Consider the following 63,966-nt stretch of genomic DNA (forward strand, 5'->3'; position numbering starts at 1 on the left):
ATATATATATATATATATATATACATATATATATGTTCAACTTTCCATGAATATTTAATACTATGGACATATTGAACTATAGAGCACAATGCTGTGTGTTCTCTAAAACCTATAGTTATCAGAGACATGCTAATTAATAAATCATAGTGTCAGACGTGCTGCTGCATCAAAAGGTATAAAATTTTCAGTCAGCTGGGCTGGAGCCAAACCGAACGAGAAGAAAGAAATACGCTGGCCGTCTGAATCAAAACATGAAACAACAAAGCTACACTTGGGAGAAAAGTATTGATTGAAAGCCACGGTGAGGTGTGAAGAGTTCAGGTGCATGTGAATATGGATCTGTGGATCTGTACTTTGCTAGGACAGATGTGCAGGTTATTTAGAGGTGAAGGGTTATAGGTTCAGACTAACAGCAGCTGCACAAAGTTGTCTGAAGGTTACCAGAAGGCTACATCTTTGATTTTTTTCTTTTTCTTTTTTTTTTTGATGTGTTGAAATTGACTTTTTTTTTTAGATGAAGTTTCATTGTCTACATGCAATTAAATGTCCTTTTATGAAGGATTTGAATGCCTTTAGGAAAGCATCTGAGGACGTTACATTCTGTTTGAATTTCATTATCTAAATTCCCTTCCACTTGAAAGGGGACCCTTCCCCTCTATTAATAATTGACATTTTATTACTGATCCTCCTCATTGTGGCAGGCGTGTGCTTTGATGTGAGCCGTGTTGTTTTATCAGTCCAGTACTGTGTATTGATTGCTGCACAGATAGAAGGACTATCAAAGGAATTCCTTGTGGGGCAGTCAACACTGGGTCACCTCATACTCCTGGAATGTGGTTTCTCCAGCTCGCTCTCACTGTCGAATCTCTCTCCACATCCCATTTACCACTGATTATATTTGGTTCATCCCGCTTGCACGCTGCCTGTTTCGGTTAAATATTCACAAGAATAACAAAGCTGTTCAAATGACATCATCTCAAGTGGAGGGACAAGATGTAAACAAGACTGGCGGAGGGCATTGGGGGTGGAGGTTCTCTAATGGGATTGGCTGGTTTTGCTTGATGGACTGGCTTTTCTTCATTGAGTACTCAGTCTCATCTTCTGGGTGAAGATTACAGTGGAGGATGACCTCATAATGCACAATGCAGCAATGTCTATGGATGAAATAGATACAAAATGTTGTGAATGGAAATCACGAGGAGTGGGAATTAGCCATAAGTGAAACTGAATTAGTCACTCACAAAAAAATGAGGAACAGGCTTAATTGCTTTTGGTAAACCTTATCCTTTTGTAATGACAGGGATTATATAACTCTCAGACTTCCACATGAGCTGCTGATCATCTTCTACACTGCCATCATACAGTCTGTCATATGTTTGTCATTTCTGTGTGGTTTGGCTCATCCACAACACAGGACAAGTCCAAACTGCAATCAACAATTATATCTCCTGAGAGGACGATCAGGATGGACATTCTCTCTACGCATGGACCTGTATAAGTCTAGGTTCACCTAAGGGTGGATAACATATCCCAACACATGCTCTTGAAAATACTGCTCTTGTACTTTCTTATCCCCCTAGTCATTGCTTATGAAGTGTTTTTGTTATATATTGTAGTTTATTTGTGACTGTTCACTGTTGTCCAGTTCAGTTACTTTATTTTGAATAGGGGTAGATTTAAAAAAAAAAAAAAAATAGTGTGGGTGAGCAACTGATTTTATTGACACACTATTATTGGCTGATTATTAACTCTAATGTAAACATTAATGAGCTTTGTATTGATCTTAAAAACTGATTGTACCAAACTTTCTTCTGTGCATTATAAAGCCTCTTTTCAACTGGTTCTGCTCCCGTAAGTACCGTCCAGATTTGTCCCCATTTGCAGACATGGTTCTCCGTCGTCTCTTGAAACCACCGCGGGGACTACATTCATTGACTGGTCCATGGATTTACATCACTGGATGATCAATGGCAAATTCTAAACCATCATTTTCAATTCACAATATGACTTTGTTGCTGAGATCGCGAGTAGCAAATCAATATTTCTACGGTCAAACCTTGAGGTCCACACCTTTTTATCAATTTTGGGGGAAGAGCGCATATCACATCGACTGGACAGGGCAACCTGCAACTATACCAATAGATTTTTGAGAAACGGTCAGTCCAAGGGTACAATCACAAATTACATCATCTGAGTGTCGACCTCCGCTCCTGTACACCCACGTTCTTGCTCATATTCACGTTCACATAGTGAGGATCACACAGCTACTGGAGACACACCCAACATGGCTAGAACCAAACCAGACATTAACTGGCTAGGGTAAGACTTGGCAATGAAAAAGGAACTTGAAGGTAATCCAGGTAAATCTTGGGTGAAATTTATCTGACAGTCTGTTTGTATCAATTTTTTAAGATTTATCTAGATCTAAATTCATTTAATATATTGGAGTGTCAAATGAAGGTGCAGTCCCTACAGGTATATTGGTTGAGTGGTATATGTATATTGATGTCCGACAACATTCACTACATTACACAAGAAGTTGCCATAATGAGCAGGTTCTATACATCCAAACTGAAACAAAGTTGGTTTCTATTGGTGAGCTCTTAGAGACAATTAGTTTCAGTATTTTCAAACTCGGTTATCATCAACATCTCAAAGGTGAATCCCGGCATAAAAAAACCCAGCCTGGTGGCGGTGCTGCTGTTGTTCTTGATGATTTGCTAAGTCTGACTGACAGCACCTTTGTTTTCCGTGGATTAGCCAATCTGACTTCATCAAGGTCCATAAGGGGGTTCACGTATCACTGACTGGAGGTCACCCCCTTACACACACCTCTGTCCACAGGCCATCCAAGAGAAGAGCCACGAAGCACTGCAGACTGAGACCACCACCACTCTGCCCTTAATTGAATCGCACAAACATCTCTGCACGAAACACACAAACGCATATGAGCACATGCATGACACAATCTCAGACCAGAGTGTAAATTTTTAATGAAATATACATTAAGGACTGTTCATGGACTGATATGTTTTCCAACAGCTAATATTTCAACAAAGTCCATAAGATCCAAACGCAACAATTGATTTTCCAAAAGCACTGCTTTTCTTGAATGAATAATTAAGAGTAATAGCTCATGAGACCTTCTCTAACTCATGTTACATGTTACATCACACGGTTTCACATGATTTTTTTTTTTTTAAACATTATAGCAGAATAGTAAAAATTCAAAAAGTTAAAGGCTTGGATTTAATGACTTATCGTATCAGTGGTATTGTGCATAGTTGCAAGTTAAAGGAGTTTATTTGACATTTATTATATTTAATCTTGGAGAGTGAGAGGCATGTGTACGTGCCTGTAGTGGCTTTTTCTCGTGGTCTTCTCTCAGTGATGAGAAATAGGAGACAGCAGCGTCTGAGGTCACGCAGCCATTACCTGTCCCCACTTGGGATCAAATTACTTCATTTTATTTCTTGTTTACACTTCTACCAAGTATAGAGACCTGAAGATCTCTTAGAACTATGAGAAACTGAACTTTTATTTCAGGATCTATTTCTAAAGTGTTACATAATGCAAGACGAATGAACGATTGAGAAACACATTTAAAGATTTAATCTTTATTCATAGCTTTTATTGAAAACTACAAGCGCAACATAACACACACAAACAGAACAAAAATACAATGATAAAAAGATGCGTTTTCACACATATTTTTCTACAATAAGTAAATTATAGCACTGATATTCGCTCCAAAATTTCTTATTTTACCATCTAGAGGTTCCATCAATTATGGCCAGTCATCCAGGCAGTGAAGCACCAAACCTAGTCCATCTCACTACCACCATGTTGATATGATGTTCCTTCCTTTCTCTGAAATGTTAGTTTTCTCCCAGATGTATCTGGGCATACAGCTTTGAACATAATTTCAAAATATTGCAATAAATATTGCATTTATTGCAATATTTTGATATTATCTTGTGTTATATTTGGTCAACAGTGGAATTGCCATGAAATTCTGCTGTTTCATGGCAATGAAACAGTTAAAGAAAATCATTCTTTAACAAAGAATGATTTTTTTCTAAATCATTCTTTGTTAAAACATGAACACTGACCTTAATAAAGACAAGGGTTTCCTGTAGTTCTGGCTTCTTGGATAAGTTATTGATGCCATCTAAGAGTAATTTAGGTTGGCTAGCCTCCGCTTTATGGTTTATGCCAGTGACTCTGTTATCTATTGTTTAATTTATTTAAATTAGGACATGGTGTGTTGCTTTTTGAGACATTTTAGTCTACTTTTTTAGTCAGGCATGTTCTAGCTGAATGATTTCTTGACTGTACATAACAGGCAAGAATCAAGTAAAACAAGTAACTCAACCACCTGAAGAGGGTGTGGTTACCCACATCTAATTTATAACTTTGCAACAAAGGAACTTACATTTTCACAGAATTCCAGGTAGTTTTGGATAGATTTTTGCCTTTATAAAAACAGATATCACCATTTAAATAATGTTCTTTATTTGCATGTGGGGAAAATACTTTTTCACAACCTTACTCAAATGGATTGTTAAACAGCAAAATGCAGTGATTTCCTATAATCCAAAACAATTTTTATAGTGATCATAAGCATAAAACAATGCCACAGAAAGGACAAAAGTCCTATATAGACGCATAAAGGACTTTGAATGTGTAAATCAAGCTGTAATCATGCTGATTTCACAGCTTGAAGAAGCACAGTATCACAGTGTTTTATTTTTGTTTTTTAATAGCTCCTGAATTTTTAAGGGGCGTCTCATGTTTCACTTGGCGGGAGTCCTAGAACTCGACAAACAAGTGCTGGATAATTATCCTCACCAGTGTTAAGTACAAATTGGGCAGTGCAAACCCTTGAAAAGACTTGTTGAAGCAGATCAAATGCAGGAACTCCACAGGGAGCCAATAAATTATGCTAACACAAAAAGTAAGTCCACAAACTTGAAAAATAAATTAAAATCAAAAGTAATTTTACTGATGAAGCTTCCAGATGTGAGAATAACATGATTTGTTAGATTTGCTTTCACTGGAAAGACAGTCAGCAAGGACAGGTGTCCTGAGGAGCCTAAAGTGTTATTTGATGTCCAACACCAGACTACCTACACCTGAGGAGTGTGACATCATGATGATTCTAAGCTGATCACCCAGCAACAAACCAGCGGTTGTTATGAGGATAAAGGATTAGCTCCTGTTTGCTTTTGCTCGTCTTTGAACCAGAAAATGCTGAAAAAAAGAGAGGATCTCACATAAAAGCTCCAACTTGCTGAGAAAGCACAGAAATGAGGCACTACTTCTCTTCAAAGAGGTTGAGCCACTTCAAGCACTCTTCTCAAACTCCCATTGACGGGGGGTGCTAATATGTCGCTGCTGTTTGTCCTCGCAGGTGTCAGTGGTTGTGTGTGGGGGATGTTTTTTTTTTTTTTTCCTGTCTGTATGTGACTGCCTGGCATATCAGGTAAGGTCTCTGTCTTCTCTCTGTATTGTTGCTGGATAATGAGGTGTGATTAAATATGAATGCTAAGTGTTTGGTGGCGGCAGCCCAAAGCTGAAACCAGATCCACGGCCCACAGGCAGCATAATTAGTAGCTGCTGATAGATGCCATTAATGTTGCTTTTGCAGACCCCGCTTGCAGGTCTTTAAGCTAGACCTCCATGCAGCGGCAGGTTGGATTTGAGCCATCCACAGTTAATTAAGCTGCAAGGGAACAAATCAAGGCACAAATGTAGTGAACTTTCAGCGTCATAAAAGCTGGAACACAAATTAAAATCAGGGTTTTTTTTTTAATTGTTTAATGATCAACAATGGTTAAATATTAAGCCATTTGTTACTTTCATTTGATCTATTATTATTTTTTCTATGGATTTCATGTTGAAAGCATGACGAAAATCCTGTGGAAAACAATATCAGCATTTCAAAGTGTTGAAAGACCAGTGTGATGCCTTTTATGGTGGAGAAAAGCCCTTTGTGCAGTGCCTCAAGGCCTGTGTTTGGTTTTGAGGGCTCTTTGGATTGTCATATCCCTGGTGTGAGATCGACTCATTCATGGTGAGCGGTCTTCATCATCTGCCTCTGTGCTGCGAGGCTGTGGACACCGCTGTGCTGGTGCACTTCAGAGAGTCATGTCCACAGCTGTAAGGACATGTCTGCTTTGAGCTGCCGGGGTTTAATGTGTGCAGCAGATTAAACAGGGGGGCCTTTGTAAAGGCTGGATAACCAGTCTGCTCTCCCACGCAGTTCTACAGTCTTATCTGCAGACTGCGTGTTTGTGCATGAGCGTTTCGATAGCTGCTATACATATGCGCCCTTATCTTCCTTAGTTAATAAAGCAGCTTCACACACCAGCCCAGATTAATGTTGACGCACTGAGATTTTTTAGTTAATAGGCAGAGACATGTTTTACCTCAAGGAGAAATATAATTAAAGAAGAAATTCAGAAGCTGTGCTAAAATGCTTGATTTATGTCATTTTTTAGTCAGTTTTCACCTAAAATTCGTTTAGGAGATTTTACCTAAATCAGGTAAATCAGGTCAGACACATAACTCTTCTGTTTCACAAACTGCAGTCTGTTTGTCAGGTAGTCATTAATCCAGACGATCGTTGAGGGAGTTTCTGACACAGTAAATCAAGCTGAAATGAATTAAATGCGTTGGAGAAAACAGACAAAAGAGCAAGAACTTGATCCTTCCAGTGCTGCCTGCTTTGTTTAAAAGACAGAACTTTGTTGAAGCAGGTGTAGGATGGTGTTTTTGACCCCAAACCCACGACGATCATTCCCAAAGTACAATGCTGCCTCCACCACATCTATGGTGTTTTCAGAAAGCGGAGCAGGCTCAGTTTTTCAATCCTTCACCCCGTTTTGTATTTAATTTCTTCACAAGTATGCACTACTTTTTGTTACTCCATTCTAAAAATATGAGTCAAATACATTCAAGTTTAAATGCTGAATCCAGAGTTTTGTTACATAGGCTGTTAGTAGGTAACAAGATTGAACTTTTCTTTAATATTTCATCTCGCACTCACAACATATTTTAATAACATCCTCGGGACGCTGCTGTTGTCTGCCTGTATTAATTCAAGATGAGCATACACAGGTTTTCAACTGCTGCTTTATCTATAAATATGTTGTGTTGCAAACTGGGTTTGGGTTAGGTGAGAAATTTTCAAACATAGCAAAACAAATTAAGAATTATAAATTTTGGATTTAGCTTTTTTTTTTTAACGTTGATTGCATGTAAACGCTTAAGGAAGCAGTCAGCAATATAATCAATTCAATCTTGCAAGGCTTTTATTACATAATGATCAGATCAATCAAAAGTTTTTTTATTAGAATAGATAGTTTTTGTCCTCCACAGTAAGAGTTGAAATTACAAAAACAGTGACCTTCTTCACTCAACTTACATTTCCCGAGAAAGCAGCCCTATAAAACATGACAAGAGAAAAGAGATGTTTGAATATTAGTATTCTTACATGTAATATATTTCACGGATGTCCTAATCACCCTCAATAAGAGGAGGCTTTATATTTGACTGAGATTGGTCTGCAGTCTGCAGCCAGACAGAGATGTATGATTAACTGACAACCCTGACAAAAGGTGGCCATTTGTATCTGCACTCTCAGTTACGAGAGCCAGATCAAATGTCATTGCTTCATAACTAGCCCCTCCTCCGCAATACCTAAAAGAGGCATAAAATCACCCCTCACCGTCACCTCACAAATGCTACATTATTCAATGTGTTCTCATCTAACCAATTAGAGGACACACACTAGACGAAGATCATATTTATTTTCAAATATGGCTTAAGAAAACAACTGATGAATGGGTAAAGATGGCTAATGCTTCACGGAATCAGTATATTAAATTAGAAACACTGTTTTGTCTGTTAACTCAAAGAAAGTAGAAAGACTAAAAATTGCTTAACGTATTTGAAAATGTTCAGAATTAAACTCTTGTTACGGACAGAAATGAGAAATTCTTAAAGTAATCCTCCTTTAGTCAACATGACGGTGCTCCAGTACGATTCCAGCCATGCAGGCTCCACTAACTGTTTAGCTATAAGGACACAGTTGCCATGGAACAGGTCCAGTTGGAGCAAATGAAATCCCTCCTTTCCAGTTTCCAGGCAGGGTTTACACACAGAGAATGCTCCGGTGTTCAGACAGTATGTGTGTAGTAGAAGGAGATCTGTGTGTGACGTGAGCAACTGTATTGAGCAGGAGATATCAAAGGGGAGGATTTGGCTTTTGAGGTTACAGAGCAAGTAGGGCATGTGATTTGCAGTCGGGTGTGTATGTGAATGCTCGCTTCTGTGTGGGGTGTGCATGTATCAGTCTGCTGCAACAGCTTTCTGATGTAACATTAACCGATGTCTGCCTGCCTCTCCTGGGGCTCTCAGGCATCTTTGGGAATTTGTTTATGACCAGTTGATCACACAGAGCAAACACACATCAGTGGTTATAGTTTCAAGCATTAGAGAGAGAAAATGATTCCACCCATTTTTTTTCCTATAATATATATAATATATTTTAACTCCGTGTTGAATATATCTTCTACTTAACCGTTTTTAAAATTTGTCACATTTCAACTTAACCATGAGGGAATTTTATGGAGCTTTTGTAGACCTAACCCTATATATTGGAAGTGGAGGAGACATGACAAATGATTTTCTCTCTTTGTTTTACAAATAAAAATCTTTAAATCTGTTGCCGGCATTTGTAGTCAACCCCCTGTGTCAACACTTTGCAGAACCACCTCTCATTTAAGGCAGTTGAAGATTTTAGGGTATGTATCTGTCCTAAAACCTTCAACTGTGCATCTGGAGATGAATACTGAAAATGCCCAACCTTCTTTGTGAAATAAAAGCTCTATCGGACTGTATGGAGAAAGTCCATTTTCTAGAACTGTCATAGATTCTGATTGAGATTTTGGTCTTGACTTTGACTGGGCCATTTCATCTAAATCCCATTGTAGCTGTGGCTACATGTTTAAAGTTGTTGTCTTGATGAAAATTGAAGCTGTCCTCTAGTCTCTGGTCTTTTGTCAAGATTGTCCTATAGAACGACCTTAAATTTATAGAATACCAGTCTTTCTATCACTGTGCATACCCATGTCTTTAAAGAGGCTGCAGGTGGGACAAAGCCCAAAGTTAGCTGTCCATCTAATTAACTGGTGAAAGAGTAGGGGGGCAGGGAGCTGTGACTTGTCACACAGCTGAATGGTGGGACATGATCTCGCTGCTGAACCACACGGAGAGAGGAAAGCACAGTAGGGGAGCAGGGTTGATGTGTGAGAATGCAGAGAGTCGATGGCCTCTGCTCCAGCTGTTCTGGGGTTTATTGATCAGTACTCCAGCACTGACAGAGGGGAAGGTTACCAACATATGCACTCCATAACAACATGTCTGCTTTAATCAAGCCAGGAAGGGCTATAACTCACATTTGGCTCACTGCAGCGTGAACTTTAAGAAACTGTTAGTAAATACTGTTTGTAAAGTTTAACTTACACAAAAATGTTTCTCATTGTATGCTGGTTTTATCCACAAATGAGCCTTAACTTTGAAACTATTGCATAATATCAAACAGGTTCCTCATTTAGCACTAAATAACCTGTCTCATCAGTGTGGACAAAGAACATCTGAGTGTGTGCAAGCAGAGGAAACACGAACAGATTACCTGTTCTCTGACTGTCATACATTATTGTGATTTAAAAGTTAGAAAATAAATTTGTTGTTTTCCAATAAGTGATTTGTTTATTTATGTGCAAGTTGAAACTTTATTTCTTGAGCAGACGCTGTAGATGAATGTTGCTGTTGTTGTGACCGGTCTGCAAAAATAAACAATTTGCTTAATGACAAATGTAGACAATAGAGGTTTGCATTTCTCTGCAGAGCCTTCTGTCAGCAAGATGACAAACCCTTCATTTACCTGTCATGGGTTTTAATGACATTCACAAAAACAGAACCTCAGCATTTACCCTGCCAGTAATGTATTGTTGTAATGCAATACATTAAATGTTTGTTTTAGTGTTTTTGGGATCCAGTCAACTTTTCTGGATTGGTTGTTATAAAACCTCAACATACTTATAACTGAAACTGTAATTTATATCAGCTATATCTGTGTCACAAACCTGTGACAGATATGAGTTCTACTGCAGGTGCCTAGTTATATTGATCTAGATCTAGGTCTGTCCCATATTAATTTAGGTCATTTTCACCAGCAACAAACAGAAAGGATGATGAACAGAGTGCCATGTTACACCACATACTTCACTGAAGTAACTTCATTGTATTACATTAAAAATTAATGTGACAATGAAACATTGCTTTCATTATGTTTCATAAATTCAAAACCTCAAACCTGGATTTGTGCACAACTACACATTATCTTGCAAACAGATTTCTACTCAGAAGTTGTGGATATTTGTGGAATAGAGGTAGCCACTGCAATTGCATTGTCACCTCTGCTTATTAATTTAGATCTCGAAACAGAAATAACGTTATTTGACCTTGAGGTTCTGGTGTGTAGGTATGTAGAAGGTCCTGCAGAAAGGATGGGCCAGACTGAAGACCCCTAAATACTAACAACACAGAAGAGCTGTGATTATACTAAAAATAGATTACATTAACACACACACACACACGCACACACACACACACACACACACACACACACACACACTGAATATTATTTAGAGGTATAGTAAATGGGTCTAAATGGAAATGAACACCACACTTTTCAGATCTTTCTCTGGAAAACAATTGGAAAATTGATTTTTGTTCTTTTCATTTACTCTCTATTGGTATATCACACAAATTATCAACATATTCACACCGAGGTTTGTGCTCGTAAGCTGAAAAATGTGAAAATGGGGTTTAAATAATTTTGCAAGGGATTTACCTTTCATGTTAGGACACAATGAAATGTTGGTAACAATTTATTTCAAGGGGTGTGTATAAGACTTACATGACACTGTCATAAACATAACATCTGTCATGAGCATGAGTTTTCATGAATTTTTATGATTGTTGTCATGAAGTATCATTCAGTAAATAATGACACTTAATGCAAAGTTGACACCTTTTGTGAACATTTAATGCAAATTTCAATGCAACTTTGCATTAAAATGTTATTTTTTATGAAAAAAAATGCAGTTGACACTTTTAATGAACTTTTAATGCAAGTTCTAATGCAACTTTGTATTTAAAGTGGCATTATTTACCAAATGACACTTCATGATAAGTCATAAACATTCATGAAGACCCAATGATGTTCCTGGCAGGTGTTATGTCATATTTATGAAAGTATCATGTCAGTCTTATGCACACCCTTTCAAATAAAGTGTTGCAGAAACCTTTATTTTGAAGTATTGAGTCATTCCACTTTTGTTGTAAGTGACATTAATGTTAAGATCACTCTAACAAAGCTTCATTACTTGGAAGCAAAGTGGTTTAAACTTTTGCACTGTTCTGAGGGCAATGCATCCACGTTACGTTCGCATCTGTCAGTGTAAAGCAGGGCTACATACGCTACGCGTGTGTAAATACACCCTCCAGATGACAGCAGCTCGACAAGGTTCTCTAACCACATGATTTCAGTAGTAGCGTGAAAGCCGTCTTGTGCTCGGGGGAATTTCCCATCCACGTGTCTGAATACACGACAGAGAGGGCGGGATATAAACAAATGCAACCATTGGCCGAAAACCCCGCGTGCACACCCCGCTGGCGGACCCAGATTAAAACTGACGTCAAATGGACTTGTAGCAGTTCTTTCTCGCAGAATGGAAGTAGCCGTGGAAGTGAAACGGATTAAACTCGCTTAATCTTGGCAGGATATTGAACTCTCCTTCGCTTTTTTTTTTTTTCCCCAAGCCCCCTCTGTGTGCCGGTGAGATAGTTATTAAAACGAAGCCTGGCTTTGCGGTGAGTACATGAAAAACAAGTCTAAACTGCATAACGCTTTCCGCCAGCTGATCACCCTGAGAGAGACGCAAACAAACAATCCGCCGTCGTTGTTAAAATAACAGAAACTAATTTGTCTTGAAACATGAAGCATGTTATGGGATTTCGGTACGTCTCCGTTAAGAGCAGAACTTTAGATAACGCAGACTGTCATTGTTTTAGTGGAGTTAAATTAAACGGACTTCTCCCGGCTTTCACACACATGTCCCGGCCGGTGAATGAGCTCTGCGCCGCAGAAAGCTTCAGCACTCTTAAAGTGACGCAATATTAAACATCTGTAAACGCGAAATGGCACATGTTCCACTTTATATGCCTAACATCGATGCGATTCTTCTCCCGCTTGATATGTTTAAAATGCATTTTCACACATTATTTTATCATTTATGAGTTCTTTTTTTTTTCAATAATAAGGGTTATTGAAACTCCCTCATATCAGTTAACTTCCGCTTTGACACCAAACGATAATTTTCAGATTGCGGTTAACACTTTTTATAATCTCAACGGTATGTATAGTTAAATAAGCAATTTGAAGTTTTAAAAATTGTTTGTGTTACTACAAACTTTTTTTTTTTTTCCTTTCACATTATGTGCCTCCTGAGGTCTTATGTGCAGTATTACATAAAGTTGAAGTGGGGAGAAGTGAGGTTGTGTTGTATAAAAACTGTGGCAATAACAGAGCTGCCTCACTGCTTACGACCACCAGCCAGCCTCCACTTATAGTGTCTGCAGCAGGGGGAGCCACTGCTTGACAGAAACACACGGATCTCTGCCTGGGCAGTGGAGCAAAGCAAAACAATAGAATTCATCTGGAAGTGTTTTTTAATATTTTTTTTCTTTTACAAAGCCCTTGTAGACTGTTCTTACCCTGTGTTTGTCAAAACAAAGCATTAAGCTGTGCTCATAAAGCAGACAGGCAGGACTTTCTGCTTGTGCTGAAGAAATCAAACCCCCTCCTTCTTGTGGAGACCAGGTCAGGGAAAGTGGCTCAGGATTTTCCTCAAGGACTGTCATTACGTTTTTGCTTTGGACCCTAATTTGGAATTGTGGTAGTATCATAACCCTGTATTACAACTTGATTGTGGATTTGGGTTTTGCTCGAGAGGCGGCTTGAATTTGAGACATATTTTGATAACTCTTTGACCCACTTTAAGGTTCAGGGTTGACTTGCAGCATATCATTGCCTTTGGAGAGGTTGCCAAGTTTTCTTTGAGACTCTTTCCACACTCTTGTGGTAAAATTGGCTTAATTTCTTCTAGTGAGAGTTTGTTGCTGCATGCTGAAATGTCACTTTGATATAATGGTGCAAAAATGCTGAATCTTAGCAAAATTATTTACAGGGCAGTTAATTAAGAAGCCCGGCAAAAGTGAGTGAAAAAGACCGCCAAACTCTATTTTGTGTAACCATGCCTCAACTGAATGGATAACCGCAGTGAACTGTGGTTGCAGTTGAACACAGTCATTTGTTGAATTTAATCCTGAGCCACAAATGATGCCAACTCCTTTGTGGCTCAGTTTTTGTCTAGTATACTTAAGAAAATAGGTTAGCAGGTTATTTTTAATAATAGATCCAATGGCAGCATAGTCTGATCTAAGATCAGCCTCAAAAATATCTATCTATCTATCTATCTATCTATCTATCTATCTATCTATCTATCTATCTATCTATCTATCTATCTATCCATCTAACTATTATAAATTTCTTATAATAAGGATTATGACTCATCAATTTCACAGTAAATTCCAATTAATGATCTTTAATTATTGATGAATCACTGATTAAATGCAGTGTGCAGTTGTGTGACTCAAGTCACATGTTTTTACATGACTGATGCCCTAAAGAAGTGTATTACAAATGACGATGTTTTTTAATAACAATACTGTTGATTGGTGCGTCATGCAATCACAGCCTAAACTAACCAAAAAAGTAGTAATAAATAGTTCTTATTGTCCCTTTTATTGTTATCACAATAGTATTACAAAGTGTCGTGACAAAACTTAAAGTCCATATCACCCACCGCTAAACCATGGCTTCTCTATTCAAGGCTGCTCCTCTGATAGTGCCCCCCGTATGGAGGATGAGGAGGATGATGTGTTTGAGCCAGATCCCAACTGCTGGCGCACGCCCTTCAGGGAGATAAAGTGTGAAGACCGGGGCACGCAGACGCCCGGTCCTGGCCAGGTGCTACACAACGGCATGCTGCCCTGTGGTGTTGCGGAGGAGCCCAGACGACTATTCTACGGTAAGTTGGTGACATGCTGTATTTTAAAATAAAAAAAAGGGGAACAGCGCCTTGTGTGTGAGAACCGGTGTTATAAAACTGAAGCACAAAATCATCACGTGCAGCTCACTGTGAGAAATGCCTAACCGTGTTGCTGCACTGATCTCACCCCTTGGCGCCTGATAGTCGTCATTACACCAGCTTTTATGGTCTACCCAGCTGCTTTGCTGTTGAAAAGGCGCCAATATGACTGAAGAGAAGTGGCAGAGATGTTCACCTGTACTGTTTATACCACTGATTATCAATGATAGCAAAGTTATACAGGCATCATATACAGCAGTCATTGCAAAGTAGCTCCATAACAACTGACTGACCCTGACATGTGAGTAACTTATAAAACTATTATGTGTAATAAAAGCGTAGCTCATCCCCTGAGAGAGAAAAAAAAGAAAAAAAGAAAAAAAAAGTGTTCAGGCTAAATGACACTGATCAGTGCTATGCAAACCTTTGTTTCTTTTCCTAAAGGAAGTCTGGCGTGAGTCATTGCTGCATTTGGATTGCTTCAGTGACCATGTGGCTGTTTACAAGATAATAAGTTTGGCCTTGACACTCAACAGGTAACGCAGGTTTTCGATTGCACTTCCCAGCGCATTTTGAACTTGTCGGGGATTTTGACGCGAGGCAACAAGAGGAGCAGAACAGGATGGAGCAGTTACCCCTGCACCAGCCGGCTGCACTCAGCTTGGAGGCCTGCATCGGGCAGAAGCTTCAGCTGATAGGCGACCAGTTTCACCGGGAACACTTACAACAGGTGAGAGGGAATGATGCACCATCACTAAGAGTCACTTTAATTTGCATTTTACACCATCATGGTTAAAACACAGAAACTGAAGGGGTGAAAGTAATCCAAAGGTTGCTTCCAGTTGTCTTTTCCAAGGAATTATAACACAAAAAAGAGAAAAATGCATGCCATATTCATGGATACAGGCGGTAAAATTGAATCCAACAGTACATTATCGCTTGTTATGCATTAAGGTGTCTCATCATAATCCAAAGTCCACACATTAGTAACACCACCAAAAGTAATTTTAAAATTTTTGAATCTAATCTTGCAAGATCACCTAATCATGTAACCTGACAGAGTTGCATGTAGGGTCAAAAGTATGCTCATGTTTATTGTGTTTGCCCCGTGTTTGTTTTGGAGAGGCTGTGTTCAGGCACAACTTCTGCCCTGTGCCTCTTGTTCCCTCAGCCCACATATCCCAGGACGGCCCTTCCCCCACATAGCCCACCGACACCAGTCCCTTACCCTGCCTCCTCTTCCTGTTTATTTCTCTCTCCTTTCCCCTGTTTCCCCTGTTTCCCCAGTGTGCTGTAGAGGCAAGTGGCATAAGGATCCCTGACTCAAACAATACACCCTGTCCACAAAGTTTGTGTGCTGCTTCTACATGGGGTGTATTAAATCTTCATACCTGAACACTATGCATGTAACTTCTGTCAAATGCAAGATGTATTTGACAGAAGTTACATGCATATGCAATTAAACATAAACACATTTTAGACTGGGCATAAAAAAGCAGAAGTTTCAGAAGTAGGTAAACATGTTGTAACCCAAAGCTCAACACATGAGCCCAGAGGGGAACAGCTGTGGTTCCGGGGAGTCTTCAGTCACCCCTGTACTCAGCAACAAGCTGAAAACAAAAATTAAACACAGTATGAATAAGAGGCTAAATCCATAATGATGCATAAAAGGGACCGGGGTGGATGTTTGGAAATTAAACCACAAAATACGCAGATAACAGCCATCTTCAGCTCTTTTGGAAAAAAAAGGGCTCCTCTCTGTCCTGCCTGTCTAAAACCTCCAATTTTTAACCTCACAAAATGAAGTGTGAGATATTTTCTCATGAGCTTATCAAGTGGAGGTTATTTATGCTACCTCTGCAAAGCATGACTCATGTGCACTGGAGAACACACACAGAGAACCAGACAGTCAGACGGTAGGTTTACTGTTAAGCGCAATTGTGGCTGGGGATGTACTGACGCACAACTTAGGCTGGACTGTGTCAGGGGATGAGGAAGTGGCTTTTGCCCCTTCTTACTGTTGTAGCAAACAAAAGAGTCAGAGTGAGAACGAACCTTGTGCAGTCACATCCTGCATGCACATATTGTGATACTAATGACTTAATGTGAGAATATTTTGTGTGCTTCTGCCATGATGACTGAGTTAACTGAAGTCTGAAAAGAAAAGTCTGAATTTTGCAAAATAGATTATAACCATCTTTCACTTATGTTTATTTCTATGTTGTTACAGAGGCATGTTTTTGAGGCTGAAACACAAATGATGTACAGTCTTAGATGTGTGTGCCTCTGCAGTGTCTATTTTTGGCACTGCTTGTGCAGCTCTTTGTATTGTGTGTGTGTGTGTATGCACACGGCATGCATGGCTACACCCATGCTTGTTTTTCTGCTGTTTGCCATCCCTCTCTTCTCACTTTTTCTCTGTGAGAACCGGGACAAAAACTTCCACTGAGTAACAGGGGTTGGTGCTTAGATGCGTTTCAGCAGTAGGAAACTTTTCAAGGAACCAGGGTTGTATTTTGTGTTGTTGTTGTTGTTGTTGTTGTTGTTGTTGTTTTTGTTGTTTTATTTAACTCCTATTGTTTCCACTGCAGGGATTGACCTTGAACTAAAGGTGGAGTTTCTGAAACTGATTATTTGCCAGCCTGGTTATTGCCAATAAGAGTTTGAATTCTTGCCGCTTAAGATATTATTTTCCAAATATTGCATCCAAACAGCCCTTTCCGATTTCAGTGGTGCACATTGTAAAATAACTTTGGAAATTACAATTTGATACATTTTTCAGCTCTCCTCCTGCAGTAGGAGTGACCTGCTCACTTAACAGCCTGGTTTTGAAACTCACAGTAGAAACACACAACTGACAACTAGGGTGAAAGGAGGTTCTGGGAAGTTAAATAAATGTTTCAGGTCCCATTGTACAAACAACTTTTATCTCATCTCTGCCCTGTTGCTCTGGACCACAGCCAACTTATTAAGCAATTATTCAGTGCAGACACTTGTCTTGGAGCAATTCAAGTGCTTCTGACTGCCATCACATTGATGGGTTTTCTTAGCAGTGTGGCTGCAAGTGTTCTCCATGGGAGCTCCTTGCCCCAGGCGAAACGAGGGATTAGGCAGCGCAGGAGTGCTGGTGGATGTTGACAGATAAATTGCTCCTCAGTCACAGAGGGCTGGAGGGGACGCTGAGGTCCCCCGAGGATGGCTGACATTAGCTAGTCTGCCATTTGAGACATGGCAGTAATGACAGTCACAATGGCAGGAAGACGGCTCCAGCCTGCACAGGGCAAGGAGCAGAGTTAGGTTTCATCCCCATGTTTTTTTAAGAGACGACTCTCGGTGCTTTGGACAGGAGGTGTTGAAAGCAGGCTTGAATATCTTCTGTGTCTGTGCATGTGTCTGTGTGTGCATGTGTGTTGTGTTTGTGGCTTTATCTCTGCACTCTCTCCTTTCAGCACTTGTAGAAAAGAGGGAAAGGGTTTGATTAACATAAAAACAAGTTCTAGTATCTTATTATTAATCTGTAAAGATTTTTTTTCTTTTCTACTAACCTTTGTTGCATGTTTGCATTTTACTTTGGGCTCTTTCTCATTACTGATACGACTAATCCAGAGTTTCATGCTGTGGAGGCCGGTTTGTTTACTCAAGTGATAAGACGGTGCTTCTGAGCAGCTGGCCTGACGGACAGCCTGCTCTGGAAACTGATAAAGCACATCAGGGTAGTGTCAGAGTGACGACACAGAGAATCTGGCTAGACTCTTGCGCTCCATCAGCCAGCTAAATTTAGAGGCAGATGCCTTTTGGCAGTTACTGGCGTGACTCATGAGTACGCTGTGACAGGCTGGTGCACACCTCTTGTTTCACTCTTACTCTCTTTCTCTGTTTATTTGTGTGCATGCTACTTAACTTGGTAGAAGTGAGTGCAAAAGATCACGAACATTTTGTTTTTGAGATGAAAGATTAATTGCTCTTCTTGCAGTTTAGAGCGGAACGTGATAAATTCCAAACATGACACATTGGCATCGCAGCATTTGCTAACAAATACTCAATATTTGCCAACCAAATAAATCTAATTTACCAGTATAGTCATATAATTAAGCTTTAAATATAAAGTCTGAAGATCTATCTCTTGTTTTTTTCAACTTTAAGCTTTTAGCTTGTGATGAGATAATCCACTCTGTTACTTTTATTACACTATCATAATATCCCCAGGCAAGATTTAGATACAATGTGTAACAGAGACCTTCCCAAGAGCTGTTGTCATAGTTTTGTACCATTTTCATTATTCTATTTTTTTTTTTCCTTTGGAGCACAAGTAAGAGTAGGGGAGTGGAAAAGCTAGATTCTCTCATGCTAGCTGGAACATGGTAAAGCTTACGCAACACCATGCAATGTTCACCACAGATTGATAAGAGAATGAAAAAACCCAACAGTCTTATCACAGTGGCAGCTCCTGTCTTTCAACTGTTTCAAGGTCTGGACATCATGATGAGTGCTTTCCAAAAGCAATCATGCACAAACATGTCCACATTTTGTCTCGTTACAACCTCGAACTGAAATGGTTTTTATTGCGATCTTAGCTTTTGTGCAAGTGTAAAGAAAATTGTGCGTGAAAATGTGAAGATTAGGTATGTGTATAAGTAACCACATTTTCTTGCTCTAATACTCCTACATAACATCCAGTTCTACCAACTACTGTCAGCGGTTTCCTAATTAGTTAATAGATTTTGTGATTAATTGCTGGTGTGCAATTAATCACAGTATTAATAAAGTTGTTCTCAGAAAGCCTGAGAGGTTTGTTAGTGAACACTAGTGAACAAATATCATCATAAAGACCAAGGAACATAACAGCTAGGTCAAGTTTAAAGCACAACTTTTTGTTATAAAACAGCTTTGTAATCTTTGAGCATCTCACCGAGACCTATTCAGTGTATTAATCAAAATTTAAGAAAATGGGAAAACAATAAGCAGGCCCAGGAAGAAAAACATTCATCAGAGAGGCAACCAAGAGGTCCATGGTAACTCTGGAGGAGCTGCAGAGGTTCATATGCCAGGTGGAAAAGTCACCTAACAACTATTAATTGCTCACTCCAGACCCCATTGTGAAAAACAAACTGCATAGGAAGTTTCATTTGCAGTTCACCAAAACTAATTTAGGAGAAAATGCCAAAATTTGGAAGAAGGTGCTCTGATCATTGTTTCTCCATCCAGTCCAGTCGGCCTGGACTTGAAACATTGCATAAAAGAAGAGGAGGAAAATACCCCCTTTCACAAAACACTTTAACAGCGATTAAGGTGCATCAGTGGTTTTGTAAAAGGATGGATGTGGTGAAAGTGACTCCACCAGTTAATTGTAGTTGTGACTTAGGCTGTGTGTGACCAGACAGCTGCAGAATAGTAAGAAGGCAAGTTTTCTCTTTTAAATTAGAAACATATGCAATAAGATCGCTAAACTAAGTTTGTCCACCATTGTTTTCAATAGAGTAGCATGGGGAAACTTCTGGTGTAGAATTTATGCTAGCATTGATGTGGTATGACATCTCCTATCAATCCTCCCCGATGACTTTATTCTAAAAACAACAGCCTTGCAATGTATTGACTTCACTTGTGAATTAGAAATGCCCAGAAGGAACTGCAGGGCATGCCATCTTCAGGATAATGTTTCAATCTCCAGATGTGCAAAGCTGGTTGAGGCATATCTCAAAAGACTTAGACTTGCGGGGTGCCGTGGTGGTGCAGGGGTTAAGCACAACGCACATATGGGGGCCTTAGTCCTTGGCGCAGCTGTTGCAGGTTCAATTCCTGGCCTGGTGACCCTTGCTGCATGTCTTCCTCCTTCTCTCATTACCCACCTTTCTGTCAATTCACTATCAAATAAAGGCCACTAGAGCCAATAACACCTTAAAAAAAGACTTAGACTTGCATTTAGAGTGAAAGAATTTTGTAAAATAATGTTTACTCAAAGGGGCTGAATAGACATGCATGCCAGTCTTTTCAGACTTATTTAAAAACATATATAACTTACCCTCCACTTCACAATATGCACTACACAGTGTTGGCCTGTCACATAAAATTAGTCATAGTTTAAGCCTTATTAGCTAAAGTAAATTTAGCTTTATTAATTGGACTACTACAGACTGAAAATAGTCTCATCATTATCAGCCATAAAAGAGTCTGTCTTTCATCAGCAGGTGAGCTGTTGGACTACTGTAGCTGTCATGTAGATGCATTTTTTTTTTTTTCAGAGACTCTCTGGCCCTCATCAGGAGCCCCCTAATCCCATTTGGTACAATTATCTTATCTCAGGTTCTCAATGAGCGAGATAGCATTATCCCCCCCTAATCGTACACAATCCAATTGGCTTGCAGACCTAAGAGTCTCGTTTTTGGTTGCTGGCTGCTGGTCTCAAGCAGACAGATTAGAAAAAAAAAGAAAAAAAAAACTGTGACTGTATGATGAATGTGTTTATTGCTTGGAATGTTTATTAGGAAGCCTGACTTTGTGTGGACCCAGCACAGAAATAAAGGCTCAAGTAATAAATGCTGTTGGGGACAGAAGCAGACTGTTGTGGAAATATCATCGCTGTTCCAGTGTCTGGTTCTGTCTTCCTAGTTGACCTACTTCACTGTGCCTCCTGTCAATTGCATCATTTCACAGCCAAATGTAAACTAAACACAGTAGTAAAGACCAAATCATTACTTTTTCTTTGTGTTGCTTTTGGAGTTTGTCGACTGCACTAACGGCTAAATGCTTCATTTCTCTTTGATTTTTTTTCAGTACCAACAAAACCAAAGGAATCAGGGGCCGCTGTGGTGGCGCATGACTGCAGCTCTTCTCAGCCTCCTGTTTCATAGGGGGTTTATTGCTGGAGGAGGTGGAGCAGGACGGAGGTGAGGGGGAACTTCCTCTTATATCCTTTGTCTTCATCTCTGTTGTGACGAACTGGACTCCTGAAGGCACTGTCCAATCTAACACGGGTCTGTTTGAGGGAGGAAAGAAAGGAGGGAAAATGGTCACCGCGGGACGGCGACAACCAAATTTTATACAAGGGCGTGTGTTTTTTTTCTTTAAAAGAAGATGCCATGATGCTCCGGGATTCATCTAAAGGACAATGTTTATATTTAGGCCTACATGTCATGTAGTCGTCTTGTACAGTACATTGTTCGATTTTTTTTTTTTTTTTGGTTTGTTTTGGGGTTTTTTCTGTGCACTTCAATATGTGTCCTTCTTAAAAGACCTGACCTCCACAGACCTTGGGAATGCCTTAGTCAGTGTCTTCTGCCAGAAGGAGAGTTGAGTGTTTTTTTTGACGAGCAAGATGAGATGGTTAAGGAAATGAAATGTAATGTGGTGTGACGGTTTCTTTTCTGAAGTCCCCCAGGAGACCAGTCAAGTTAATTTACTCACTTCCAAAGAGGCCACTTCCCAGAACAAAGCATTTTGCACCTCACCTCTATGGAACATTTATCTATTTATCTTTTCTATGTATTTTTCTCTTTATTTTCTGTGCTTTGGTGTCAATTTTAACCCGTCATATCTTGTAGGATTTCAGGAATAAGGTAAACATTCTGTACATAAAAAAGTTGGCACACTGTGAATTGTTATCAAAGTTTAGTTGTGCGCTACATGTCAAACATTTGAGACTTTTTCAACCATATAAGAGGTGAAATTTGCTGTTCTGAACAACACTACCTGGTTAAACGGGCCTGGTTGGTGCCAGCAGACCTGATAAACATCAAAAAAGACTTTAGATAAATGTCAGACATTATACAGATGACTCCACTTTTATGACTAAAGAACTGACAAGATAAATTAGCCTTAAATACAGTTCAGTAGTGGATACTTAACATGCATTTAATCATTTACATATTTTAGGATCTTGTTTTGATTTTGCTTGTAGCAACATTAATTACTGTTGTATTTTCTGATAGCATCACTTATCTATGAAAAGTCGGTCACATATCATTATCACTAGCAGGTTTTGCATAAATGTCCTTCCTTCTATATGCTTGTCCCAATTTCTGTGATGAACGTTATTCTGAAAAACTTCTCAGAATCGTGAAAGGTTACTTTAAAAAAAAAAAAGGTTTCCCATTGACTGGATATTTAGTTACACAACTGAAAACTTGTTTGGGTTACAATTGACATAACGGGTACTGATGATGCCCGCCAGGCCTTGCCCTCTCTGGACGAAGAGCAGGATCGCCCAAATAAAACAACTGCCATTTGACATGAAAGTTAATGAATAGACACTCATCTGTCTGGTTAATAGAAATGTTATATCTTGTAGCTGTACTAACAGCGAAGGGATGTCTGAGATGTAGCACACTGAGTAGATATTTACATTAAAATCATAGGGTGTTGACTTTTACATGTATATAAAAAACTATTAAGGTCTTGCACCATGCACTAAATTAGAGCAAATGAATCAAGCACACTGTCACACTGTTTAAAAGTTTACTTTTTTAAGTTTCATTTCACCAAATATACAGTTTTTTTTTAGCATAGCCTTATTCCTAGGATTTTCCCTTCATTTCATGTGTTCTTTTTATGTGATTGTTTTCAGACCTCCATGCCCTTTAAGTGGAGCTGTGGATCCACTGTTTTTGCACTAGACTTCCACCCGTTTAAGAGTTCAGATTGTTTCCGAGCTAACCTCTTTCTCGTATGAAGGTTTTTCAGTCCCGTCTTGTTTCTTTGCCACCACATTTCAGATGTATTCACTTATATGGCCAAGACAAATGATCAGTATTGAGTCCCGACTGACTGAGCACAATGTGCATTTAGCATCAGTTCTGGATGTTTCACTCACAACTGTTTCAGGATTTCAGTTGAGCGAGAGCAACTTTTGCGCAGAAGACCAGCTTTGAACAGCAAGCTAATATGGCATAAACAGTCTGTGAAACAGAATCTCCTCCTCTCAGGATACCCTTGTGCGGTTTCACATCATTTGATATTCTGTTGGGTGATCTTACATTGTCTGTGGTACTCAGATTTAGATTTGGGACGTGGGTACACACATAACCACCACTGGCTCACCAGACAAACTGTCTCTGAAAAGAAACAAAAGTGAAAAAGGCTGTAATTACTGTTGAAATATGAATACATATAAAGACACTGTTAAAGATATTGTTTATTATGTTTTTTTGGGTTTTTTTTATTATTATTTTCATGCTGAATCTTTTGGACCCGAGGAGCAATACATATCAGGGGTCTATAATTACTTGCTCCTTACAATGTATCAAGTTGATCACTGCATAATTACTGTCTCATTTTCTCTTTAAGATGTCTCAGGGACAGACTTTTTGGGCTACTGGTAACCTTGAGAATCTGTTACATGTTTCAGAGAAAAGGAGTGTTGTCACCCATTTATTTATGTTAGAGAACCTCTTGAGGTATTTTCAAGTCTTCTGTATTTTCATTTTATTTAGATTTACTGTATTCTGTCTTCCATCGTGTGCACACACACACACACACACACACACACACACACACACACATAGGTACAGTTTGAGGAGTCTGGGCTGGCATGCTGGCGGTGGTGGTGACAGGGGCTCCTGAGTTTGCAGTCAGAGGAGAGAGAGGTGCACTAAGTGTGGTTGTGGTAATAGTTTCCTGCAGATCCTGAACACTGAGCCAGTCCCTGTAGCACCTCTTGACTTCCTCCTCATGCTGCTCCTGCATGGCATGTTTTTTTTGTTTTTTTTTCAGTGGCTCATTTAATTTGTAATTTATTTTTTCTTCCTTTTTAATTTATTTTTTTATTTTTATTTTTTTTTTACCAATTTCTACTGTATACACTTGTGTGTGCAATCACATCTTCCTCTTTCTGCTTTGATCTTGGACTCATAAATGGTTCAGCTTAAGAATAATTGTGCCTGATTTTTTTTTTTTGGGGGGGGGGGATTTTATTGTATCACTCATTTCTCACAGCCTGTAAAAAAACAGCGCTCTGAGTTTGTCATGGAACAGAGTGCACATTGTCTTCTACTTTTCACTCACAGCCAGAACAGAAGTTAATAGATATGTGTTGTATGTTGTTGCCAATATGAAGAGAAAAACTGCAAACCACCTTTCAAGCCCGTATGAATGTGTGACACTTAAAAAAATGAATATGGTTATTGGTGAAGTAAACTCAAAATTTTCAATTTGTTTAAAATGTTTATGATTTTTTTTTTTTTTTTTGGGACCAGAAATGCAGTAGTTCCAATGCAGTTCAACTTATCTCTTGTGTAATTAGTCATCATACATTGTGCCCATTGCTAATGACACCCAGGATATTGAGAAAGCATAGAAATGAAAAGGTTTTCTATTTACACAAACCACAGAATGTTTGTTCCTTAATCCCAATCATTGTGTTGTAATCAGTATGCACTGGAAAGTACTTTGTTTCTGTAAATCCCAGAAGTATTTTAATGTATAGTATAAACTCTGGATTGTTCTCATAGGCTAATCTGGCCATGTGTCAGCTGTATCTCTGTGCATTATTTGGACAAGAAGGTTCAGGTTTGATAGCCTGTTGATTTATTGAAAAGGGAAACAAGCCACCATGGTGTCCTTATATTTTTTTAAGTGGACGTTTCCTAAATTGTGCTCACAGCATTTTGTGATTGCTGAGGTCCAAGACTTGGACAGGTACTGTTTGGAAACCATCAGTGTCTTGAATTTTGTTTTCCACTTTTACTTTTATATTGAAATTTGTGTTTTTGGACGAAGATTTAGCCTGTTTTGTACCATAACATTTATTCTTTGAGGTCTTTCTTAACTTTTAAAATTGTATTTTCTTAAGAAAAAGTGTCTTTTTTTTCTAAGGACAGTTCATTCTTGCAAGACTTTTTTAATACAAGCAAGATCATTTTAAAGTCAATGAGATCGAAATCATTTGTTTTTAATGAAAATGAACTCTGAACATTCCTTGCACATCTTACTATAGCGTAATGAACTTAGGCCAAACATTATACGGTTTGACTGACTTAACTCAATCAAACCCTATAATGTTTTATACTGTTTGATTGACCGGCTCGTTGCTATAAAATGTTTGCCCTTCTTTACAGAACAGATAGCTGACCATTTATTTCTAAAAAAAAAACCCCCTGGAATATGCCTTTAACTGCTCAATTTCAATGAAGTCTTGATTATCACACACTCTCTGTATACCAAGAAATGAGACCCAGCGAAAATGTAGCATTTTTGTAAACATTGACTGTGTGTTTTCGAGACTCTACTGTGCACTCTTTTTATCTTGTGTTTATATGTATTTTTTCTGGTTGTTAATATTCATATGGAAGTAAAGACAATTTGCTATGTAGTGCAATATGCTGTATATACAGAGTTTTGCTCTACAAATGTTTTTTTTTTCTGGATTTCTTGTTGTTTATTGGTACTTTTTTCAATAAAATATTATGGAAGTTATCAAACTGAGTTAAGTTTTTGCTGCGGTGATGAAGGTAACATACAGTTCCTTTCAAAAATATTTACTCCGCTAGAGATTTTTCCATTTTCGACACATTACAAACATTAACTTCATTGTGTTTTGTTTTAGAATTGGAGGACAGATCAACGCAACTAAGTGCATAATAGCGGGCTCGCTCTGTGTTCAGCCCCACTTAGTTAATCATTTGTAGAACAACTTTTCCTTCCCATTATAACAAGTGTTTAAGGGTCTGCTTTTACAAGAATTGTAGATCTAGGCAGAAATCCCACCCCCTCTTCTTTTTTTGGAAAATAGCTCAAGCTCTGTAGTTAAATGGAGATCATATGTGAATATCATTATATGATGTGCTATAATATGGCATAATTTGAAGTTCCAATATAATCTCGCTCAAACCACTATAATTTAGGGGACTTCTTAAGATAGCTCATTAGACTGAATTTCATTTAGAGGTATCAAGAGGACAGCATTCAAATGTATGACACAATCTTCCAATTTATATATATATATATATATAATTAAATTTAAAAACCATATGTGATTTTCTTCATATGTCACATGCTCCACTTTGTGTTGGTCTATCTTATAAAAATCACAAGGTCTGAATAAAACATGACAAAGTTTCATAAAGTTCACGATGTGTTGATATGTTCCCAAGGCACTGTAAAGCATTTCAGCCATATTCATATAAATCTGAAAACTTAGGAAAAAATTATCTTTGTCTTGACCTTAATACCAATCCATGTCATCTAACCACAGACAAAAAAAAAAAAAGAAAACAAAGTTGCAGCCCAAAAATTTATTTCTCTTTTGTCTTGCTTTTAATCCTTTGTGCTGTAACTCTATTTGCAGGAGTTTTGTATTGAGCATGTAAGCCACTGGCTGATTAGCAAGTGTCTGAGTCCAGCTGTGTCTTTGAAGCCAACCAGGCAAATCGCAAAAGACTTTTTTTTCATCATTTTTATCTACAGTTTAGTAATTAGTTTGGTGGAAGCAGCGGGGCTTCCTGAAATCTCTAATATCTGCTGTCCGAACAATGCACACGTGCAGATACTGTGCGCCCGCACTGCATGACAAGAGAATAGGTCCGTGTGTATATTGAATAAGAAGAGGTACTGTCACATCTTCAAAGGTTAAGGCCGACCTGCTGAGCCCGCAGATTAGTTACGCTGCACCCTCAGTGCCTGAAGGCTCCGGAGGAGATTGATTACTCCCGACACACGTAAACATAAAGCATTTGTTCAGTCTTTTAGCTATGTTTGTGATGTATTATTTGCAAAATGTTCCAGCTTTCTATTCATTCTTCTGTAGGCACTGTACTGACACCAGTGAAACATTAAGGTGCAAGCACTTGTAATAGCACTACAGAGAACGATGCTTTTTCTTTCTGCATCGCAGACATCCTACCGTCTCTTTCCTTGGGGCTGACGCGTGGCTCTCTTATTGTTGTACGTGCCAGGTAGAGTTTCACGCTTCAGCCACACCTGTCTCACCTGTTTGGGAGCCTACAGCAGAAGAACTATCTTGCACTTTGACATAAACAAATACACATCAATGAGCGTGCCAAAGGATGTGGTCAAAACTGAACAACTGCTATTCCAGCCACAGTTGACTTAGGGTGCAAAACTACAGTGTCTCTCGCCACTTAAGCTTGGGTTCAAAATGTTTCAAATATATGGTTGTTAAGTTTGAAAGGAAGATAATTGGAAGTGTTACTTAGACATCTGTCAAATTGTATATTCATCATGTGACTACAGGCTTCGGTGTCTTTAAATGCTACACCAAATATGAACCTGAAGGCAGGAATAACCCTGTTTAGCTCACATTTTGTGGCTCTCTCCTTTAAGATCAGCACTTAAATGGGGAGAGCATTGGCTTTCCCTGGTTCAAACAATGGCTTCTCTGTTCCCCTCACTTGGCTGCCTGCTGAAAGAGACACCCATTAGAGAAGCGTCTATCTCTGAGGTCAGGCTGAGAGGTCACACACAAGTACGGCTCTTGTTTATGTCTGCAAAGCCAATCAAAACACTGCAGCCTCCTACTCGCCCAGCTTTCTAGTTCAGCAGAATAAAGAGCAGATTCTGTCAGAGCTTAAGAGACCGACGGCAACGAGTTCCACCTCAGTTACTGAGCGTCTCCTTTAATCTGAGCAAAAGTGATGTGTCACTTACTGAAGTAAGAAGTTGCAGCAACAAACTAGGACTCACAGCACCTGCTCAGCACCACAAGCCACAGGTACTTCCCCCAACCCCTCAGAATGTTTCAAGAAGCTCCTCGCTCAACAATACACATTTGAAACAAGGGAATCATGTGCACTTTTCATTTAGATATAGGGAGAGGACATGAAAGGAGTAAAGAAAGAAAGACTTTAAGTTAAGAGTCTTAAGCATGCAAAACGTTAAATTATTCAGCTGTCTGAATGTCTCATCACACTTTTGTAAACTTGAATGTCTTACCCTTGCCTTGGCATTACCAAGGCTTTCCTTGAAAAAGTTATCTAATTTGCAGTAATCTAATTTGCAGCAAACATTATTAGTTTCACTTTTGTTTATGTGTTTATTTGAGGATCCCTATTACTCTCTGCTGTAGCGGAGACTATTCTACCTAAATAGAATTGCTAGCAGTGCATGAAACACATAAGTGCAGTTGATACAGTTTTGTATTGTTTGCAACTAAAGGTATGCTCTAGCTGAAAGTGCTGTTACTATCGGGAGAGCAGAGATGTTTCTAAGCTTGAGGCCAAGTCAAAGCTAAAGCTAAATAAAGGCATCCTTAACCTCTGAACTGTTTCACATTTCTTGTTACAACCACAAACTTCAGTGTATTCGATTAGGATTTTATGTTATGGCACTACTGCAGACTATAAAATATATATATATATATGTTCACCTAAGCTGAAAGGCCAGGCAGGAAGGGTATTCTTTAGAAATCAGCTAAGAGCCCATAGTTACTCTGGAGGAGCTGCTGAGATCCATTGCTCACGTTGGGGAATCAGTTGATAGGAGCGCTTCACAAATCAGGTCTTAATGGAAGAGTGGTGAGAATAAAGCCACAGTTCTGGTTAGTGACTGTAAAAGCCGTGTGGGGGTCGCAGTAGACATTTTGAATAAAGTGCTTTGCTCTAACACCACACCTCGAACACCCACACAGTGGAACACGGTGGTGACAGTATCAGAAGAAGAGAAAACTGGCAGAGTTAATGAGAAGATGGACTGAAATCAAGACTCGGGGAAACCTGGAACCAAACCTGTCAGAGGCTTCCAAAGATAACAGCACAACAACCAAAAACATGCAGCCAGATTTACAACAAACACTAAAATGGTTTGCATCAACAAACTGAGAATCTGTGACAAGTATTGAACATTTCTGTTCACACGCAGCCTAGCTGTTTTAAACATAAGAATGCAAAAAATAAATAAATAAAGATTGTGAGATTTGCAAAGCTGGTGAAAAGTTACAGTGGAGGACTTGCTGTAATTGCACCAAAACCTGTTTCTAAGCCCATTTGACTTAAGGAGGCTCAACACAGGTTTTTAAAAGAATTGATCATTTTCCTACCACTTTATTAATGTGCACTGCTTTGTGTTGGCTGATCAAACAAATCCCAAAAACCATATGACAGTTTGTGGTTTTAATCTGACAAAATGTGAAAAAGCTTCCAGGGTATGAATATGTTTTTATTGTACCGAATCTTTGCAAATGATTGAAATAAACTCATTGTGTAGCTTTGAGTTTATAGTTGTTGGTAAAGACACAAATGGCTCGTTGCAAAGAGATTTGCCACTCTTTAAACTTTGCATGTATTTGAACACTTTGCTCTCTTCTAATTCAGCCCTTACACATCTGGTGCTCAGGCTATTATTTGTCATGGGAGTAAGCCAATGCTGTTGCGTGTCACTGTGCATGCGGTGGGGAAATGAGACTGGAGCATGATGTGGGTGCAGCAACCCAACAATGATCCCCTGCCCCCTCTTCTCAGCTGTGACTATACACAGCTGACCGACTCTGGAAAAGAAAAGAAAGGAAAAGAAAAGAAAGGAAAAGAAAAGAAAAGCTCGTCCTCTCTGCAGCTCAGTTCATCCCCCAACAAACAGCTCTACCCCTCAATGAAGCAAACTCTTAACACGCAACACTCAGTTCCTGATGATCTACAGAAAGTCTGTACTTTTGCTACTGCAATTTGGTTCCTTTACCTCGCTATAAAAACATGCAACCTTTTTTTTTGTTGTTGTTTTCAATCTCTTCTTTTGATCATATTTTCTAGAGAGGCTCTTTTCTGTCTTCTTTTGCTGCAGGAGTGGCTGGGCAACCGACGCACTACACCGTGAGTTCCCTTTGTTTACCAAGAGTAACCCAGCAGAGTGCAAAGCTTTGTTGAGCTGCAGTCACTCCCGGCCATCACAGCTGTGACACACACACACATACACACACACACACACACACACACACACATACACAGAGAAAGAGCGAGAACAGAAATCTCTGACTCACAAACACTAGCAGTATCCTGTGGTCAAGGGGAGGGATTTAATTCCTCACAGCACTGCTCGTGAACCTGTTGAACTCGTCTTTTCAATCTCTTGCTGGCTATTGTTCTCCTCTCTACCTTTTCTGGCTTTATCTTTTTTTTTAAATCTCCATACTAACCCACTACCATTTGGACCCAATTAAAAGATACACCCCATAAACCTTCACACAGCAGGCAGCACTCTCTCCCCGTGCATGAAAATCCATACACTTGGCATGCACCTCAGAAGGACGCAAGCTCTGCCTAATTGTGATGGGGTTGTCACTCGATAGAACATAAACAAGCAGGGTCATTGCTGGGAACTAATTGGCAGGAAGAGGATTCCTGTAGCAAGATAAAAATGAGAAGTCACTGTGGTTTCCACAGGAAGCATCAGGAGTCCTTTGCGCTGGCAAGGCCTATGGTGTGTAGTAATGAGAAAAGAGTTTGCCTCAAGCCCCCTTTCCAGACGCTGCGCCTTCACAAGCATGCAGAACCCATGCAGGGCTGCTGAAAGCCTCCGAGCCACAGATATGGACAGGTTCAGCAGGGTTTTTTGTACCCAGCAGGTTGGAAGTGGGCCAGGCATATCAGGCAGGCGGCCTGGCTTGTTAGCACGCCTCACCTTGATAACAGGAGTGTGCACTGAAGGATCAGACTGAGGAAGAAAAACAACCTGCACAACTAGGGGTGGGGATAGACAATTGAGTGTGTGTGTGTGTGTGTGTGTGTGTGTGTGTGTGTGTGTGTATTTGTAGGTTTCAGTGCATGCGTCCACTCACGCAATGGACCTCCTCCAAACAGTAACAACTGCAAAAACATTGGATCGAGTGTTAAACTCCGAGCACTTTTTCCGAGCTTATGTTTCACAACAGAGCACCAGGTCCTCCCTCCTTTTCTTTCACTCCTTCTTTCTCTCCCATTTTTACACCTCCCATCCCCCATTGCTCTACTACTCTTTCCCTCCTTTTTCCGATCTTATGTGGGCCCTGTTCTCATGCTCTCCCTGACTTTCTGCATGTCTACCGCATACACAAACATGCACAAAAGTTTCCCTCTCTTCGTGCACACTCTCCTTGTCCCCTCCTCCTCCTCCTCTTGCTGGCTGTTGTTGCTGACTGACAGCGCTGATTTACTCCAGATTTGGCAGCTGGCCAGCTCATCTCAAACAATTGCACGAGATCGAGGGTTTGCTGGCTGAGCCAAGTTTGGATGGCAATAAACAAAGTCAGCAATTGCTGCTCTTCTCTCTTCTACTCCCGCCTTTGTGGAAAAAAAAAATGATTATGGTGTTATGAATTGCACTTTTTGCAATATGCTTTGAGATATAAAGAGACACCTTAAAGAAATTAATTGCAGCTGTATTATATGCTTTATTTAACAAAAAGGTAGTAGCAATTAAAACAAACTTATTGGGGTGGCAGCGGTTTATTTTTCTTTCTTCATCGTCAAACACTATCACGGTAAACATGATTTTTTTTGACAACTTTTCTTTCTTCAGCTGTGTTCAGGCTTGTTGCTCACAAAAGTGATATTCATTTCCGTGAGCCGAAAATTCCCAGAGCGTAATTACATTACATCTGGAACACCGAACTTTGGTGTGTCAGATTTAACATGATGTCCACCCACTGATAGCAAAGTCTCCGACTTAAAGTCTCAGTTTGAATTTATGAAACTAAAGTTTATTCTGTGTCTTTTGTTTTGGAAAATCACTGGGGTTTACTAGCTGTTGTGGTGATTACTACTCTTAGAAGTACAAACCAAAGCAGTGTATTGCTCTCCATTTCATGCGTTCAAAAGCATGGAATGGAGCATGGAATATGTTCACAAGTAAAGCAGTAGAAATATGTTTGATGGTTATTTAATCTAATGATGCTTGAAGTGCTAAAAACTATGTAATACTTCTAACCTTCACTACATTTGATATGAAAATCAGTCATATTGCATGGCCTCTTTGAGACTCAATTTTTTCCACTTGACTTGGTATTCAGTACAAAGCAAACACACTATTATATTAATACATGAGTAGAGGGAAATCGGAAGAAAACATTCCTAAGAGTGGAAGCTTGGAGATCTAGCAAACCAGCACACCACAGAGGGATGTAAAAGCCTCTGCAATCACATTCTGACTATGATTCATCATTGTGGGAATAACCACATGTAACAAAAACTAATATAATTCAAAATATTAAAATTATTGTTGCAGCGCAGCTACATTAGATACTACAACTTTTACTCTGGTTTTCATCAACATTGTCACTCTCATGCTTATGGGTATCTGCCCTCTCATCTCTCCTTACAACGGTCAACATAAACTTTATTTTAGAAGCCAATGAGTGATTTTTCAACTTACAGTTTTCTCCAAATAGCCAGTCTATGCTTTACATCTCAGGGTTTAACTAAGCTACAATAACTTAGTAAAATACTCTATTAGTGTATGGAGGCTACCTTTCACATAATTTAAATATGGCATTCAATGTAATAGTTGGAGTGAAGTTTTAAGCATTTTCAGACAAATTTTCTTTCATTTAGCTCTGACATCTGATAAACTGTACTCATAAACATAAACAACCACTGTTGTTGTCTCAGCGGTGTGGCCATTGTCTCTGAAAAATGTGTTCTAAAATTACTTTCCCACATTAAAAATTATCGGAAAGGTTCTGAGGATTTATTTATGTTTAATTCTTTTCCAACTCTAAAATGTTATGAGATTTGCCCATAAATTGCCAAACACAGTGGAGAGCTCGGACATTGACAAAGCAGCTCATCCTGTCGTTTAACACAAAGCTGTCTGAGCCCGGCTCAGTGCTGCCAGCTAACTGTCCCCGTCTGTGTCTGTGCGCAATGATTGGCTAACTTGATTGCCCAGAGGAGCAGAATAAACTCCTGAACCCTTACTTCTTAAACGAGAAAACTTCATACATCTGGTTTGAGAACCACCTGGGACTGAAGCTCTAAGAATGAAACATCCTGATCGTCTCTCTTTTGGCTGCTCATTATTAACCTGTAGTCACCTCCATCCTGCCATGGGAAGACATGAAAACCCTGTTTAATATATTTAAAAAAAAACAGCAAACAGACATGCAGAATCTCATTAATAAGTCTGGAGAAATGGGACAGTGGATATTGTGTGAAAGGATTATAATATCTACAATGAAGCTATGATTATATTCCTATTTTGAAACACAGCAAGCTTTTGTTTGTTTTGGCGCAATGGCTCATTTTAAAATTTGTGATTCTGACAGGCTGTCCCAGCAGAAATGTACCAGGGGAATGCTGTAAAACAAAAACAAAAAAAAACAGGGGGAGCCATTCCAACAAACAGATTTGCTCATAAATAATTCTCTTCCAAGACAGCTGAATGAATTTCAAATGCAGACACAGAAGAAGGTGGGCTGGGAAGCAAAGTTACAGCATAATTTGTAGTCATGTGTAACATTTGTCTTTGTCTGGCCTGACACTAAAGCTAGCTTAGGCTACAGCAGTAAAGATAAAAATAGCTCATTGCTTGTAAAGTGCCAACAAAAAGTTTGAATTATCTCATCATAACAATAAATGTCGAACTAATTTCATACTTTTTGTGACAGATTTGTGCTAGGTTTTTTTTTCCCCACAATGGAAAAATCATGCAATTAATAACTTCAATATTTTATGAAAAACAGACTTTGGTATACAGGTCTGTGGATTTACTATAATCAGCATATAGTCAAAGTTGCACACACAAGGTTAAATGTGCATGTGGTACTACACAGATGTTTAGATAAATGCTCCTTTACATGTGGTAAAGAAAATACATTCATGTCCAACTTTCAACCACTTGACCCAAGCTAAGAAGAACACAACCACCCATCTTTTCACTTTACCAACTTGCATGAGCAAAGATCTCAGAAAACACAAGTTAAGGTGAAACTCATGAAAGCGTACGCAAACATCACGGCGGTGCGCACTGTTGTGGGGAGTGTATGCGAAGCGACGCGACTCTGAAAACTGCGACAGCAGGCGTACACGCCGTGCAGCTCTACAGATCTGCGAGGGTTTCATGTGACTGTGGCAGCTCGCTGTTTTGTGGTGTGGGAGGGCGGGAGGGGGAGCTTTGGTGAAGACGGGCCGTGCTCACTGAACGTCTGCGTCGCCAGAGAGAGACGGTGGTGAGCCGTGTGGTCGCAGCAGACGAAGCGTGGTCACCAAAAGTCACCACACGGAGCAAAAGCAGGCAGGGACCCTCAGCTGCCTGACCACTCTGAAAGCCACCAGCATACCATGTTATTACAGCTTATTGAGTATTACACCATGGCTGATTGTTTGAGTTTAACATGCACTCTGAGGCTAGGTAGTGACAACTGCAGTGGAGAGAGGTCTCTGGAAACCACAGTTCCCCTATCTTTATCTGCTGGCAAATGTTTGTAGGAATCCACGTTGTTGTGCCTTTGTCTCTTCACGTTGTTTTCAAAGTTTCCTTTGGAAAACAATAAACCAAAGGAGATAACACAGATGCACGGTAAATAACTCGTCGTCTCCATTTTCAGTGATAACAAGAGAGCTAACACCATTGTTTTGGGAATTCTTTGACCTATCACAGTCTGTCCAGTAAACACACAGAAGCTGGGACCACCTTTAAAATAAAAGAGCTTTCTACGTTACTCGTACTGTTGTTGTCTTGGCTCTGCAATGCTTTCTAACAGGCTTACACAGAAAATATAGCAGATTATAAGCATTAGGCTTTAATAAATCCATCTCTGGGTGGACCAGGGGAAAACGGAATGAGCTAGCTCCTCCCATCTCCACTGGGCTTAAAAGTAGCTCTTTAATCTGGTTATTAGCAGAGGGAGTTTGTGGAGTCCAACACATTTACAAATAAGGTAAAAAAATAAATAAATAAATGTAACTATGACCACAGTGAAACTTTTTTTTTTCTTCAGATTGCTTCAAAATCCACAGTGTTTACAAGTGTAAACTAAATCAATACAAAATCTTACTTATCTAGAATACTTTTTGTCTGATTCCATCCGAAAATTGTTCTCAACCAGTATCTACAACCCTTCTTTGAACATGAATGGAAAATTGTATTTTTACAATTTTGCATTCATATATATATATATATTTATATATATATATATATATATATATATATATATTATGCAGTTTTTTTATGTTTTGAAAATGATGAAGATAATAGATCCTGTTACCTAAAATTAGGATAATTGAAATTCATAACTTGGTACAATTATTTAGACAAATTAGACAGCAGGCAGCTGAGTATAATAATTTTGGTAATTAGAGACTTCACTCAGACTTCGAGCAACAGACAAGAGGCTTGAGTTAAAAACCTTAAGTTAGGCTTGGAAAAATGACTGTCAGAAGATCATCGCAGAAATCCTGAACCCTCTCTGCTTTGAAGCATTTGAACATTCTTTTGCCAAATGAAAGTTTCTAAACCATCAGTTTTTATTGATTCTTTGTCGTAAGGGGACATAATGTGCTTTTGACTGTATTCTCCATAATGCATGTACACTGTTTTTTGTTATCGTGGGTCACAAACTGTCATGACTTTTAAAACCAAGTGTATTTTACCTGATGCTTCAGCATTGTAAACAATGCCACGCAAATGTGACAAAGTGTCATTTAAGGTATAATAATATGGAGTAATATTCCACATCCTTTATGCTGGTTGTCCAGTTTGTCAACATTGTCACACTGTATCATTAGGAGGGCCAATCTCTGACAAGTCATTCAAATGTGCTCTTCCCTCAAAAACAGATTTCTTTTAAAGACCATTGCACCTCAGTAACTAGAGGGCGCCCAGGAATGAATGGTGACTGCTCTCACGGGTCCATAGACAATACTGACTCCTACAATCCCTTTAGCTGGCACACAGATTTCAGTAATTAGACTGTGACTGTTGTTGGCAGAAGGACAGAGGGAAAGAAGGGAGGGGAGAATGGGAGGTAAAGGCACCATTCTCTGATTGCACATTGCACACACACACACACACACACACACACACACATTTGTGCACACTTGTTCACACACAACCAACGAATGCCCATGTTTGCCCCTTTGAGCTACTATCCCACAACCTCTTCATTTCCCACCCCCTCTATTTTCTTTTGCCATGTTTTTATGGGTTGAAGTAAGGGGTCTCTGGGTTTATTTACAGATGGGTAGTTTGCAAGGAGTTAGAGAGGGCTTTTTAGCAGGGGGGGTAATTACAATGGTGGGGAAAACAAACAGGATAGGGCAAAATGGGACTTGGCCATGGTCATATGGGAACTATTTATTCATTATTGCTCCAATGGGAGCTGTTGTATTCTCTGGTTCAGGATGTTTAGGTGGAGAGGTGCACACAGCAAATATACTGCAGACCAACAAATCTGCAGAATCATTACTGATCAATTAAAAAGTGCAGTGTTCTTGAGAGATAGTGTGGTGAAAAATATCTTGTGATTTTAGCACGTCACTTCAGTTTCAAGAAAGGCAAGTTAGTTGAATCTGTTGACGGGTGCCTCTCACCTCTGTTTGCTCTTTCGTTTTCAGCAGGCTACCGACATGAACTCAGGCTGAACCAGCTCAAACTGTTGTGGTTTTTATGGTGCACATATCAAGGTCAGTTAAACCAAACCTGCACTGACTGGCAGAGAGCAGAGAGCCGTCAAGTGGTTCACAACACAAGACAAACCATGGAAATACAATTTTGAACTCTTGAACTTATTACAAATATAGAGTGAGAGAGGTGGCTCTGTCGCTACTCTTTTGCCTCTCTAAATATATGTTGTTTTTTTTATTCGCTTTATCTGGCTTTACCGATCAACGTTGGGCATGAATTTAAAAACCACAGGGAGACAATAAATAATCAGGAACCTGTAAGTGTGTGTTGTTAAGAAGAATCCTTTGTTGCTCCAAATGATGGCTCTTTTTATGAGTCGAAGCGGGGCAAGAGTCTGTACAGTGTCATACTCATTCCAGCCCAGTCTAACTTGGAGTTTTCCCCAGGCAGGGAGCGAGGGCTGGTGGGGGAAGGGAACTTGGCAATTCCCTGCTCTCACGCACCCCTTAGATTAGAGCGTAAGGAATCACAAGCAGGGAACAAGATACAAAACAACTAATGTTTTCGAGCTCATCTCACAGGGGCAAGTCTTTTTGTGCCATACAGAGGCAGGTAGTTCAATTTCTGAAGAAACTTATGTAATTAGAGGGAACATTCAGGTAACCAGGAACACTGCAAACATTGTCCCAGGTCAATTTGACATTGAACATTCATGATGTAAAAAGGAGAATGCTGGCTTAATTCAGAGTGCTAATCTTATGTACCTATTAGGGATAGGCTGTCTTTCAAATCTAGTCATACTTTTTGAAATGTTTCACTTTACTACCACAACTGTTAGTGTGGGACATTGTGTGATAATAAATTACCTTGTTATTCCATCTGTGTATAATTTAATTTCAACACAAACTTAGCTGCACTGTCAAAGTCGTGTAAGAGAGCATTAGGCTGCCTCATTAAAACCAAGGTACACCAGATAGGTCAGGGTTAAAGATGTGGAGAGGTTTAAAGGACGGTTAGGTCATAAAACATTATCACAAGCTTTCAACGTCTCACAGATTCTCAATCCATCACCTGAAACAAGAAGGAGTGCAACTGCAAACCTATCAAGACATTGTCATCCACCTTTGCTTATAGGTCAGCAGGTCAGCCAAGCAGAGCATAATTCAGAGAAACAACCAAAAGGCCGCTGATAACTATGAAGCTGGAGAGTTACACACTATCCAAACCCGGCCTTTACAGAATGTCAAATGACAGCCATTGTTGAAAGAAAGAACATGACTTTTGAACTGGTATCTTGTGTTTTCATTAGAAGAATGAAGTATTTTAGTGGCATATCTGTTTCCAGGCGGGCACCCTGAAATACCTGTTTTTTTTTTTTTTTTTGTACAAACCATAATGAGACCCATGGCATTAACTGAAGATAAAGACACAACAAGCATGGTAGTGAATAAGGGCTCAAGGCTTCCGCCATCTTCCTATAACACTCTCCATGTTGTGTAACTCTCCCGTTTATACATGCTTGGTCCCAAAAATAGGTGGAAATGGAAATTTGCTATCAACAAAATTCTAACTTTCTGAGGCACATGAACCAAGCCTGTTCTTTCTGTGGAAATAAGTTATATGTGTGGCAGCACATCACTTTGAACATTGTAAATTCACCGTTAAAAATGGCCACATTATGTGGTGTGGATGCTTTTCTACAACAGGAGCATAAAAGCTGATCTACACTGATGGGAAGACGAAGATAAATATGGGAAAATTCTTGAAGCCTGGTAGAGGCAGCAACAAACATGAGATTGAAACAGATGTTCATCTTCCGGCATGGTAACAACCCCATACATGCAATCAGAACTTCAATGCAAGGGTTTAGATCACAATATATTTGTGTCGAAATGGCCTAGTCAAAGTTTAGATTGAAAATCAATAAATCTGTGTCAAGACCTGAAAATTTCACAATTACTCCATTCCAATTCGACAGGGTTTGAGTTATTTTACAAAGACAAATTAACCACAAGATTCCCAAAGCACTATCTACTGAAGCAGTTGAACAATAAAAAGTTTTGACTTTTGGGGTTCTGAGACCAAGAAACAAGGGAGAATATCTCTATTTTCCGGAGATTCTTTGTATTTTTGTTCCCCAGACAACTTGCCTCACATGGTTGTAACACCCTGAAGCCTCATGCTTTTAATCGCGCCAGTGAAGTTTGAGTAGATAATAATGACTTGCATCGATTCCCTGCAGAGCAAAGTCAACCACGTGCATGAGTCAAAGAGGATTGTGTTTTAATTAATATGACTGTCAGCATGAAACAAATTTTGGATGCCTCACATGCTTTTAAACAAGATGCAGAAAATGTCATAAGTTTCCATAAAGCTGCTTCACAAACATTCAGATATGTGTGCACAAATTCAACCTCAGTGGTGAGCCTATTTACATGAAGTGTTTTGCTGTTTGGCGAGCTGTTGGTATCCAATGCCTGAAGCTCTAGCGAGTTATCAATAAAAGGTTAATGACTTGACCTTTTTTCAGGGGTTGGGGGTGGGTTGTTCATCCCCTGCAAAGGGTAGTACGTTGTGGAAACCAAACAGATTCTTCCACTTGTCTCATTAACTTTCAGCATCTCCCTTATATCTATCCAACACACCGCCGTCAGCCTTTCCGTCATTAGAAGCACCACCTGTATACTAGCTGGTCCATGGACTGACCCCAATATGTCTGTGCCCAGGGGCCTTTAGGGGGATGCTATCAAAATTAAATCACAAAGTAAATCCTGCACAGGCTGCTAGGATAGCCACACTGAGAACAACTATGTTTTAAGTCTTTGCATGCTTTGACAACGTTTGTGCTTTATTTTATTGGAAAATGCATCCAGCATGTCAACCAGTTTGGTGAAATGGGCCTCAACACAAGCACCAATCAAGGTATTGAGACACTGAAGTTTATTCTGTTGATATGGGTTTCTGCATCAGTGTTATGATATGTTTATTGAAACTGGCTCAGAAAATACACCTGTCACTGCCGTGGCATTGTCAAATAACATGTAAAAATCTTTACAGCGGACTGTTATGGAACTGTGACCTATCGATTACAAAATCAATCATAGCCTAAATAGAGAGGTAAAACTGGGGATTGTCCTGCAGTGCTTGTTTTCTCTTTGATATGATGACCAACTAAACTGATCTATAAATACATATGGTTTTGATGTTTTAATAAATGATTGCCAACGGTTAAAAGCAGCCTCACCAAAACTCTCTCCAGATGTTTTGATTCCTCTACAAAAAAACCCCACAAAATATCATGCTTATCTTCTGGGGACATCTCTGTGTTCTGATTGACACAATTTGTGTTGCAATTACTGATTAATCCATGTGCATTGACCTCTTTCCTGCAGCCATTTCTTCTTTGCCTCAATGTTTAATCAGAAAATCTGCGTAGTGGAGTTACTGTAAAAGTCTTCTCTGTTTGCCTTCTGTTATCGTCTGCCCCATTCAAGCCTGATCTGCAGAGTTAACCTAAACAAGCTGATGTCTTCCTGGCCAGCTATTACTGGCTGAAGGAAGCCAGTGGAGGCTACGGTTTGAGATAATCACGCCACTGAGATAATTGCACTCTGTAAAACACTAACTGGATGTTTATGTCCAAACCCCGGGGGAAGTCATTAATGCCATCTTAATTAAGAGTAATAAAGCTCTTTATTTCTGCCTTTTGGGATGAAATGACCTTGACTTGATCTCTGAAATGACATATGGGTCAATTAGGAGACTGTATCATTCTCCAAGCATGTTTTCACAGCTACACACTGCATTAGGTTTCACCCATGCTGCTGTTGCTTGATCCTGTCACAGAAGAGATAATATGATGGGTTTCGTCCATTGTCTATAGCAGCTGGGATGCACTTACAGTGCCTTGCAAAAATACTGACAAATGTCCCTGTAATCTTTCATATTTTGTCACAAGACATCCAGAATCTTCAATGCACTTTATTGTGATAGGCAACATGTGGGAAAATGTTCTGGTCAGCACAGACCATGGCAGGAGCAGAAAGGTTTGTAGAGTCCATGTTAAGATGGATGGAGCTAGATAAAGGGAAATTCTGTCAGGTGAATTAAAAACTGAAAAGTACTTGAGACCTGGATGAAGGTTCATATTCTACCAGGAAAAAGGCCTACATTATACAACCAGGGCAACAATTGGATAGTTTGAATCAAGGTACGATGTATTTGTTGGAATGGTCCAAAGTCCAGACTTAAATCCATTTGAAAATTGGTTGCAAACCTTATTATGTCAAAGGGGGAAATTCCTGATTGTTGATGTGCAAAGCAGGTAGAGATATCCTCCAAAACAACTGCAGTTTTAAGACCAGCGACAGGTTGTCCTACAAAGTATTGACAGAGAAGGACAGAAATGCATGTCACACGTTTTAGTTATTTTTATTTACATTGAGCTTCTTTGCTGCATAAAATTCCTATAGAATATAATAAATATTGAAGTTGTAAATGATGCCACAAATTAATATTTTTGCATGAACCTTATACATGCATGGGAAGTTTCCATATAAATGTTTCAATATGTTTCCTGTTCATTTATGCACTGAACTCACATGAACAGTTAATTTGATATGTTTGCACTACATAAGCAACAAAATAAGGAACAGTTAATATTTAATCAAACGGTTCTCTGAATCTTAAAATATAAATCACTTGGGGCACAATGATGGTAGGAAATGATTAAGCTGGACAAGCTTCACTGTGGCAGAATAAACAGCCTGCCAGGGTTCAGCCAACCCAAGTCATACACCGACTGCAGCGCCGGCTGCTTGGAAAGGAAAACAGAGGGTCAGAGAGGGAGCGAAAGAGTGCATGCTGATATGAGTAATGGCAAACAGCTGCTCGGGTCACCCGCTAAAAATACACACCCACAGACACGCACACACGCACATATGTGTGGCAGGTGTGTGGGTGTGAGCATCAGACTCTGCAATAAATTAAAATTTGATGTACGCCTAATTTTTCCAAATAAAAAGTTAAATGAAATCAGATATATAACCGAATTGCGATTTATGTGCAGAATGCTACTGTGCACAATTTGGGGGAAGTATTAAGCGTAAATGTTCGCACTTATTCAAAAAAGTTGAAAAAAACGTAAAAACTAAATAAATAAATACACCATTGCAAAATAAAAATCCAGCTTTAAAAACTTCACTAAAAATTTGCTTTGCACAAAGTAAGAGAATGCACTTTAAGTGAAGAAATATACATGCAAATACTTGAAATTGAATAATGTGTACCTTTCACACAGAACATGTATTTCTGAAGATAAGGCTTTCCGTTCTTTCACTCACATTTTTGTTTTTCTGGAATTTCCACTCACATTTTATGTACTTGCATCTTTTGTTTTGAATCGGTGAAACTGTAATTCAATACCATAAACAAGAACGAGAATGAATATATTTGGAAATTATTCTCCTCAGCTTGACCTCTGACCTCCCTGCTGTGTTTGTTGGTTCTCAAAATGTCGATTGTTCACTGAAATTGTCTTACAAACTTCTGAGATTTTAACAGAACAGCTGGATTTATTTTAAAATTTAATCAGGCACAGGGTTAACCCGAGGCATGCTGCTGTTTTCACATTTTTATTTGTAAAATATCATAAAAGCTTCTCCTACCCACTTCCACTGAATTCAAATTTCGAATATTTTCTAATTCATAGCCATTACACTGATCATTTAGATTTTGATGCAATAGTTAAAAATAATCATTTAGGGTGTAGTTTCATCTCTCACTTTGTGTCCAACCCATACCAGGAGCCCTGGGGGAAAGGCCCAGAGTCTCAGTAACAGGATCTGGAGAGGCAGGGTCTGGACCTGAGGCAGCAAAAACAATCATGTGGCTTCTACTGGGAGTTAGGAGCCGGCCTTCTGCCAATGATAACAACTCCCTGATCGTCCAAGCTAGAGGGAGAGAATGAGAGCGTGGTGAGGGGGAGGAATAGAGTTTATCTCCTGTGCCTGGTGTAGGTGGCTACAAAGTTTCTTTGAGAGGAGGGGCTGCCTCTCAGTTGGGACGTTGAAGGGACTCATGCGCAACCGCAAATGTCAGCCTCACGACCTTTTGTTCTGTCACTCACAAAAACATTCACAAGCTGTCAGATGGCAAAGCAACAACAGGAGATATCAGTGCCACCCACTGCAACCACAAATGCACGGTACATGCAGAAAAAAAATAACACGCACTAATTTTTTTAGTTTTTTTTCTCGTAAAGATTTAGTCTGCATGCACACGGCTCACACCAGGCGACCACATCTCTTATCTCTCTGGTGTATGCAGAGTGATAAGGTCAAAGCGTGATGCAGGCAATGAAAAAAATCTAGATATAAGTGATGACAGTGTTTGTTTCTGACTTGCCTCCACTGTATTGAGCGCTAAATTGTTTTGGAAAATCTGAACTGGATCTTTAAAAGCAAGCACAACAACGCATGCACAGAAAAACAAACACAGATGTAAGCAAGCAAACAAAGTTAGTGATATCCTGTTTCTTTTGACTTAGCTTTCCTCAAATAGAGCTGCTGTTTGAGTGTGTAGGTATGTGTTTGTGTGCGCTCTCAGTCCAACTAAAAGGATTAAGAAGGCCAGTACTGGATATTCTATGTGGTTTCCCCAGAGGCCTTCTGGTGAGGACAGATCCCTGCTGGAGACTGATTCTTTGCATGAATCACAGCGTGGGTGTGTGTATACGTGTGATCCTGTGTGTTTATATGTATCAAGCCTTGTTTGTGCTCACTCGCTTGGCTCGCCGCCTGTCTTAATTTAATTCAACATATCCCCAGCCTTTCTCTTATCTTTCACGCTCGCCTTGGCAACCATCCTCCACCCAGAAAATGTATTTTGCCAGCTTGCAGCTTAAATGTTGGACTCATTTACATTTATTCTCTCATTTCTGGCTCATGGCATGGTAAATCATACACTAAAATGCATTATAGTGGGTACCTGGGAATGTTTAAGTACAATAAACAGGAAAAGTAATGTAATTAATCTCACTTGTGCTAGACTATTGTCAAAAATTACATTTAAAGCCCACAAAAGACTAGTTTGATTACCAAGAAATCTGTGAAGTCAACACGTCCATGTCTTTAGTACTTGTCTGCTGGCAGATGATGGATGCAGAAGCAGACAGAGCAGTCTTTCAGCAACATCTGCGCGTGTTGTTAACTCCAGTATTGTCTGTGAGGAGCCATGTTTTTTCTCATGACATTAGGGACTTGAGAAAAAAAAAATACTATTATGAACTCACTCTACTGTCAAAGTTGTAAAAGCAATAAAATCAACTTTTTCCTGTGTTCAAATTTGACTTGGGGAACATTAGACCATAAATCTTTTTTGAGGTAGCTTTCCTCAAGAAAGTCTATGTAGGTTTTAACTCCAACATGTTATACTTCTTCACTCATTTGTGTCCATAGTTTAATGCAAAATAGGATCACTACTAGAAAATGTCTACTGTGGACTCAGCTGTCCAACAACGTTCACATGAATAAAAATGAACTCTGTGTTTTTTTCTCGGGGTTTTATATGACAAGTCAACACAAAATTGTTTTCATGATTTTTGTGTCAAGCGATAAAATTCCTAAAACTGTGATGTAGACTTGCAGATCCACCATTAGTCTAGAGAGTTTAATTTTGGTCCGCTTTTATTTGCAAAAGCATTCAAACTCATTCAGTAAACCTCATATTTTAGTAATATATGTGAACCTAACCTATTCTGCTGTTGTTCTTTTCCTGCTGAAAGAACTCTTCCAAGTTTTAACTTATAGCTGCATATTAGTGCCAAAATAAAGACACTTGGTAGATACTTCCTTGTCACTGGAGACTATTCCAAAGTCAGCTACCGATCTGATTAGCACCAGTAACTTTCCAGCCTGTGGTGGCAAATAAGAAGGAGCATACACATTTGCCTTAGCTTTGGAGAGGCAGGCAACTAGCAGAGCTAATGCTAGCATTAGCTAGCAAAGCTAATCCAGTGTAGTAGACATTCCAGTGGCTGGTCACCCACTGGATTGTCTACTTCCTCTCCAGTCCATTAGCATGAATATGCAATCCGGGGTTAGTACTGGATAAGCTAGTGTTAGCCCTGGACATTCTAGCAACTTTCACTCTTAGACTGGTCCCCTGCAACTCGTATTTTTTTCTTCAAAGATAATTTTATCAAGAAAAATAGCTTGATACAATATCTGTAACCGGCATACATTAAGTGCATCGGATCCAATGAAACAACAAGCATAAACAAACTGCCTCATATACTGCGTAATACGGGTCTGAAGTTGACAATCAATGTTGACAATCAATGGTCAGCCAATTGATTCCACCTGATTTTTCACTATCTTGAGCATCTTTAATTTGCTGTAAATTAAAAACTTTAACACTTACACTCTTCAAACATGGATTAGATAATTAAACACTAAAAGCAGAATATGTACAGCATAGTTTGTGATTTGTGAAAACTTTATTTGATTTGTGGAAGTTCAACAGAGGACCATATTTTTGCATTCATAAATTCAGAATAGAAATGGCCTCCTTCGACAAGGAAGTAGTCGCCGCTGGGTGTGCAACAGTCTTAATTTTTATCTCTAGCTCCATTGAGCTTTCTGTTTATCCTCACAAGATTATTTGCCCCTGCTGAAGAAAACATACCTTGAACATGATGCTGTGACCACCATGTTTAAACGGAATGGTGTGTTTAGAGTGATGTGCAGAAATAGTTTACTGCAACACAGCGATTTCCATGTAGTCCAGATAATTACATGGTGGTCTCATCTGACCAAAATGGCTTGTGGCTTCTTGCCAATGTTACATAAACGCCAGATTTGTGAAGCACAACTAATTATTATCATATGGACAGATTCTCCTACCTGAGCTGCAACTTCTCCAAGGTTGCCTTAGGCCTCATGGATAGTTTTTTGATTAATCCATTTTTATGCCTAGTCTGCCAGCTTAGGTAAACAGTTGCGGTTGTGTTATACTTTGCCATTCTTCGATGATTGATTTAACAGCATTCTGTGAGTTGTTCAAAGCCTAAGATATTAGTTTTTAATTTAATCCAACAAACTTCTCTTGACAAAACTCTAAGGCCTTCACAGAGCGTCTGTATTTATACTGAGATTAAATTACGATCAAGATGACTATATTTTATTCCTTAGCAGACTCTGAGGGCAATTTATTCAACAACAGTAAAGGAAGCTTTACAAAAGCATACGAGACTATTAAATATATAAAAACAAAAAGCATTTAATCCTTCTTCTTCCTCTTCACTTCATCTTTAACTTAAATTCTCTTTAAAAATACTGAACTTTGTCATAAACCCCTAAAATTTGAATAAGAGAGCTGTGAATACTTTGAAAGGCACCAAATACTCTAGAGAAATTCTGGCCTTGGCTGCATTATGAGAAACAAGGTTACTAAAAGTTCAACCGTCGGACTGCAGGAGGTTGCACAAGGTGGTTCAGAGAAAAACCTCTGTGGCCACAACAGCTTAACAGTGTTCCTGAATACGTGCCAACGTGAGTACATCCTTTGCAGAGGCATCTGTGACCCAGGTTATTTTGCATCATGTCGTAGCAGACGGTATGATCTGTCTCTGCAAGACTTTTGATGAAGCGGGTAAAGTCTGTGGTTACCTTTCATCACATCCCAGCCGTCCACACTCTTGCTGCTGCTGCTTTGACCTGACGTTGACTCTCAAGCTTGTCTGGCTGGTGAAATTCACCCATTTCTCAAAACAGCTTGGTCCGATTACTTCTTTCTGAGGTAAACCACCGGTTTGAAATCAGAATAACTCAGAGCCTTTCACTCTGTACATGCCATTTGTGTCATTACATATTTCTATACAACTAACTGTACAACGAAAACCAATTGTGTGTGCTTTGAAAGAGTGACTTTGATCATGTACTTTCAGAGCAGACATGTTGCACAGCTGAAATAAAAATAAGTTGTAAAACCATTTTTGGATCTTGCTCAGTCTGCTGGGGACATGGAGCTTTCCTTAGTCGTTTTGCTTTTTTTTTTTTTTTTATGAATACCACGTTAGCCTGTTCTAGCAAGACCCCTGGCTGCTGAAAAGGATTTGTCACCACAGCATAGACACATCATGCTGACTGACTCATGATGAACAGTAGTAATGTGTAGTATTTTAATTTTAATGCAGCTAAACGGCAGAATGCAGCATCTTTTGAATGCCCAATCCTTCAAAAAAGGTTTGGAAAGGAGTCCAGCTTGCTTAAATTCAGAAATATTTTTAAAGCATTGCAAATAATGAGATATACTCTTGCATTATGTTCAATGCCTTGCACAAGTATTTTTGCATAATATAATCACGTCTTCCAGTTATTTGGATTATGTGAGATTTATTGAGATTTGTGTGACAAAGCAATACAGAGTTCTGAAATATTGTGAAGTGCATCAAAAATTCCAAATCTTAGATCAGCAGAATCTGTTATAATTCATGAACATGGTGCATTTGGACACTGAGGCCTCTCTTTGAAAAGTAAGACCTGAACTATTCTCAAGCAGTTTGTGAAATCCCCAACAAGTTATGAAGTCTCTTAATTAACATTTTGTGAGGTCAAATATGAAGTTAAACTGGTGTGTGTGCAGAAGAAATATTTTCCCCAGAATGGGATAAATGTCCCTTATGTTTGATAGTTGCTAGAATAAAAAAAAATAAATGTTTCTATTCCCTTTCAGTATTGAAGATCGAAAACTGTACATCTGCAACAAGTAAAGCAGAGTTTGTTTTCCTCCCTTGCTGTTCTCCCCTCTGTTTTTTTTTTTTTTTTTTTTTTTCCTTTCTGCAAGCCTGCAGGGTCTGCCCAGGCTGTTTTGATTTAGCAGCGGGTGAGTGGCAGCCTCGACCCCACCTGACCCCAAGCTCCAGATTCTGCTGATGTCAGCATCTTGCCACAGATTGAAGCATGCAGTTTTTAAACAAAGCCCTAGTCTCGGCGCCCCAAGGGGGGATCATCCACTTTATTTTTTAAAGGGGCCATGCATCAAATCAACCAGTGGCTGCAGTAGGATTTCTTAGAATTTCTCTCATTTTCTCACAACTGAGTCACCAGTGTAGATGCTGCTGATATTCTTGAGGCAACAGATGACAAGTAACGTCAACAAGTGACATCTCATGGCAGTGTTTTGTCATGGTATCCTGTCTTGCTTTCCTCTAGTTGATGTGCTCTGTGTAGAAGCGGAAGAGGAAGATTTATGAAACATTCTCATACAGAGCCCCCCTATCATCGCTGCCTGGATTCTCTCCCACATACTGCCTCAAATGTATTGCTTTTACTAGATTTATTAACCTGTTACGATTCAAAGTTAGACATGGTTACTTTTCTTTTACAAGACAAACATGTTTTAAACCTTTGCTGCTCAGACTTTTTGTGTTTTTAATTGAACACAACCAAACAATGTTCATGTTTAAACACTCAATAGCTTTCCACTTCATGTAGTAATGGAAAAACTTAAGATGTTTTTTCAAATTCCCAGGATTCTTATCATAGAGAAATGTTCACAGATTCAAGGAGTAGTTTCCATTTATTTCTTCTGAATTAAAACCCATTACTGAAACAAAATGGCGGTAAAGGTCAGTTGCAACATGTGTTTGATGCTGTTTTTCTCAGCCTCAACCGTACTATGTTTGGTAACTAACATCTTGTGTTTGTGGTCAGAAAACAGTCATACTCACAAAGACTAACGTCATAGCAGATATCAGTGCATCTGATTTAGAAGGTTTCAGAGACACTCTGCAAAGGAACAGAGCAAAGTGAGTGCAAACGGGGTCAGCATGGAGGAGTAAAGGTAAACATCCCATACAAAACATCCAGAACAATCATGCACACACGAGCACACACTGAAGCTACAGAGCTGGCATGCTGTCTACACCTGACCCAACTTTATTGCCTCGATATACCCCTGCTGGCTGAATGTGCTGTGTGTGGAGATTTTGTGTGAACAGCTGGGTTGGCGATTCCAGGCTACAGACCCAGATCAGCTAATATCTCCTTGCTGGCCCTTAGGCCCGGGGAAACACCATCCATAAAGAATCTCTTATCTAGCTTGGGCCTCCTTACATTGTGCTGCTAATAAAATACCACAGAGACTCTTTGACTTGATTCAAGGTCAGGCCATTTCTTTTTTTTTTTTTAAGTGCTAGATGAATCGAGCAAACCATTAGGGGTTTGGCCAACTTAATCTTTTTGTGATTTGTTCAGTTTCTTTCAAAATGAAATTACATACAGTGGATGTTTTTTTTGTTTTTTTTTTCAAACACAACTGGTCTCCTTGATAACCCTAGCAACCAAACACAGCTTCACTTCTTGGGGATAACATGAGTTTTGTTCAGATCTTTCAAATGTGAATGAAGCACATCGGTCAAATTATCCACCTCTTACATGTTGCCCTATCAAATTTAATCAGTCACACAGGATGATTTAAGGACCCTTTGCTGAATTGTAATGGTAGTATTACACAGATGTCTGTGAATCACATAAGGACTCATTATCTAACACTGGCGCCACTGTCTGTTAAAACCACACAGCACTGCTGATCATCTCATCATGAGATTCACATTAGTTTTTTGTTGAAGCACGGAGGATTAGTGCATCTGTATTGAAGTAAGGAAAATAAGACTCAGTGGCAGAGAATTTACAAGGTGATATCAAACTCTACTTTGGCCATCTTTACAGCTATGACTTTCAAAGTGCTTCAGTCTGTTCTGCCAAATGTGGTTGTTCACCGAAACGAATGTGTGCACACTGTGCAAATTTAAATAGTTCAGCATCATTATGTTTAAAATTAGTTTGAACTCCATAGGGCATGCAGTGGGATTTATAGCTTGAGCTTTTCATAAGCTTAGCTTCAGGAAAATTACAAACATGACTTTTTATCGGTTTGTTTTAACTACGATGTTTTTCTTGCTACTCTTCAATAGAACTCAAATTTGTGGAGTGTACACCTAATAGCTTTCCAATTAACAGAATTTCCCACCTGAGCTCTGTGTCTATTAATTTACTCCAGAGGTATCATGGGCCTCTTGGCTGTTCTGTGGTTAGTATTTTATGGAGATGCTAATTTAATTCTTTATACAAGACTTTGCACTTATTCACACCGCCAAAGTTACCAAAGTCTGGTTCAATAACCATGGTGTTACTGCGCTTGCTTGGCTAGCAAACTTGTCAAACCTGAGCCCCATAGATTTTTTATGAATACATCTTTGAGGTTTTATTTTTGTGAATTTGAATTCATAAAAGTAAAAGCTTGCAATATTTCACTCCCTGTGCAAGAAATCTATATGATATATGAGTTTCACTTTCTGAAAAGAGTGACAAAAAAGCTTTTTTTTTTTTTTTTTACTTTTTTAAAACTTATAAACAATTAACTTTCAATTTGGTTCTTGCTATTAAACCAGAGGTGTCCAAAGTAGGGCTCCAAGGCCATTTTCGTCCCTTGGGATGATTGTTTCCATGATGATGACTCAAGAATGGCATAAATTTCATTCACCAAATCAGGTAGGTACATAAATCACACTACTTTGCTTGTTGCATTAAGATATTTTGCGTTTGTTTTATTTTTAAGCAGGTAGTAATGAAAAAAAAGTATTTAGCAACATTAATAGAAAGTGATTGTCATTGCCAGCCCCTCCAATATATATATATATATATATATATATATATATATATATATATATATATATATATATATATATATAACCCAGGCAGCTGCATCAAATCGCTGCTGCTGGTGCTCCCTTTGAGTCTAGTAATCCTTTTTGCAATCAACCCTCCTTACTTTTAGAATACTTTGGCAGGTCTGAATGAGTGGTATTTTCTTATTCTTTTCCACGAAGAAACTGAACCAAAACTCTAAAGAACACAATCTTGTTTGTTTTTTGATGAACTGGTAAGGGACATTGTGTTACTCTTTTCTTTAATGGGCTAGTAATCCCATTAATTCTCCAAAACCAGCAAAACCTTTGTGAGAAAAAGTAAAAATACAAGGTGAAGTACAAACTCTAAAAGGTGAACAAAAGGACCTGTGCAAGTTGATGTTGTAGTGCCACAAATTGTGACCTCTGTCTAAGTGGAGTTGATGTGCCTTCCATTCCTGCAGCCATCGAGTGAAGAGGGTGACACTTGACCTTGAAGTCCTAGATTTGTTTTTTTAGCCCTTAGGCCATGGCTCTGCTATACAACACATAAGCTCTTTCTGTCTGGTCTGCTTTGCTTCCTTCTGGCATCTCTCCAGTGCCTGAAGCCATTTAACAGTCACAGAGAGATCCCTGTCATCCAAACTCGCCTCAGACAAGCCTATTTTAAATTATAAGGCTACTTGTAAACTATGTACTTCATGTTTTTCCTTTGCGGATTTTTATGTTGGTGTCAAAACATTGAATGCAACATAAATTCCAGCCAAGTATAACAAAAAAACAGCTAAAAAGAGTTGTTCCTCAGCAATGCTCTCTCCTGGGAACTTATCTGTAAATCATTTATCACTTACTGTTCTTGAGAGGGGGGCTCTTCCTGCCCCCACAAGATGCCGCCCTGGATGGTTGCCCACTTCACCCATATCGGAAACCACAACTGACAGTAAAAATTACAAAAAATATATTTACAACTTTTTTTCTCAATTTTATTTTATTTTATTTTTTTTCAATGTATCTATCTTGTTTACTTTCTAAACTATGAAAAAAAAAAAAAAAAAGAGAGAGACAACAGAAACACTGTTCTGCCCTGGTAGCTATCCAGCTCACAAACTTTTTCTCCCAAGCTTTAAGCTAAAAGTTAAAAAGTAAAAAAAATAAAATAAAATAAAGCTGAAGAGTTAAAACTTCTTTGCCTCAGTTTTGTTAAACTGAGCAGGCAATTCCTTACCCGCCTTTATTTGCATGGCCGCCACCAGCTGGGGTGTTTAAAATGCACATCTTAGATTAAATATGAAAAAAATAATACTGGAAATGTATTTCATCAACGTGTTTATTACATTTCCTATAATGGTCCCTGATGATTTCTGTCTGACTGCAAAGTGTTCTTATATTTTGAATTAATAAAATATTAATAAAATCTCCAGAATTTTGTAGAGGAAAAATAGACCTAATAAAATTTTAGCTGTAATAAAAGAAGTGCAATCAAAAGAATATAGGATTATTTTATTGAAGCGTTTTAGCAGTGTTTCTGTTCTGAATTTTAAGATGTGATGTTTTACTGTTCCAACAGGAAGATTAAAAAAAAAAAAAAATCTTTCACCAGTTTAAAAGAATTACCATAAAAAGCTTCAAATGCCGGGAGTTGTTACTGAAGGGGTTATTAAATATCAGAAGTGGTAACCACAATGTGACTCAGCAGAGGCATATACATACAAACACAAACACACACACACACACACAAGAGTGATTAAACCTCTTGGTGCACTGTCTCATGGTTAGATTTGTGTCCCGACATGTACCCTGACCTGAAAAGAGAGTGAAACAGCCCAAGGCAGGGATCATGTTCTATAAAACTGGAACTCTGACAGACTGCATCGACTCTCTGGCAGCGATCGTTAGAGTGTAACTGTAGAAAGAAACAAAACACACATCTCATTTTGAATAGGGAACCACTTGTAATACTGTTATAATCAGAACTGGTACAGAAGTTTCTGTTTGACTGACACATGCTGATTTAAAATATATATATTTTTTATTTGTTTTCTTTTTTTTTTTTTGTTTTAGACTTTTGTGTTGCCCCCTTTCTTTTGGTTCTGGCACAATGTGCAACATAAAAGCCGGCCACTTCAGAGAGCTTGTTGAGCTTTCAACTTCAACATGCGCCTTCTGAGACCTCCACTCACTGTCAGAGCACTCAGAACAAAGCACACCATCCACTCGGCAGCCGCTAGAAACATTAGGCCACAATGTGTGTTTTTGTGTGTGTGCGTGTGCGCGCGTGCATGTGTGTGTGAGAGATAGCGGGGCAGACATGCTGCATTAATGGATTGAGAGCTTTTCATTGCTGCTGTTTATGCTTGTTTGGTTTATTACTTGACTGGCATTGGTTTGGTTTGCTGCATTAATGTTTAAATGGCATTATACACAGCTTGTTAGACCAACTACATTAAATTTAAATCTTATCCTGGCATGCACTGCATGTTGATGGATATGCACTTCACTGAAATGAAAAGCTAAAAGGCTATCATACAAAGTTTCTAATGAGTCGTTTTGTAGTTTGCTGTTTTAAACTTGTCTAGTCTCACTCTTTTTGATGAGAAAAAAACATTATGGCAACAAGTTGTACTAGAATGTTGTATCATAATTTTAGTTGAAACCATTTTTTTTATAGTTATTCAGTAACTAAGGAAATGTAAGCATATTGTGAGTTAATTTGTAGAACATATGTATATATTTTTTATCTACGCACAGCTAAAGAGGATTAAATAATTTAAAATAATGTGAGGTGATAATATGTGAAAGATTTCAAGGGGTGTGAATACTTTAGCCCGGGACAGGCTTTGACTTCATCCAGCCTAATTTGTCTTTTTTTCTTTCATGTTACTCTTGGCTTGGACGCAAACACATCTTCAAAGGCAGCATTTGACCTCTGTCACATACACACACACGCACACACACTCTGTACCTCTTGCCAACACACAGTTTTTTCAAACCTCCTTAAAGATAGACACATCAAAGACATCTATTGGCAAGAATGACCTGGTCTGACCACTATGACTAGAGCCGAGCTTCTTTAAACAAGCAGTGCTCTGAGCTATGATTCTGCAGGTCACCTGCTTAACCACAGCCTGGGGGGAAGAGAGGATCAGATGAAAAAAGAAAGGGGGCTGTTGGTCTGTTTCTTCACCACCTTCTCACACCTGCCATGATGAAATTTCCTTTGCAATGCTCATGTTCCTGTTCCCTTGTCTTTTTTTTTACACCCTTTTCTCACTAGCCCCCCCACCCTCCTCCTCCCTCTTCTTCTCTACAGTCTTCTCTCTTTGCCTCATCTGGGCAGCATTAGTGGGGCCGCTGACACGCACAATTCTGACAGGCAATCAGCAGCATGGAGACGTGCAAAGTGTGCCAGTGGAAAATTCTCCTCACAGCTGTAAAGAGCGAGAACCCACAACCGGCCCAGTGGTGTCTGGACCTTGGAACAGATGCCCCTGAAGAATGATAAAGTTATAGAGGAGCAAAAGGTACAAAACTTTCTCCAAACACAGAGCACAGCCAGTGCTGGGGTGAGCTGACAAGAGGTGGGTCCTGACCCGTCACTCAGACTGATGCATTAATCTGCTGACAAGCCCAGCTGCTCCCACAGCTCAAGCTTTCCCAGAGAGGCTCCACTCTGAGCAAATTGGCCATCCTCTCCCGTCAGACCAGTTTGACTCAGATCTGTGGACTTAACTGTTACCTGAGGCAAGTCAGGTCAAAAAGGCCCTGCCTGCTCTGCTAAATTATAGCCTTGCTTGCTTTATAGTGCCTGGGGCCATGTGTCTATACGAATGTAGTGGCTAACCAGCTGCTTCACCCATAAACACCAACGAAGGAAGCAACACACACAGAAAACACATTAAGATAGCCAGGGCCCCATTTTTGTGCACTTATCTAAAACTCCTAACCCAGAACAGGTTGTTCCAGATTAGCAGTTTCAGCAGCCTTGGACGTCCTCCCAGCAGACAAAACTTTATGCTGTAATTATCCTGTAATATAGCTGCAAGAGGGACTCCATAGCCTGCAAAGGATTCCTAAAAAAAAAAAAAAAAAAATCTAAAATCTAGGTATAACATTGCGACTCCAAGGCAGTGAATTAGGGTAATTGTCATAAACGATGTGGTTGAGTTGGTGAGGAAACGCAGGTAGACCCAGGTAAAATGAGAATGATGAATTTAATAATGTAGCTCACAGTCTTGAACAGGCAGCACGGCAGAAAGTTAGCACACAGCTAATACCGGTAGCAACTGGATAACAGACATGTAATCGAGCTTAGGTCGATGCAGGACTTCACAGTTCAACTGCGTACGACCCATAAACAGACGTAGACTGACGGCACAGGGAAACAGTTACAAATGACGAGGATCTGACAAGGAACACAGACAACAGGTGGGGCTAAATACACACAGGGTAATCAGGGGGATACGACACACCTGGGGAGCAATCAACAGGGAGGACAGAGACTCACAGGGAAAACAGGACTGAACACAGAAGAACTCAAAAATAAACACACAGAAACACAGATCATGACAGTAACTGTGTCTCTGTATGGAGAGCCAATGCTTTTTAGGATTTCCAAGCATAGCATATCAAACAGACACACACCTCACACACACACATGCGTATGTATAAACATATAAATCGTGCTTTTGGCATGTCTCAATGTTTGATCTTTTCAAACTTTAGTGTTTAGCTCAGTCAACATGCCTGACTTATTTAATCACAAGATCAAGCATTGTGACTGGTTCATCGTTCATCACTTTTATCATTTAGATGAGATATATGGTCACGTATAAAATTTTGTATATTGTGAAAGAAACAAATGTAGCCTGAAACCTGAATCCAACTGCATTTAGTACAGATTTATAAGGTGGTTTATCCAGTGAGGGTAATTTGGAGAAATGTTGTTTAAACACCCTACAGAGTGCTATCTGTGGAGAGCACACTCTGTCTATAATTCCCTACTCTGGCAATTGACCACTTGTGGTAAAACCTGTGTTTCAAAACACAAAAATTTTGGCAGTGCTGAGAAAGACGTTGATATTTCTCTCCGGTTCTGACCAGAACTGTTCACAGGGATTCGTCGGTACCTTTCTCCCAACAACATTAACATCTGGACAGCCAACCTCATACTGAGGAGCCAAACAGTTGTGCAAGTGTCACTTTTCTCCATATAAATAAAGCTTGGGGGTTTAATAAATGAGGGTCTAATTGCACCACAGAAATGTGCACTGTTATTAATCCCTAAATAACTTCAAGTTAGTGCTAAACATGTGTTGTGAGGAAGAGAAAGGAAGGCTGACATAGAAAAAGACTGTAGCTGCTGTCAAATACTCCCTGCTTTGGTTGCCTCGGACACAACTGTAAGATTTTAAAGTAATATTCTTAGTATGGGCATTTGGAGATTTGCAATATTGATTTTATGTGTGTATGACTACCAAAAATAATAAATGTCTAAAAAAAAAAAAAACAAAAAACATTTGTTTATCTGATAAACTTTATGCTCACAACACTGATAGTCACCTCTTTGCTGACCAAGTTCTGGAGGCGGATTCCTCTCTGCAAAAAAAAAAAAAAAAAAAAAACATTATTCAATTTTCTCCAGACGTCTACGTCAATGAGAGCCGATTTCAGCACTTTGGATAAAGTATGTTAGAGCCTACAGTGTCTTGCCTGGAGTACTCTAGATAATCTTCATAATGTGCTAAATTTATCCTCTTTCTCTGTCACCACTAAGCTACTTATGAGCCATACTATCATCAAAAATGTCCATCAGACGCAAAATCATCAATTTCCGTTGCTGATATTTTCTCATTAAATATGAACGCTGCACCAAAATGTATGTCACATATTTCTGCCAACTGGGTTGGATGACATGATTATGGTCTGTAAAAGAAGATGGTGAGTGATTCAAGCATAACTTACAGCCATTTTACACCTAAGTGTGACCTGACCGCAGCATGTCTGCACACTTTGATGTCCCCCTGCAAGCACATTATGGGTCTCTAAAGTCTTGTTTGTTTTCCGGATGTCAAATGTCACTTCAAAGTCAAGATTTGCTGGCTAATAAACAGGCGTATACGCTTGGATAGTAGAACTTTTTTGACATTCAAGTCAGAGTTTTGCCTAAAAAGAATTCTCTTAAATCTATTTTAAAGAAGGAAAACTTGGATTGTGCTTATTGTTGTTGCAATACATCGAGTAGTCTTAATGTTTGGAATGACCTAATCCAAAGGCACCTCTCTGAAGCAGTGAAAGTAGTTTTGACCTAAAAGAAAAAAAAAATACTTCCAGTCTTTCTCGCTTTCACAGATTGCTCTGCTAAGAACTGTTTTCACTGTAGGCTTTTCAAATTAAGCACTAAATCCTCTAATTTATCTGTACATGACGGCAAGAGAAAGATTGTGGGGAATGAATGTATAACATTGGGCACTAAATGAAACAGATAAAAGGAGAAAGATGTCACAGACAGAGACAGAAAGAGTGTGTGTGTCAGGGGTTTGGAGGTCTGGTGTCTTTGATGTCGACTGAGCAGTGCCCACATGTCCAGCCCCTCTCTGCCAGGAAATTACAACTCCGTCCCCCCGGAGCCCCGCTGACTGCTGGGAGAAACACTCCGTTTGATGTTCTAAAGAGGGATCTCAAATGCAATTTGGCCTTTCATCTCTTCTCTTCTTCTTTGTCTGCAATTCATCCAGACTTTGACAAAGTTAGCAACATCTTCTCAAGTTAAAAATAATATTTCACTGTTCTGTGAAAAGTTACTCAAAGAACAATAAATGAAATGGAGCAAAATATTAAGACTGTGAATTGCTTCCCTATTAGGGTAATTCCTCCTTCTGATGTAAGTTAAAGTTATTTTTAAGGAACTATATCACAGTAAAGTATTGCATGACATATTGTATTGTATTGTTTTAAACCTTTTATGTTTTGCAGCATTTTAGGTTTTGTCAAAACTCTTCAAGCTTACAAAAAATCTACACGTATACATGTCTGCCACTGCTTTTACAAAACAAATATACCCATACATTGTAAAAAGTGAAATGTGGACAGTTACCTACTGCTACAGTTTAACCAAAGATAGATCTGTCATTTTAGATGACAAATGTTGTTTCAATAAGCAACATTTACTATGTGCTCTCATCTTCAACAAAACCAATATCTATTTCTTAGAATTAACCTTGACCTTTAGGCTCATTGAGACTCATTAAAAAGTCCTTTAGAGGATACAGTCTTGGACTTTGAATTAGTCTGTAATGGCTCAGTTTCACTACTATTGACTGTGATACAGCCAGTAGGTTTAAACACCACGATGATGCTCTCCTACAACTTGATGCTCTCCTACAACTTGATGCTCTCCTACAAATTCTTATTTGTAGGAGAGCATCAAGTTGTAGAAGTAAATATAGCTTCTACAGTTAATTGGTTCCCTTGGGTTTTATTTAGGAGTATTGAAGTGAAGGGAGCAAAGTACATAAGCACGCCACACTTTTCAGAGTTTTTGATTTGTAAAAAGGTGGACAACTATGTTTCATTTTCTTTCTAGTTAACAATGAGGTACCCTTTTATAAACAATGTGCAATAGATGCTTATAGTTTGACAATGGCATTGTTTATCTGACAGTGTGCAAATTCAGCCTCCGACATCTGTCATACTGTATTTTATGATGAATTTAAAACTCAAAACAAAATCGATCTTTGTTAATTCAGATTATTGGGCTCAGGCAGGCACAGACAGCTGTTTTGTGTTGCCCTCCGCTTGCTCTAAGCTTTATTAATAAGCTCTCGGTTCTCCCTGATGATTTATGATACAGTAACACCCTTGAGCAGGGGAGGGAAAGACATAGGCTGCAGCCACAGCTGGGGGTGTTTGCCTTTGCACAGAGTTAGATTAATGTTCAACAGGCTGTTGTTTGGCTAAAGGAGAACATTGCTTTTCAGATGAAGCACTTATCCCCATGCCACTCTTTACTGCCACATCTCTCGGCTCACTTCTCTGTAGCCAGTGTTTACTACATTTATGAGGTTGCAAGGGAGGGACAGGTGATAAAACCAACATTCGCTGTTAAAACAAACCAACTTTTCGGGTTTGGGTTATTTCTTCTGATTTGGCCGAGCAAAGAAAATAAATGTGACCAAAGGAGATGATCCGCTTGTTTGGAAAAGAAGGAGAACCTTTCATGGCATCACCACAATGAAACCACCATTGTTGACAATGTTTTATTCTGAGACTAGAGTTTTTTAAAAAAATCCCCATCAGACCTCATGAGAGTTAAGTGAGTAACACGCTGACTCTGGTTGACCCTGTCAAGCCTGAGACCCATCCCGTGTGACTTTTCACACAGTGGCCTTAGTAGAAACTATTGTAGCGCTGCCGTGATACAGGATTATGCAGTGTCTTACAAAAGTATTTAACCTTGTATCACACTAAAACACCAAACTTTCAACGTGTTGTTGAAATTTTATGTGATAGATTAAAGCAATGCAGTTTGTATTTGGAAAACTGAATAAGCTTGATGCATACTGAATACTCTTGCTGCTGCAACTGCAGGCACTTACCCCTGTGGACGAACCAACGAATTGCTGGTCCTATTACTAAAGAAACCCATTATGATGAGGCTTCAACCATTATACAAAACTCAGGGTGTGGTGCAATCAGGTTGACAATCAATGTTTTTCTTTTGGTACACAAAGAGCTTTACATGTGGGCCACAAAGGTTTTTATTTTGGTCTCAAATGACCTGAGCAGCTTCTTTTACATGCTTGCTGTGCTTCTTGCATGGATTGAAGTAAACTTTAACAGGGTGTTCATGTCAACAGTGGCTCTCTTCTTGTCACTCTTCCATAAAGATCAGATTTGTGGAGTGAATAACTAATGGTTGTCCTGTCAACAGATTCTTATACTAGAATGTGGATCTATGCAGCTCTTCCAAGGTCACTGTGGGCCTCTTCATGGCTTCCCCTGTTAATTTTTTCCCCTGTCCCACCAGTCTTTTTTTTCTAAGTTAAAAAAAATACTTTTTCCATATTAAAACAACAGATTTACCAGTGCAGTGTGAGAATATGTTGAGTCTGTTATATTATTTTATAAGCAAATCCTGTTTCACATATCTGTGTTTCTGAACTGTTTCCTGTGTTCTTGTTTGTTCACTAATGTTCTCTATCAAACATCTGAGGCCTTCATAAAGCTGCCTTATTCAAACTGAGACTACATTACACACAGTTGGACTCCATTTAGTAAATATAGCTTCTACACTTAATTGGTTCCCTTGGGTTTTATTTAGGAGTATTGAAGTGAAGGGAGCAAAGTACATAAGCACGCCACACTTTTCAGAGTTTTTGATTTGTAAAAAAGGTGGACAACTATGTTTCATTTTCTTTCTAGTTAACAATGAGGTACCCTTTTATGTTGGTCTTCTGAATAAAATTGCAATAGAAAACATTAAAATTTGAGTTTGTGTCGTCACAAAGTGTAAAAACTTTAACATGTGCGAATACTTTTGCAGGGCACTGTATATCAGACCAATAGCTCTACTGTATTATTGTTGAAATCCACAAAAATTCATAAACTATAAGCATCTATTGCACATTGTTCAGACTGCAAATATTTGACACCGCCCAGGTATGTCACCTATACCTATAAATGACACCACTTCACTCCTAAGTGAGGCGTTCTTCTCCTATTTAAATATGATAGGACTGCGCAGCCAGAAAAAAATGTTTTGAGTTAGCCTCAACCTGGAACATATGGGACTCTACCACTACTTGGTTCGTCCACGGGGGTAAGTGCCTGACCTCTTCCTGTGGCTCTTTTGTTCTCAGATGGGCCGAGAGGTATCAGGGGATTGCTTATCACTCTGACACAGGAGGCCAGCAGGACTTCATGGTTCAAGAGGGGAAATGACAGTGTGGCACTTATTTGTTTTCATAAGGAACACGGAGATATTGTCACCTCATGCACCACAAAAAAAAAAAAAAAAAAACAGGAACAGCAAAGCACTCCTCAAATATTCTCAAATGTGATTCACAAGCTCACGAGTGAAAAAGAAAGCAACTCTGCTAAGGTTTTATGTATTTTTAATGGTGCAGGCTAATTACATGCATTGCTAAAGACACAAGCAATAAAGGAAGATATACTGTCATTTTATGGTTGTGGGTGCCTGCGCCCAGTGAAGAAGTTGTGGTTCTCAGGTTAGACTGAGACACTCAGACATGGGGAGGTGATAATCTTGCTCTGTCACAGGTGCATTTCCCTTGAGTATATGTGGTTTTACACTTGGCTCACACAGCTGTGTGTGTTTGTGTTACCTCAGCAACAAAAAGACAACAGCTGCCGGAGTCTCACTACGAAGCCCTGCCGAGCTTACAGTGGCCAAACTGATTTCTGCAATTGATGGGGAACAGAGAGAGAAACGAGAGAAAAGCTTTAGCTGCATGCAGCATTTTTCAAATATATAATTCTGTGTTTTACATTTTGTCAGCCATAAATTTTTACGTATTTTTTAATAATTTTATGAGATAGAATAGACCAACAAATAGTGGTGCCTTATTGTCCAGGATGAAAAACCGGTTGCAAAATATCTTACTTACAAAAATCTAAAAAGTGTTGCATGCATCTGTATTCAGCCCCCCTTCACTCTGACACCCGGTAATGTCATGAAAGCACCGATGCTGCATAAACAAAAGTTGATTGCAAACTATAAAATCTCAAAGTGTGCTGAAGTCTGTAGCTGTAAGATGGCACATGTGATGCAACAGTTTATTTTACAATGCACTTACCCAACTAGTGGATAATTATGGAGCCTCCTTGGGAACATGGGGAAATTTGTTTCTTCTGCATTACCTCACAAAGTATTGCACTTCCACACAATACTTTTGAGTTTCCTCTCAAATAGGTTTTAAGTTCCCTTGCATTGATCATTTTTTAGTCAGCTTATGTGGCATTTTGAGTACTGAAAGTCTTTCTGCTGCAATTACTAAATGATCATCACTGGAAATATAGATGTTTTTGTTTCTGCGGGTATACATGTGAACTTTGTTCTTTTATTTATGTGTTTACTGACCGAAATAAAACGATTCCAATCCACGCAGGTTTAAGATGCATTTCTTGTGAATACTTGCACAATTTCCTTTTTTCTTATTTTATCTCCCTTAACCAAAGTATTTTTTTTTAGACGGTTGTTTTCTGCTTCATTAAAAACATTTCTCTGTCAAGCACTCCACAATTTGAAGAAAACTGAGGTCAAAGGGTCAGGATCTCACCAAAGACACTTTAACCTTATGACTTCCTCTTTAGCCGTTAGACGCCCTTAATATAACTTTGCTGCAGAGTTGCTCCTTTTTATTTTTGCTATTCTCAGATTATGAGTGAACTTGCCCTAACTATAACTACAGTCAGAGTAACCATGACTCTATGCAGTGCACTGAAACAGCCCTGAAGGTATACACTCTTTTCAGTCATTCAGCTTAAATGCAATCCTGTTCAATAAAGTCAAAATCTTGAGTGTTGTAAGCCCCAGGAGCATTTACTTTTACTTATGTCAATATTGATGACAATGGCATTGCTGTCTTATCAGGAATTAATACTGAAAGAAATACACAGTTGTTGTTTTTTTGTTTGTTTGTTTTTTTTAATGCAAATTAAACTGACATTCATTATGAAAAGGTCGATCTGATAAGCGGAACACCTTGCTCTCTGCCCAGACTGACTCATCCACCTTATTCCTGGCTGTGGTGTTACTGCAGAAATGATTATGTTTGTCACAATGTGGAAAAGAGACTCTGGTGCAAGCAACAATTACAGACACGCTGAAATGGTAGGTAAACGGTTTATTTGAAACAGGATAATGAACGGTCTGGAGATCAGCGGCTGTGGGAAGAAGAAGTTCGAGCCAGCTTGGGTTTATATGGAATTAGTAACAGGCTAGCAGTCAAGCTGAAATTTATTCTTTTTTGCTCGATAATCACACATCTATGGACCCTTCTATTTGGATATCTTTGCTATCTCCTGAAATGTTCAACCTGCTGTGTTGCTTCCTGCTTCACCTTTAATTAAATGGCTTCAGCTGGTGGTTTTTAATGATGAACTATTAATGCAGTTAGTTGGTTACTTTCCTTATGTTCCTAACAGAACCGTAATCAAGATGAATGAGGCTGAATAATCTAAATTTAAGCCCCAGAAAGTCCTGAAGAGGTGATCTGTTTACTTGTAAACTAAAGTTTAGTGAGGGTGAAAATCCTTACACCACTGCTATGACCAATCGCCCAAAAAAAGCCCGGTTTTGAGAAGTGCCAAGTGCCTTATAGGAATGACATGCAATGCTCTGGTAGTGCATCACATCCCTGTTTTAAAGCACAGAAGTGATTTAAGAGCACATAAAACACCAAATTGAATTGTGTTTTACCTCCATTCTTGTCTATAGTAAAGAAGTTTATGAGGCAGATAAATACGTAAGTGCATGCAATCACAGCCAATTTCTTTGTGTAACCCACAATCTTTGAAGGAAGAAGGCACTGGCATGACAATTATACTTTGGACACACGTATTTGTTCTACTAGACACTTTTTTTTTTTTTTTTTTTTTCCTTTAAATTACAAAATTGGATTTTGTGAACGGGAATTCGCATAATGTACCACATGATCTAGGAATCACAGTTTAGAATTATAGCCCCTCCCAAACAAGCAGTCTAAACTTTACCAGGAATAAGATGCACATCCAAAATATCTTTTTCACGTGAATAGGAACACTACGAACAATCCAGATAATTTACTTACTGAGACTGCCCTAAAAAACAGAAGGTCTTCAGTGAGGGGTTTCTTCAGAACCGCTGTAATTCAGACTGCTACAGGAGTTCATTCCTGTCCACAACCTCCACCATCTACAAAAAAAACTTTGAGGAAACTTGCATACAATGAGTCACAGCTTTATTTAATCATTTATTTATAATAGCATAATGAAATTCTTGTCTATAATGGTTTCTGCACGACACTCATAATAAAGTATGTGAGTTTGTGTGTGAAGGGCATGCAACAGAATTAGGTTAAATGCATACAATAGAACGCATCAAACTGGCCATTGACCAACCAAGTAAAGTAGTGTTCGAGAACAAGCGTCACATTATGAGTTAGAAATATACGTTAGCTCATTAATCATCATTGAACATGTTTGTCTTGCTCTGCTCAGAAAACTAGAAGAAAGTAGAATATCTGGTCTATTGCCCCTACCCTCAGTAACCCCTGACCTCTGAAACCCAGGTCCTGCTTAGAGCCTAGACTGGGGGTTAGTAGTTTGACCTCCACCCGGTTTGGATCAGCAGGCTAATGGCCTGCCACTGTCACTGCTTGCCACAGTCTGACAGCTCTGCTAGACCTCATCACACTGACCAAAACAGGAGTACACAGGGCAAAGAGGAGGCAAAATGGGGTCCATTTGTGCATTTCAGATCTTGGTATGCATTTGTGTCACACAACACTGATTTCT

General features: G+C 39.1%; 1 protein-coding gene across 2 annotated transcripts; it reads left to right on the forward strand.

Moving 5' to 3' along the window:
• Positions 1-11,765: 11,765 nt before the first annotated feature.
• On the forward strand, positions 11,766-24,224 carry bmf1 (BCL2 modifying factor 1). 2 transcript variants are annotated; one of them, XM_015035654.1, is made up of 4 exons: positions 11,766-11,946; positions 14,028-14,225; positions 14,852-15,015; positions 21,057-24,224. In XM_015035654.1, the coding sequence occupies exons 2-4, from the start codon at positions 14,054-14,056 to the stop codon at positions 21,171-21,173; spliced, it is 453 nt and encodes a 150-aa protein (XP_014891140.1). In that variant the 5' UTR covers positions 11,766-11,946; positions 14,028-14,053; the 3' UTR covers positions 21,174-24,224. The 2 variants fall into 2 exon arrangements, with proteins under 2 accessions (XP_014891140.1, XP_014891139.1); XM_015035653.1 differs by having other exon boundaries at positions 11,768-11,946; positions 14,822-15,015.
• The last annotated feature ends 39,742 nt before the right edge of the window (positions 24,225-63,966 follow it).

This window comes from Poecilia latipinna, unplaced genomic scaffold (assembly GCF_001443285.1).
Source record: "Poecilia latipinna isolate Pla-1442-1.1 unplaced genomic scaffold, P_latipinna-1.0 Scaffold343, whole genome shotgun sequence".
In the NCBI taxonomy this organism is placed as follows: Eukaryota; Metazoa; Chordata; class Actinopteri; order Cyprinodontiformes; family Poeciliidae; genus Poecilia; species Poecilia latipinna.

Bases quoted from the DNA above. Each gene is read 5' to 3' on its own strand.
- bmf1 (XM_015035653.1), top strand. From the start codon at position 14,054: ATGGAGGATGAGGAGGATGATGTGTTTGAGCCAGATCCCAACTGCTGG. The intron at 14,226-14,821 runs GTAAGTTGGTGA...GACACTCAACAG, and splicing joins GCCCAGACGACTATTCTACG to GTAACGCAGGTTTTCGATTG. The intron at 15,016-21,056 runs GTGAGAGGGAAT...ATTTTTTTTCAG, and splicing joins ACCGGGAACACTTACAACAG to TACCAACAAAACCAAAGGAA.